Here is a 72,089-nt window from a genome sequence, read left to right as displayed (position 1 = left end):
TTCACTCTCCTCTTTCACCCTCAAGAGACTATTTAATTCCTTTTCACTTCCCACCATAGGGTGGTGTCAGCTGCATATCTGAGGTTATTGATATATACAGAAAATACACAGTGGAATACTATACAACCATAAAAATGAATGCAATTTTGTCATTTGCAGCAGCATGAATGGACTTGGAGGGCATTATGCTAATTGAAATAAGTCAAGTAGAGAAAAATATATACTGTATAACATCACTTATATGTGGAATCTAAAATAAAAAAAAAATCCAGTGACTATAACAGAAAAGAAGCAGAGTCACATATAAAAAACAAACAAGTGGTTTCCAGTGGAGAAAAGGAAGTGCGGATGGGTAATATAAGGTAAGGGCCTGAAGGTAACAGCTATTGGGCATAAAATAAACTGCAAGGATATATTATAAAACAGAAGGATTATAGCAAATATCTTATAATAACTATAAATGTTATATAATATTTAAAAATTGTGAATCACCCATATTTCAATCTCTAACTTATATAATATTGTGTACCAACTATACTTCAAGAGAAATAACTTTTACATTTGTACACACTAATAGCAAACTATCAGAAAGAGACATTTTTAAAAATCACATTTACAGTTGCATCAAAAATAATAAATTTTTGAACCTATGAAAAAAATTTAACCAAGGAGGTGAAAAATTTGTGTATTGAAAACTTCAAGGTGTTAACAAAGAGGAAGACAAGAATAAGTGGAAACATAGTCACTGATTATGGATTAGGATAATCCATATTGTTAAATTGTCCATTCTACAATATACAAATCCAGTGTAACTCCTATCAAAATTCTAATGGCATTATTCACAAAATATAACAAAAAATCCTAAAGTTTGTGTGAAAAAATAAATGTCCACAAATACCTAAAACAATCATGTGAAAGAGTAGCAAAGCTAGAGGTATCGTACTCTTTGATCTCAGTCTCCATTGCAAAGCTTGAGTAGCTAAAATATTATTATACTGACATAAAAACAAACACCTGGATCAAAGGAACAAAGCACAGAGCCAATAATTAAATCCATGCATAAATGGTCAATTAATTTATGACAAAGGAAACAAGAATAAACAATGGGGAAAGCACAGTCTCCTCAATAAAAGGTATTGTAAAATTGGACAGCCTCATACAAAAGAATGAAAATAGACCATGGTCTTATACCATACACAAAAATTAACTCAAAATGGATTAAAGACATGAACATAAAACCTGAAACTATAAAACCTCTAGAAGAAAACATAGGTGCTAAGGTCCTTGACATAGGTCGTGTTGAATTTTTAAATCTGACACCATAAGCAAAAGCAAAAAATAAAAATAAGCAAGCAGAACTGTATCAGACTAAAAAACTTCTGTGCAGCCAAGGAAACTATCAATAAAATGAAAAGGTACCCTACCGAGATATACAGATCATATATTTAATAAGAGGCTAATATCCAAATATATTTAAAGAATTCATACAATGGCACTCTATTTCACTTTCATCAAGAGGCTCTTTAGTTCTTCTTTGCTTTCTGCCATAAGGGTGGTGTCATCTGCATATATGATATAATTGATATTTCTCCGGGCAATCTTGATTCTAGCTTGTACTTCATCCAGTCCAGCATTTCTCATGATGTAATCTGCATATAAGTTAAATAAGTGGGGTGACAATATACAGCATTGTACTCCTTTACCGATTTGGAACCAGTCTGTTGTTCCATGTCCACTTCTAACTGTTTCTTCTTGACCTGCATACAGGTTTCTCAGGACGCATGTCAGGTGGTATGGTATTCCCATCTCTTTAGGAATTTTCCACAGTTTGTTGTGATCCACACAAAGTCTTTGGCATAGTCAGCAAAACAAGTTGATGCTTTTCTGAAACTCTCTTTCTTTTTCTATAATCCAATGGTTGTTGACAAGTTGATCTCTGGTTCTGCTGCCTTTTTTAAATCCAACTTGAATGTCTGGAAGTTCACAGTTCACGTATTGCTGAAGCCTGGCTTGTAGAATTTTGAGTATCACTTTGTTAACATGTGAGATGAGTGCAGTTGTGCCACAGTTTGTGCATTCTTTGGCACTGCCTTTCTTTGGGGTTGGAATGAAAGCTGACATTTTCCAGTCCTGTGGCCACTGCTGAGTTTTCCAAATGCACTGGCATATACAGTACAGCACTTTCACAGCATTAACTTTTAAGATTTGAAATAACTCAACTGGAATTCCATCACTTCCACTAGCTTTGTTCATAGTGATGCTTCCTAAGGCCCACTTGACTTCACATTTCAGGATGTCTGACTCTAGGTGAGTGATCACACCGTTGTGATTATCTGGGTCATGAAGATCTTTTTGTATAGTTCTTCTGTGTATTCTTACCACTTCTTCTTAGTATCCTCTGCTTCTGTTAGGTCCATACCATTTCTGACCTTTATTGTGCCCATCTTTTCATGAAATATTCCCTTGGTATCTCTAATTTTATTGAAGAGATCTCTAGTCTTTCCCATTCTATTGTTTTCCTCTGTATCTTTGCACTGATCACTGAGGAATGCTTTCTTATCTCTTCTTGCTATTCTTTGGAACTCTGCATTCAAATGGGTCTATCTTTCCTTTTCTCCTTTGGTTTTTGCTGCTCTTACTCCTTTTAGAAGAGCTATGGTCAAAAAGACAAAAATAATAAGTATTTGTAAGAATGTGAAGAAAAGGAAACCCTTGTGCTCTATTGTTGGGAAAGTAATCTAGTGTAACCAGTTTGGTAAAGTATGAAATGTTCCTCAGAATATTATAAAATATAACTATCATATGATCCATAAGTTTCACTTCTAGGTAGGTATCCATAGGAAATAAAAATAGGATGTCAAAAATAAATCTGTGTCTATTGACGGATGAATGGATACAGAAACTGTCTCACACACACACACACACAGAGTGGGATATTTTTCAGCCATAAAAAGAATAAAATCTTGCCATTTGTGGCATCATGGACAGATCTCAGGGGGATTATGCTAACTGAAATAGGTCAGACAGAGTAAGACAAATGTAATATAATATCACTTATATGTGAAATACAAAAACAAACAAAATTCAAAATAAGTTCATAAATACAGAGAATAGATTGGTGGCTGACAGAAGCAGAGGGTGGGAGAAATGGGCATACTATTTTATTTTATTTTTTTAGTTTAAAGACAGTTAATAATGATAAAAGGTGGTAGTTATTTAGACACTTTGGATAATACTGATTTTGCTAAAAATATTGAATTGCTTTAGGAAGCCAAGACCATGATAGGACTGTAGATTTATTATTGATATAAAATAATTCTCTTCTGTGGAGAAGGCAATGGCACCCCACTCCAGTACTCTTGCCTGGAAAATCCCATGGATGGAGGAGCCTGGTAGGCTGCAGTCCATGGGGTCGCTAAGAGTCAGACACGACTGAGCGACTTCACTTTCACTTTTCACTTTCATGCATTGGAGAAGGAAATGGCAACCCACTCCAGTGTTCTTGCCTGGAGAATCCCGGGGATGGGGGAGCCTGGTGGGCTGCCGTCTATGGGGTCACATAGAGTCCGACATGACTGAAGCAACTTAGCATTAGCAATTCTCTTATGATTGTGGAATAAATTAATATTACATTTCCAATTATAAATTGCCTTTGAAATTACATTTTTTAAACCTGAAGTTGTGAAGATTTTCTAAATCTGAATATTTGAAGAATCTTCTAAATCTCTTACATAAGTAGAAACCCCCTAATGAACAAAAATCCCCACTGATAAAACTGATTGAAACTAGTTAAGAATATCCAGATAGGCCGGTTGACCCAGCACATAAGCAGACCTTGTCCATTAGTGACTGCATAAGTGGTATTCAACTGAGGAATTTAATTACCAGAGATGTCCAATCTTGGAAACTCAAAACAAACATATCTAGATGGATTAAATCTATTATTTCCCCTTGAGTCTCTCAGGCTTTCTGTTGTATCACAGAAGATTAAATTGCTAAAAATGATTAATTGTTATAAAAATGGTGCTGTTTTACTTCTTTCTAATTTTCTTGTCATAGAAGCATACATGGATTTTTTCTTGTATAAAAATTTTATAGATTATGAGTAACTTCTGTCATGATTTTAGAAGTGTAGACACCCATTGTCATTTCTAATGATGATGTCAGACTGGAGACAGAAATAAAAATGAGTCTTACACATTCCTCAATATGATGTTTAGTGCAATAGCAAAAATAAACACTGGATCATAACAGTTAAATTGGTACTATCCTCCTCAAAGGGACAAAATCCCATAGCAGATATAAAGAGAAATTTAGTCTTAAGAGAGTTGAGACATAAACTGCACATATCTGATTATATTATTTGGAAGCATTTAATAATATTACATTTAGGAAAATTATATTGATGGACACATTGATGCCATCTTCATTTCTCTAATTTAGATATTTTAAAATATATGATATGTGTGGGTATATAAACGTAGGATTTTTTAATCCACAGAATTTTTTGAAACTATTCATTAGCTTTTTCTATGCATCTTAACTAATTAATTAGCCAGAATCTGAGGAATTGTAACTTTTTATTTTAACACTAAACAAGTAATCTTGAAATAGAAGAAACTACATGAGTTTCATTATTTTAATACTACTTTTTCCAATCCATGTTTTACCAAAATAGTTATTATTTAGAACTTATCAATTTTCCATCTGTTGCCAGGTAAATTTAATGATATGACACACACATACATATATATTAAATAATTATAAACATATTTATCTTTAATACTATTTTCCAAATTATTTGTTATATAATCTTAAAGATGTATATAGTTCAGTGAAGGTAAAATATGCAAGATTATAGAAATTTTAGTGTTTTTTCAGATAACCAAGTTTGAATTATATACTTATGTTTCAACTTATTTCTAACTTCATTAGGAAATTTTTTAACTTATCTATTTTCTTAGTGTTTTTCACGTTATTTCATCTTTGTGACTTTTCATTATTTTTCTTCTTTCATAGTTGAAGTTTTTGGTAAACAGCTTTCATTTATTGAGTAGGTGTTTTCTTGACTTGTTATATGCTAAATATATTTCAGACTTAGCTGTCTTTATTATATACCAAATTAAAAAAAATTCTCTGACTTTCACAATATGACATGTATTAGTTCTCTGTCCAAATCCTAAATATTAGTAGGCATTTTAACTTCAAACCATCTAAAAATTATCTTATATTCTGGTTATGAAGGCAACATCAACAGTACTTTTGATAGTAAAGATTAGTAAAGATTTTAAAACACAGATTAGTAAAGATTTTTAGTTTGGATGTGGAGGATTTTTCTCCAGTACCAGAAAGTATTTAAAAGGCAGATCAATGTAAAGACAAAAACAAGGAAGCTCTCAAATACACTGGAAATTTTAACAGGAGTAAAAGAAATGACAGCACTCTAATGACAGAAAACAAAGAGGAACGAAAGAGCCTCTTGATGAGGATGAAAGAGGAAAGTGAAAAAGCTGGCTTAAAGCATATCATTCAGAAAACTAAGATCATGGCATCTGGTCCCATCACGTCGTGGCAAATAGATGGAAAAAAGTGGAAATTGTGACATATTTTAATTTCTTGGGCTCCAAAATCGCTGTGGATTTTGACAGCAGCCACAAAATTAAAAAAAGCTTTCTCCCTTGAAGAAAAGCTATGACAAACCTAGACAACATATTAAAAAGCAGAGATATCATTTTGCCAACAATGGTCTGTATAGTCAAGCTATGGTTTTTCCAGTAGTCATGAACGGATGCAACAGTTCGACCATAAAGAAGGCTGAGCATAGAAGAACTGATGCTTTCAAATTGTGAAGTAGGAGAAAGATCTTGAGATTCCCTTGGATTGCAAGGAGATCAAACCAGGAAATCCTGAAGGAAATCAACCCTGAATATTCATTGGACTATTGGGGCTTCCCTGATAGCTCAGTTGGTAAAGAATCTGCCTGCAATGCAGGAGACATGGGTTCTATCCCTGGGTTTGGAAGATCCCCTGGAGAAGGGAAAGGCTACCCACTCCAGTATTCTGGCCTGGAGAATCCCATGGACTGTATAGTTCATGGGATCGCAAAGAGTTGGACACGACTGAACAAGTTTCACATTCATTGGAAGGACTGATGCTGAAGCTAAAGCTCCAATACTTTGGCCACCTGATGTAAAGAGCTGACTCATTGGAAACGACTCTGATGCTGGGAAAGATTGAAGAAAGGGGGAGAAGGGGGCAACAGAGGAAGAAATATTGGATGGCAACACTGGCTCCGTGGACATGAATTTGAGCAAACTCTGGGAGACAGTTGCTGCTCCTGCTAAGTTGCTTCCATCGTGTCCGACTCTGTGCGACCCCTGAGACGGCAGCCCACCAGGCTCCCCTGTCCCTGGGATTCTCAAGGCAAGAACACTGGAGTGGGTTGCCATTTCCTTCTCCAATGCATAAGAGTGAAAAGTGAAAGTGAAGTCGCTCAGTCATGTCCAACTCTCAGCAACCCTATGGACTGTAGCCCACCAGGCTCCTCCATCCATGGGATTTTCCAGGCAAGAGTACTGGACAGTTAAAAATAGGGAAATCTGGCATGCTGCAGCCCATAGGGTTGGAAAGAGTTAGATATGACTTAGCAATTGAATAGCAACAATAACTATAGAAACAAATATTTAATTTAGTTTATCCAATTATTTTAGCTGTACTTATTAGAGATTAATTTTAACAGGATTTTTAAGATTATTATTACTTTCAAAACAGCTGACTCTTCTTGTTTGATATAGGTTTAATAACAGATATGCAACATAACCTTATTTCAGTCACTTGAATAGTAGAACAAATCAGAGAAAATTCTGAAGTGCTTATTCTTACTCATCATGATGAGCTGGGTATTTTTAACGACTGTATAACATCTTCTGTAATCAAGTTCAGTTTGGGAATTTGTTCTTTTCATTCCTTTAGGCTTCATTTTATGCTCTGTTCAGCTCATATTTTATGGCAAAACCAATACAATATTGTAAAGTAAAAAATAATAATAATAATAAATTAAATAAAACTTCCACATCTTAGAAGCACTATTTTTACATGTGTCTAAAATGACCCTAGTTGTAAATATATTAAAAAAAACACTTCTATAAGTAAATAAATGACAAGATTTTTTAACATCTTCAATAACACATCCAGTTCACAGAAGAGAGTTCAAACATGCCACCAAATAAAGGAAAAAATTAGTGTTATATATATAATATTTTACAAAGACAATAAAGAGTTTGTGTTTTTAATGAGACTAAAGGGCCCTTCAAGAGTTAGGTTCCAGTGATGTTTCTTTGTGGAGTTACCATTAACATTTTGTTCAGGATGACAAACTCAGATAGCATAGAGACATAATTTTGCTGACAAAAGTCCATATAGTCAAAGCTGTGTTTTTTCCAGTAGTCATATATAGATATGGGAGTTGGACCATAAAGAACACTGGAGAATTAATGCCTTTTACATATAAATATCTTGAGAGTCCCTTGAACAGCAAGAACATCAACCCAGTCAATCCTAACAGAATCAACCCTGAAAACTTATTCGAAGGACTGATGATGAAGCTGAAGCTCTATTACTTTGGCCACTTGATGTGAAGTGCCAACTCATTGGAAATTACCCTGATGCTGGGAAAGACTGAAGGCAAAAGGAGAAGGGGACAGCAGAGGATGAGATGGTTGGAATGGACATGAGTTTGGGCAAACTCTGAGAGATAGTGGAGGATAGAAGAGCCTGATGTGTGCAGTCCATGGTATTGCAAAGAGTTGCATATGACTGACTTAGCAACTGAACAACAGCTCTGTATGGGAAGATGTTCAACAGATCCTGTTTCAGAAAATGAATGTCAGTAGCTGGGTTGTGACTCTTGATTGGAAAACACTTGAGGTAGAGGAACCCACGTATCTTCTTCTTCCCAGAAGTACAAAGATGAATTATTCTCCCAATCTCCCTCATTTCACTCATTTCCTCCTAATGAAGAAGTGCTTTAAGAATGAATTGATTGTATGTTACTCAGTGTCTTCTGATTTCTTTCTTTTGGAGTATCTCATCCTCACTGTGCCAACTGCTCCACTCCGCTCAGGACTAATACTATAGAGGTAGGCTCAGGGCCAGCAAAAGCTCTAAAGTTGTCTAGATCCATCCGGGACAGAGAATAAGGTTAATTCTGGGGACAAATGCCAGGGACTTTGGGCACGGAATTGTATTTTATTTATCTCACTGGTTGCTATTCCTCATTTGGTATCAAGTTTGGGAGGACTTGATCTCAAATATCAGCTAGGCTAAGAACAAGCCTATCAGGGATCCTGCTCTCTTGGAACACCTGGTGCTCATTCCCTAGGAGAGTATGAGCTTATACCACCTCTCTAGCTGTACTTCAGGCAGATGGGTTAGTTACTAACCTGATCCCAGAACCCACAGATTTCATGGTTATTCCCAATCTCTTGTTTGGCTCTTAAATTCCTAAATGTATTTATTGTTTCTTAATTTCAGAGGACTGAAAATGTGAATTATGTGCAAATGAATTATTTTCTGGTAACAGTTAATTCATACTTATGTGAAATGGACAGAGGTAACCTAGATAGCATATTGAAAAGCAGAGACCTTTGCCAACAAAGGTCCGTCTAGTCAAGGCTATGGTTTTTCCAGTGGTCATGTATGGATGTGAGAGTTGGACTGTGAAGAAAGCTGAGCACTGAAGAATTGATGCTTTTGAACTGTGGTGTTGGAGTAGACTCTTGAGAGTCCCTTGGACTGCAAGGAGATCCAACCAGTCCATTCTGAAGGAGATCAGCCCTGGGATTTCTTTGGAAGGAATGATGCTAAAGCTGAAATGCCAGTACTTTGGCCACCTCATGCTAAGAGTTGACTCATTGGAAAAGACTGTGATGCTGGGAGGGATTGGGGGCAAGAGGAGAAGGGGACAGCAGAGGATGTGATGGCTGGATGGCATCACTGAGTTGATGGATGTAAGTTTGAGTGAACTCCGGGAGTTGGTGATGGACAGGCAGGCCTGGTGTGCTGTGATTCATGGGGTCACAAAGAGTCGGACACAACTGAGCGACTGAACCGAACTGAACTGAAACTATATAATAAATAATTTTAATAACATATCTGAGGACAATGTAAAGTTTATAAGAAATCAGCAACAACTTTCAAGTTGCCTGTGCTTTACTCTAATTATAGTATAATTTTTACTTTCCTCTCAGGTTCCTTACATTTATTTATACACAGTTCTCACAATTTGATCATCTGGCATTATGCTCTTTGTTCAAGCTTTTATCATATCCATTGTGAGCAATGTGAATTTAAACTCTCCCTTCTTCATTCTACCATGTGTATTCTTGAAATTCTACCTTGAAAGTATTATTGTCTAAAATATAAAGCTAATAATGTCACTCCTTATTTAGAAAATGTTCACAGCTTCTCATCAACTAAAGTAGAATTAAACTTCTTTAGTTTCTTTATGACTTTAATCCATTATCTTCTGTGTGACTTCTATCTTCCATTATCCTTTTTCTATCTAACAACTTCCATTTTTAGTTCTGGAAATTCCAAACTTATGTAGTCATGGAATTCCTCAAAAATACTCTGTGTCAGTCACAGAAAATAGGTGTTGACACAAATAGAAATGTTACTGTTATCTGTGAAGAGGATTATTGTTAGCAACACCATTTTATACATACAGTGATTTAACTATGACCATGCCTAAGACCTATAATTGGACAGTATTGATTTCAATTCTTGTGTGGTATTTTAGGAATGGCTTAGAAATACATACTATAAACAATGCAAAGTAATACTTGAGATTCTGCAAAGATGTATGTGAAGTGCTTTCTAGTCCTATGTATGTATTTACAAGCACTGGCATAGTCAGTCTTCTGTTTCAGAAGGATAGATCTGCTAGTAATATGGAGAATGGACATCTGAAACACAAGGCTGAACAGCTGGAGACTCATCACTCTTATTGAATATAACCAGCGTTTTGTGGATTTGTATGAGAATAAATGTTGAGCCAAGCTTTGAAGTCCTGTTTATGGATTGAAAAACTTTGAAATATATGTGGTATTTTCATCTCTTCGTTGGTTGATGCTTTCAGAAAGGAAGAACTATAAGTGGTGTATTAGATGATATCATAAATAATATTGGATTTTATGAATTTTGCTGTCAAAAAATGAACTCCTAAGAGAATATGGATTGTGTAGTGAGATTAGAAACATATATTTGAAGAGAAAAGTGAGATATACCAAGATCAAGAAAACTTTACCAGATACTATAGATGCATGACATAAAAGAAGTACAAGAGTTTTTAGTAGTGAAAAACAAAGGAAGGCCAGAAATATTAATTGTGAGTTAAAAAGAGAATTGCAAATTTTAAAATGAGATGAGAATTTTAGAGGTGTCATCAAGATATAGGGTAATGGTGTTTGTGACTAGGAAACAGAAATGAAGGACATCTTGTTCAAAGAAACAAATCTATTTTAAGTCACATGGTTGACTATGATGTGTTTAATATGGATGCACTGTGGAGAGCATGTGGGATTAGTATAAAGTTAAGATTTAGCAAAACTATTTTGAGAGAGTACTACAGCACATGTTCTGAGATAATATTCCACATATGATTTCAGTGGACATTATAGAAAAATACAGTGAGAGAAGCCAAGAGAACACCTTTAAGTTTGAAAGGAAATGTGAAAACCATAAGACCCTAAGTGGGAAAACATAAGGAGATACAACTGGTAGTTGTATTTGATTTGTGGTTCAAATAGTGATTTGATTAACTTGATATTGATATTTTGCCAGAATCCAAGATTAAACATTGACTCTGTTCTATTGATAGTATACATGATGAGTTAATCATATCCTGCTTTTGGAATTCTCTAAAATGCAGTTATATTGATAAGAAATACATTATGATTCAGTTCAGTTCAGTTCAGTCTCTCAGTCATGTCGAACTCTTTGCGACCCCGTGAATCACATCACGCCAGGCCTCCCTGTCCATCTCCAACTCCCGGAGTTCACTCAGACTCACGTCCATCGAGTCAGTGATACCATCCAGCCATCTCATCCTCTGTCGTCCCCTTCTCCTCCTGCCCCCAATCCCTCCCAGCATCAGAGTCTTTCCAATGAGTCAACTCTTCACATGATCTGGCCAAAGTACTGGCGTTTCAGCTTTAGCATCATTCCTTCCAAAGAAATCCCAGGGCTGATCTCCTTCAGAATGGACTGGTTGGATCTCCTTGCAGTCCAAGGGACTCTCAAGAGTCTTCTCCAACATCACAGTTCAAAAGCATCAATTCTTCGGCACTCAGCTTTCTTCACAGTCCAACTCTCATATCCATACATGACTGCTGAAAAAACCATAGCCTTGACTAGATGGACCTTTGTTGACAAAGTCACGTCTCTGCTTTTCAATATGCTACCGAGGTTCCTCATAACTTTCCTTCCAAGGAGTAAGCATCTTTTAATTTCATGGCTGCAGTCACCATCTGCAGTGATTTTGGAGCCCAAAAAAATAAAGTCTGACACTGATTCCACTGTTTCCCATCTATTTCCCATGAAGTGATGGGACCAGATGCCATGATCTTCATTTTCTGAATGTTGAGCTTTAAGCCAACTTTTTCACTCTCCTCTCTCACTTTCATCAAGAGGCTTTTTAGTTCCTTTTCACTTTCTGCAATAAGGGTGGTGTCATCTGCATATCTGAGGTTATTGATATTTCTCCTGGAAATCTTGATTCCAGCTCATGCTTCTTCCAGCCCAGCGTTTCTTATGATGTACTCTGCATATAAGTTAAATAAGCAGGGTGACAATATACAGCCTTCAGGGACTCCTTTTCCTATTTGGAACCAGTCTGTTGTTCCATGTCCAGTTCTAACTGTTGCTTCCTGACCTGCATACAAATTTCTCAAGAGGCAGGTCAGGTGGTCTGGTATTCCCATCTCTTTCAGAATTTTCCACAGTTTATTGTGATCCACACAGTCAAAGGCTTTGGCATAGTCAATAAAGCAGAAATAGATGTTTTTCTGGAACTCTGTTTTTTCGATGATCCAGCGGATGTTGGCAATTTGGTCTCTGGTTCCTCTGCCTTTTCTAAAACCAGCTTGAACAACTGGAAGTTCATGGTTCACATATTGCTGAAGTCTCCCAAATAGTTTTTACTTTTGTACTATAGTTTGCAAAGTGGTGAGTAAAAATAAGATGTTATGCAAATATGTGGACATAAGGAAAATAATTCCATTGGCTTAATGAAAGAAAACAAACAAAAAAGGTTATGTACAAATAGTTTGAGATTTATAAAAAATAAAATATACTCCTGGGACTACTTAAAAATATAAATGATAGATAGAATATAACTTGGAAGTCTTTCTATATCTCTATTTATCAGACTACATAAAGAAATGTCTTGATTTGTTTATGAATTTTTTTAAAGTATTCTGTAGGATTATTCATTGTATACATATGTGCTAAACAGGAAACTTTGAGTATTTCCTTTCTTATTAGAAAAGTCACATGTTGTCAATTTTTATGTACTCTCTGTCTCTTTCTTTAGGATATAATTCAAGTCATTTATCATAAGCAGTCTTTCTCAAAACTTATGAATATAAGCCCTGGTATGTGACTAATTTGAAAACTATCCAAAGTTTTATTTTTTTCTCCTGATATTTTTAGATGAAATCTAATAAAGACTTAAATTAAAAAAAAAATCTAAAAGAAAACAGAAAAGAAAATTTAATAACATTAACTATGTAGACTCAAGAAGATTGAAAAACTCATAGACAGCAGAAAATTAAAATTAAATCAAAGGGAAATGACAAGAAATATAAATGTCACAGAATCTCAAATTACAAGTCAATTGTGGGAAATATAAGAAAAATAAGATAAAGACATTAGAAAAAAGCTTTACAAACACATAAAAAGCAAATGTGTAGTTTGAAAAAATGAAAAACAAATGCATATAAAAAAAGGAAAGAGCATAAAGCATAACATTTGATAATACCTTTTGAATATATATAGAAATACAACTCAACTTTCCCTTTATTTCCCTGAAATCCTATTAGTTTTGCTCCTACTGGAAGAAACCATTGCCATCAATAGAGTTAGCTTTTTAATGTATGTTTGATATATTTCATTTCATATAGGATATATATGTAAAATTTACACATTATCAGTGTTTTAAAATTTACATAGATGATAACAAATTGTTCTTTAATGTCCATTTCTTCCTCAACACTGACCTTTTAAAATGTATTTTCTTTGATAAAAATATTATCTATCTAAATATAGCATAATCATTTTTAACTGTCATATAATAAATATTCTGCATATCAGCATACATTGTTAGTTTTATATTCTAAGATTGTTTCTGACATTAACACACATGTACATGTTTCCTGTGTGCATATGGAAATGTCTAATTAGAAGTAGAACTGCCGAGTAAGCATATTTTAAATGCTTACTAAATTTGGCAGGAGTGTTTTCCAAATTTTTTTTTTTTCCAAATTTCTACTAGTACTTGACCCACTCCAGTATTCCTTCCTGGAGAATCCCAGGGACAGAGGAGACTGGTGGGCTGCCATCTATGGGGTCATACAGAGTCAGACACGACTGAAGCGACTTAGCAGCAGCAGCAGCAACTAGTACTTGAAATGTATGCAAAGTTCAGTTTCCTTCAATCTTTATAGAGAATACCAGTGAGAAATTTTATATTCGCCTCTTTTGTTGGATGTGCATTAACAACTTTAATTGGCATGTCTTTTATTACTAGTCAAGTCAAACATATTTTCATATATCCATTGGCTTCGAATAGATCCTCTTCAATGAAATATGTGCTTGCTCTTTACTCTTGATTTCTAGAAGCTATTTATATATTCTAGTGCTTACCATTTTCTTTGTTTTATCATTACAAATATCTTCTAGTTTATTGTTTGCTTCTTAATAATGTTTATGCAGTTTTGAAAACTTTTTGGTCTTAAATATGTCTGGCTTGAGTTCTTTCACTCAAAACATTCAGATTTTAAATTCTTGCCCTAGAAATCCTGTAGATTTATGGCTTTAGTCTCAATTTATTGTGTTGGGTTTGAATTTCAAATTGGCCCACTTAGGCATTTCCTCTGCTTTTAAATGTTACTATATTGATTTTTAAATATTCTAAATATACTATATCATTTTACATATTGAGGTGTACTTTTACTATAATATTTTGTGTTTGCCTGTAACAAAACTCTGATGAGGACATGACTGAAGTTTTGATGTAATAAAATCATTCATTCAAAATATTAAATGTATATTCCATTTTCTGAGAGATACATATTAATTTATTTCTGGATGGACTAGTTCCTCCATTTTTTTTTCAGGAAAAAAAATATATTCCAAATTTTGTTCTCAAGAAATCCTGAATACAGTGAAGTACTTCAATTCCTAAATTATATGAAAATGACCATATTTGCCCATTGTATTTATCAAAGTTCTGCAAAGAAGCACACCACAGACATACACATGCAGGCACATACACACACATACACTGAATTGATCCCTCAGTATTCTCAGAGAATCAGTTCTAGGACGTACCCAATGATACCAAAACCCTGGGATGCTCAAGTTTCATAGTCAGCTCTTCAATATATGCTGTTTGCAAGCTGGAGCCCCCGGAAAACTGATGGTATAATTCCAATCTAAGTCCAAAGGCCTGAGAACAAAGAGAACATACAATGTGAGGGCAGGAGACGGAGAAGGCAATGGCACCCCACTCTAGTACTCTTGCCTGGAAAATCCCATGGATGGAGGAGCCTGGTGGGCTTCAGTCCATGGAGTTGTGAAGAGTCGGACACGACTGAGCGAGTGACTTCACTTTCACTTTTCACTTTCATGCAATGGAGAAGGAAATGACAACCCACTCCAGTGTTCTTGCCTGGAGAATCCCAGGGACAGGGGAGCCTGGTGGGCTGCCGTCTCAGGGGTCGCACAGAGTCGGACACGACTGAAGTGACTTAGCAGCAGTAGCAGCAAGGGCAGGAGAAGACTAGCCTTCCAGCTCAAGCAGGAAGGCCAGAAACAGAAGGGAAGAATTCCTCCTAACTTCACTTCTTTGTTCTGTTTAGGCCTTTAACAAGTTAGATGCTGCCCACCACATTGATAAAAAGCAATCTATTTTATTGAGTCCAGGATTCAAATGCTACTCTTATCTGAAGACAACTTCACACCCTCATACCCAGAAATAATGTTTGATCTATGTATCACTTAGCCCAGTCAAGTTGACACATGAAATTAACCATAATGTTTACATAAAAGAAAAAAAGATAAAAGTCAGTGTCCTAATTTCATATGATTCAACCTAGTAAATGTGATGCTTCAGATTATGTAGTTAAGCATCCTATTTAGGAAATAAACTACACTACTATTTTGATTTAGAAAGTGCCTAGACTAAGATATATTTATTTTTATTTTTTCTACCATCATAGTATCTGAGAATGCATGTATGTGAATGTATGGATTTTGTGCATTTGGATAAAAAAAAATTGGTAATAGTTGGTAAAGAAAACTGAGCTAAAAACAGGAATGATATGAAAACTTAATCTTTATTTTGTTGCTTACTAGAGGAAAGCTGATAACATAGCAAATATGGTGTTGTTTGAAGTAGATTGATTCCAAATTCCAGGAACATGTTATTTTATTTTTAAATAGTGAGCCATATGTCAGGCTCATTGGAGGCAAAATACGTTATTGGAGATAGGGAAAGGAATTCTCTACTGAAGGAAATAAATTCATTGTATCATTCATTCTGAAAGAGTTTAAATGTTGGGCGAGAAATACGATAGTGCTTAGAAGATGAAATGTATATGAGGAGCCATTCAATCTTGGAAATTTTTAATGGTGTAGATGAGTCAGAACCGACCTAAAGAAGTTATTCTTGTGGTCTTAGCTATCACCAAACTTTCACTAAAAAATGTCATTATTACTTATATTTGGTCTTAGCTTACTGTATGAAGCTAACTAAATTATGAAGAGGCTCGTCCATATTTTACAGTAGCACACATAAAATAAATTTATAATGTCTTGGGAATTAGAAGGATAGCTATTTCTAGTGACTAATCAAATGGACCAAATTAATTTGATTAAAATGATAAGTTTTGAAACAAATGTGACAAAATGTTAATGTTTGCTAATTCAGAGTGGTAGTTAAAAGGGTATTTGTTGTATTATTCTTTTTATTGCTTATATGTATGAAACATTTCTTTACTAAAAAGAAGCGTAAGGTTTTTTACAGTACCTATCACTTTGTACTAAAATTATTATATTAACATTGCTGCATGTCTATGACTTCCAGCATGTAGCAAAGATCATGACTTATTCATCTTTGTATTCACAACATCTTTAATAAAATATGAAATCATAAATAATGACTGCATAAATAAGTAAATGATCAAGTTAATGAACAAGATAAATAAAGAGCAGAATGTGTGTGGTACATTTGTTGAACTATGAGTACGTACATTCAAACAAGTGAAGTGCTTGGGTAAAGGTATATGAAAAATATAAATCAGTAGTGTGTGTGTGCTCAGTCACTCAGTCATGTCTTTGCAGCCTCATGGACTGTACCTTGCCAGGTTCCTCTGTCTATGAAATTTTCCAGGCAAGAATACTGGATTGGTTTGCCATTTCCTACTCCAATATATCAGTAGAAAGAAGTCTAAATAATGATTGTCCTGACTGAGACATGTAAACTTCATCATGAGAATATAGCTATGAATGCCAGATTTTTTTTTAGATCTGAGATATAGGTGAATTGTGTGTAAAATAGCGACATATATGTGGCAGTGATGTTTAAGGTGAAGATGAATATTGTAGATGAAAGAACATTTTCTTTCCAAGGGATGCAATGAAAAAATAAATAAATAAAGGAAGAAACAAGATATGGACAGTTCAAAGTCCAGATAATTATATGCTGTACTGTCTTTAGTTGCCCAGTCCTGTCTGACTCTTTGCAACCCCAGGGACTGTAGCCCACCAGGCTCCTCTGCCCATGGGGATTCTCCAGAAAAGAATACTAGGGTGGGTTTTCATGCCCTCCTCCAGGGGATCTTCCCAATCCAGGAATCAAACCCAGGTCTCCTGCATTTCAGGCAGATTCTTTACTGTCTGAGTCACCAGGGAAGCCCAAGAATACTAGAGTGAGTAGCCTATCACTTCTCCAGAGGATCTTCCCGACCTGGGAATTGTACTGGGGTTTCCCACACTGCAGGTGGATTCTTTACCAGCTAAGCTACCAGGAAAGCCCATATAATTATATAGGTAGGAAGAAATGAAAGAAATATATATATATATACTTTACAATTACTAACACAAAATGGCACCGCAAAGTTAATACTATAATTACCTTTATTTTAAAGAGAAAGAAACTGAAGCTCAGAGAATTTAAGTAATTTACTCAGGATTTGTACCCAGGCCTACAGTCCTGGTGTCAATTTCTTCAGGGATTGAATAGTAAATTAGTTAGTGTTAGTGTTAGTTGCTCAGTGGTGTCTGACTCTTTGCGACCCCATGGGCTGCAGCCCACCAGGCTTCTCTGTCCATGAGATTTTCCAGGCAAGGATATTGGAGTGGGTTGTAGTTTTCTTCTCCAGGGGATCTTCCCAACCCAGGAGTCGAACCCAGGTCTCCTGCACTGCAGGCAGATCCTTTACCAACTGAGCTACAAGGGAAGCCCGAATAGTAAATTATATTTGCTTAAAGAGAAAATTAGTAAAGTAGAAGATTGCCTTATTGAAAATCACTAGATTGCTACACAAACAATGAGTTAGAAAATATCAAATAAAACTTAAAGAAGAGAGGGTATATCCATAAGCGTCAACATGTGACTAAAAGAGATTAAAAGCTCACTGAAGAAATAAGATGATAGAGGGATATTATTTGAAGAAATAATGATTGGTTTCCTAGAGCTAGAAAAAGACATAAATCACAGATTAAAAGTCTCAATAAATGGCAAATAAGATTGAAATAAAATTTTTAAAAAATCTCTACACCTAAATGTATCATAGTGTTTTAGAAAAAGAACAGTGTGGAGATTCCTTAAAAAAACTGGAAATAGAACTGCCATATGACCCAGCAATCCCACTGCTGGGCATACACACCAAGGAAACCAGAATTGAGACACGTGTACCCAAATGTTCATTGCAGCACTGTTTATAATAGGCAGGACATGGAAGCAACCTACATGTCCATCAGCAGATGAATGGATAAGAAAACTGTGGTACATATACACAATGGAATATTACTCAGCCATTAAAAAGAGTTCATTTAATTCAGTTCTAATGAGGTGGATGAAACTGGAGCCTATTATACAGAGTGAAGTAAGTCAGAAAGAAAAACACCTACTGGTGTTTTTCAGTATACTAGCAATGGCATCCCACTCCAGTACTCTTGCCTGGAAAATCCCATGGGTGGAGGAGCCTGATAGGCTGCAGTCCATGGGGTCGCAAAGAGTCGGACACGACTGAGCAACTTCACTTTCACTTTTCACTTTCATGCATTGGAGAAGGAAATGGCAACCGACTCCAGTATTCTTGCCTGGAGAATCCCAGGGACGGGGGATCCTGGTGGGCTGCACTCTCTGGGGTCACAGAGAGTCGGACACGACTGAAGCAACTTAGCAGCAGCAGCAGCAACACGTATATATGGAATTTAGAAAGATGGTAATGACAACCCTGTATGCGAGATAGCAAAAGAGACACAGATGTATAGAACAGCCTTTTGGACTCTGTGGGAGAGGGAGAGGGCAGATGATTTGGGAGAATGGCATTAAAAGATGTACAATATCATATAAGAAATGAATCACCAGTCCAGGTTCAATGCAGGATACAGGAAGCTTGGGGCTGGTGCACTGGGATGACCCAGAAGGATGGTATGGGGAGGAAGGTGGGAGGGGGTTTCAGGATGGGGAACATGGGTACACCCGTGGGGGATGCATGTTTATGTATGGCAAAAACAGTACAATATTGTAAAGTTAAAAAAAAAATTTTTTAATAAAAAAAAAAAGAAAATCATGAGTAAAACAAAACAATCTAAAAGAAAAAAAAATTAATTGAAGGAATGTGGTAGCTGCTGTTATTCCATGTGCATCATATCTTCAACATCTCCTGACTGTTGAGCTTTTTTATGTTTCATATATGTGTGTGTGTGTGGTTCTATCCCTGGGTGGGGAAGATCCCCTGGAGTAGGAAATGGCAACCCACCCCAGTATCCTTGCCTGGGGAAATCCCATGGGTAAAGGAGCTTTGTGGGCTACAGTCCATGGTGTTGCCAAGAGTGGGACATGACTGAGCATGCACACACTCACACCACACTCCTTATGTCTTAGAGTAGAAAGTCTCTGTTGGAAGGAATTGAGCCTGCTGGCCTTAGGCAAGGCAGGTGGGTGTATACACTGGCCTTCCTCTGTAAAGGTGAGAACAGAAAAAGAATACCTATGGCCAGAATAATTGTAGTTAAGGTAGTGTATGAGTTTTACTCATTTTCATTTATTCAGTCACTTTTTTAAAAGTTACCATTGAAGCATCATGATATAATTGACATTGTCATTACAATGAAAGCATTGGTTGCTCAGTTGTGTCAAACTCTTTGTGACCCCATGCACTGTAGCCCACCAGGCTCCTATATCATAATTACTAGAAAAAAAGATGCCCAAGAGATATCCACTGCCACTTAAGAAAATTAAGTTTAATAGGAACAATGACGTGTAAAGAAGTAATTTTAAGACATTCCCCAATAAATATTAATCCCTGTCACAAAAGTTGAGACATGGAGCCTGATTTCTATTTAGAGCCGTAGCAATCCCTGCTGGCAGTGTACAATCTGAGTCTGGACACATTGTGGAGCTGGATAACTCAGAAGCCTGTCCAAGGGTAAAACAGGACTAAGAAAAAACTCTGTCTATGAGACTGTGTAAAGAGGGAAAATCCAAATATAGGAAAGTAAATTGGCATTTGGAGATATTCGAAGATAGAATTTAAAACACAGTCTAGAAAGAATAGCCTGAATAGATCTCCTGAATCTAAAAGCCTATTTGTTTGTTTGTTTTATTTTGGTTCGGTTTGATAGGGGTTCTTTGTGTGAAACTCTGAAATGATTTTTTTTAAATGTTTGTTAAATAATCATTGAAAATATGAGGACAATAGAGGACAAGATGTTTGGATAGCATCACTGACTCAATGGACATGAGTTTGAGCAAGCTCCGGGAGATGGTGAAGGGCAGGGAAACCTGGAGTGCTGTAGTCCATGCAGTCGCAAAGAGTCAGACACAACTGGATGACTGGACAACCACCAATGTTCCATGGTCACCTCAAAGCCAAAATTTGCTATTTATTTCTCCCAGACCACTTATTTTCCCATAGGCTGTCAGCTTTATTAATATTTTTCACTGCCACAAACATGCTGCACTAACATGCCTCCAAGTCTAGCATGTCCAATCTTCTATCTTTGTCTTACTGGTAAATTCAAAACGGTTCATATGCCACTTCCTCTTTGATTTTCTTTGGGATGGACTGGTTGGATCTCCTTGCAGTCCAATGGACTCTCAAGAGTTTTCTCCAACACCCCAGTTCAAAAGCATCAATTCTTCAGCGCTCAGCCTTCTTTACAGCCCAACTCTCACATCCGTACATGACTATTGGAAAATCCATATCTTTGATGAGATGGACCTTTGTTGGCAAAGTAATGTCTCTGTTTTTTAATATGCCATCTATGTTTGTTATAGCTTTTCTTCCAAGGAGCAAGTGTCTTTTAATTTCATGGCTGCAGTCACCATCTGCAGTGATTTTGGAGCCCAAGGAAATAAAGTCTGTCTTTGTTTCCATTTTTTTTTTTTCCCCATTTATTTGCTATGAATTGATGGGACTGGATGTCATGACCTTCATTTTTTGAATATTGAGTTTTCAGCCAGTTTTTTCACTCTCCTCTTTTACCTTCATCAAGAGGCTCTTTAGTTCCTCTTTGCTTTCTGCCATAAGGGTGGTGTCATCTGCATATCTGAGCTTACTGATATTTTTCCCAGTAATCTTGATTCCAGGGCTTCCCACATGGCTCAGAATTATTCTTCCCAGGTAAAGAATCTGCCTGCAGGGTGGAAGACCTGGGTTTGATCCCTGGGTTGGGAAGATCCTCTGGAGAAAGTACTGGCAAACCACTCTAGTACTCTTGCCTGGAAAATCCCCGTGGACAGAGGAGCCTGGTGGGCTACAGTCCACGAGGTTGTAAAGAGTCAGACACGTTTGAGCAACTAGGACACAATCTTGATTCCAGCTTGTGCTTCATCCAGCCTGGCACAGATGGAACATTTAGGGGAGATATAATTCATGGACGCTTGAAATGTAAGTTTGAAACTCAGGAAGCAGACTTTTACCATTGGGAATGCATTAGTGTGTAAGGAGATCACATGTTAATTAAGTTCACTCAGGGGAAATATATATATATACATATATATATGTGTGTGTGTGTGTGTAAGTATATATATATATATATACATATATATACATATATATATATATGTATGTGTATGTGTGTATACACACACATATACACACATGTGTGTTTGCTCAGTCTCTCAGTCATGTCTGACTCTTTGTGACTCTTAGACTGTAGCCTGCCATACTCCTCTGTCCATGGGATTTCCTAGGCAAGAATACTAGAGTGCGTTGCCATTTCCTACTCTAGGGGATCTTTCTGACCCAGGGATCAATCTAGCATCTCTGTGGCTCCTCTATTTGCAGGTGGGTTTTTTTACCACTGAGCCACCTGGACACCTGGAAAGCTCCATATATGTTTGTGTGTGTGTATATATACACATATATGTATATATACATATATATATATATATATATATATATATATCAGAAAAAGAGAGAAAATAGTATACTGTACCAATTAAGCACTAAATACATGTCAAAGATATCTCATAGCAATATTATCATAAAGTATTAATGTAATAATATAATACATGAGGAAACTGAGGATCAAAGAAGGTATGCTTTTCCTAAGATCATGTATACTGTTTGAAAAATGAGACTGAAATCAACACTTGATGGCTTGAACACTATTTAGTTCAGTTCAGTCCCTCAGTTGTGTCCCACTCTTTGTGACCCCATGAATCGCAGCACGCCAGGCCTCCCTGTCCATCTCCAACTCCCGGAGTTCACTCAGACTCATGTTCATTGAGTCAGTGATGCCATCCAGCCATCTCATCCTCTGTCGTCCCCTTCTCCTCTTTCCCCCAATCCCTCCCAGCATCAGAGTCTTTTCCAATGAGTCAACTCTTCGCATGAGGTGGCCAAAGTACTGCAGTTTCAGCTTTAGCATCATTCCTTCCAAAGAAATCCCAGGGCTGATCTCCTTCAGAATGGACTGGTTGGATCTCCTTGCAGTCCAAGGGACTCTCAAGAGTCTTCTCCAACACCACAGTTCAAAAGCATCAATTCTTTGGTGCTCAGCCTTCTTCACAGTCCAACTCTCACATCCATACATGACCACAGGAAAAACCATAGCCTTGACTAGACGGACCTTTGTTGGCAAAGTAATGTCTCTGCTTTTCAAATGCTATCTAGGTTGGACATAACTTTCCTTCCAAGGAGTAAGCATCTTTTAATTTCATGGCTGCAGTCACCATCTGCAGTGATCTTGGAGCCCAAAAAAATAAAGTCTGACACTGTTTCCACTGTTTCCCCATCTATTTCCCGTGAAGTGATGGGACCGGAATGTTGAGCTTTAAGCCAACTTTTTCACTCTCCACTTTCACTTTCATCAAGAGGCTTTTCAGTTCCTCTTCACTTTCTGCCATAAGGATGGTGTCATCTGCATATCTGAGGTTATTGATATTTCTCCTGGAAATCTTGATTCCAGCTTGTGTTTCTTCCAGTCCAGCATTTCTCATGATGTACTCTGCATAGAAGTTAAATAAACAGGGTGACAATATACAGCCTTGACATACTCCTTTCCCTATATGGAACCAGTCTGTTGTTCCATGTCCAGTTCTAACTGTTGCTTCCTGACCTGCATACAGATTTCTCAAGAGGCAGGTCAGGTGGTCTGATATTCCCATCTCTTTCAGAATTTCCCACAGTTTATTGTGGTCCACACAGTCAAAGGCTTTGGCATAGTCAATAAAGCAGAAATAGATGTTTTTCTGGAATTCTCTTGCTTTTTCCATGATCCAGCAGATGTTGGCAATTTGATCTCTGGTTCCTCTGCCTTTTCTAAAACCAGTTTGAACATCAGGAAGTTCACGATTCACATATTGCTGAAGCCTGGCTTGGAGAATTTTGAGCATTACTTTACTAGCTACTCATCTCCAATTACACAATGATAATTATAGGACTTTTGGAACACAAAATAGGAAAGTAAAGGTAAAGGAAGAGAAGCCTAAGAAACATTTAGAGGTGTTTCTTTACATCCTCATTAGCACAATAATACTCCAATTCCCCTTTTCACTTTTTTGTTATCCTCATTCTACCAAAACTAGCTTAGATATCATCATTATCCACCATTTCAATAATCTTCTTCCAAATACCCTTAAATCTCTAATTTTTTCATTTTTTTTTACAACCTGTTAAAACTGCCACCTTGCATGAATGTACTTATCCTTCTTCAATATAACTGTGCCAAACATGAAATTTTAAAATCTCAGTAAAAAGTCATGCCCAGCATTGTCAACTCAACACACACTGCTGAACAATCCTACTTGTTTTCTTCAGTCACATTTTTCACCTTTGTTTCTGGTTAAATATATCAAATCTTGCCAAATTTATGATTACCATTTGTATACACACACACACACTTACTTTTAGAAGGCAGTCTTTTCTACTACTTCAAGGAAAACAGAAACCATCAGAGGTGTCTTCCCCCATGTCACACTACCATGTATATAAGGATATAAGGATGCTTGACCATCACCTCCTTTATATGATTTTCAGAAATTGTATCTTCCTCTAGGCCCACTCTTTACATTTTCAGAATATTGGGAAAGAGAAGTCAAAATCAAGATAGAAGTTTGTTAAATAAAATATGTTCTCTCCTTCTTCCTTTGAAAATACAACTTTATGTTTACAACCAGAAAATAAAATTTTAATTTAGATTTCTTGCACTCCTCACAATCCCATCTAGGAAGTTGGCAGCAAAGACAGTTTTCCTAACACATTCACTGCTCTTAAAGCTGGCCCACTTACTTTCTCTCTCACTCCCTTCTCATTACTAAATTTCTCAATTTCTTATTTGAATATCATATATGTGGAAAAACATCTTCACAGCTAAGATTTTTTTATATCCACACAAGGACTTACCCCTTGGCTGTACCTTGTGTTTCAGGCTGTACATGCTAGGGCACACTGGCAGTGCTGCTTCTTATAGGGAAGGAGGATGTGAAGATGAGACCCAAGCAGCCTTGAATGTAGATTTTCATCCATGTTTGTAGATTATTGCAGTATCTTGGTTGTTATAAGAGCTGGACTTGTGTTCCAGATGGATAGGTCCCCTTGGTTCCAGGACTCCTCATTCTGCACTCTCAAGCATGGTCAAAAGAGGGCCATAGAGAGGCTTTCTAAACACAAGGTCCAAAAATGTGGATGGGGAGTCGTATCCTTGGATTCAATTAAGATTACCAGAAAAATGCAGCATGTCTATACAAATTTGAATTTCAGGTAATGACAAAATTTTAGTAAAAAAATGTGATACCAATATTATATTAGATGTACTTATAGTAAAAATGTTAATTGCTTATCTGAAGTTCAATTTAATTGGAAATGGTATATTTTTATCTGCCAAATTTGGAAATCCTCTTCTAAGGGCCAAAATATATTCATCCATCTAATGCTCATATTTCCTCTTGGGCTGTCTATTATAGTCTATATTGTCTCCTAGGAAACCTTACTTTATTAATTATTGTTCTCTCTCCTTTATCTTTACCCTTCTAGTCTACGAAAGCTTTTTTATTATTTAAGTTTCCTATAATTTTAAAATTTAAAATTTCTATTATTTAAAAATTTTTGTATACATCTGTGTGTCTTTTGATGTTCGATGCATGATACTGGATGCTTGGGGCTGGTGCACTGAGACAACCCAGAGGGATGGTACGGGGAGGGAGGAGAGAGGGAGGTTCAGGATGGGGAACACATGTATACCTGTGGCGGATTCATGTTGATGTATGGCAAAACCAATACAATATTGTAAAGTAATTAACCTCCAATTAAAATAAATAAATTTATTTAAAAAACAAAACAAAAAAAAAGTTTTGTAAAACACAATTTTAAAGTTTCCAAATTCCACTGTCTTTTAAATATTATCATTTTAACTCATTTTTTCCATTACTGCCAAATTTTCAAGAGGTATTTATGCTACTTACATTGTTCCCACCAACTCATTCCCTTCTGTTACCATCTTTTATCATTCCACAGCATTTTCTGTGTTTTGTTGATGCCTTACCCCAGTGGATGTATTTCAACCTTCTGATTTCTCAGTTCACCACATCTTTCCTCTTTAATTACATTTTCTTTGGTTTCTCAGGTATTCTTACTTTACTAATCTTTGCTCAGTCTTTATCAACTCATCATTATTTATCTGTATTTAAATAGTTGAGTTCTTGAAGATGTCTTAAATTTCTTATCTTACCACTCTTCAGCTTTTCTAGAAAAAAAAGTTTGTATATATAATGATTTCCAAAAGAATATATCCAACCCAAATTTTCTTTTAAGCTTGAGACAAATTTATTATATTATTTTCTTGACATCTGTGTTGGTTGGATCAAAAACAACTATTTTAAAACATCAGAACTCCAGTCTCCCAGCCCTGATCTTTTATTCATTTTTTGATCTTTCAGAAAATTGAATAAACCACCCCACTAATATACTCATAACAAAAGTGGCAATCTCTGATACCTAGTAGAGAGTTGGTTAGTGGCTTATAATTGAGTGTTTATCAGTAACAAATATCCTCAAGACTACCATAATTATTAAGGAAAATTTAAGAGAATTTTGTTGAGATCTAAAGTGTTAATATGGTTCTGAAATATTTCACAGGAGATAAAACCTATAAATCACAAGCTACCAGGAGTCAAGATTCATGTATTTTCTTCGTATTTATCATTCCACATAATCCATTTTTGGTGGGTGGGGCACATAGTAAAAAATGCTGCTTAGCATTATATGGCCTTCATGTTCATTTGCTTAACAGGGTCTGAATCCAGTCACTATGTGGTCTTTTTGTAGAAAAGAGAACCTCAGTAGTCTGACTTGGGACAGGTAAATACTTACATCAGCAATAGCCAGAAGGTGGTATCAAGGTTTCCTTGAGAAGAGTTTTTAGAGCAAACTGAAAAGGATATAACCATGCTCTCTATGAGGGAGATATAGGAGTAGGAAGGAAATAAGTAAAGGAAATGATTACTGTCTTTCATAGAATAGGTGGAAACATATTTTAAGTACTGTGGTTTGGATTTCTTATCAGAACCTAAGTATACATCAGAAGAAAAGCCACTGACACTATTCCTCAGTGAATATATTTTAGAAGATTTCTACCACGTATAATCTACAATGAATCTTACTGTAGAGAAAAAGATTAGAAGATAGTTGTGTAAAACTTTCTTTTTATTTTCAATCTATGATTCAACTATCTGCTAATGGACCTTCATGGAGAATGATTAGTAAACATGATGAGTGCCTGATGTAATACAGAATGTATCATATTTGAGAATGGCCAAATTATGCTACATATTTCTATAAAGTGTTAGTTTAAACAGACTAATTTAATTTTTGAATCTTTAGTTACACTTTAGATGTACTGACTTCAGAAGTACAAACTGTGGAGATTATACCTATTATAAAATTGTTCCAAAATTAATACAATTATAAACTTGAACAATGTGGTTATATAATTTACATTATTTTGTATTTCTAAAGAATATTTCTAGCAGAGCAGCTCACAATCAAAAAACCTGTTAGCACCATTATTAGAGTCTTGGTTTTAGTTCTGTTTTGCTCTTTCACTATGTTATATTCAAGGGGAAAAAATCATTGTTTGTGAAATAATTAATTTTCCCTATAAAGCAGTTCATAGCACAAACTAAAATTCCCTAATAATATACTGCTGCTGCTGCTTCTAAGTCACTTCAGTCGTGTCTGACTCTGTGTGACCCCATAGACGGCAGCCCACCAGGCTCCCCCATCCCTGGGATTCTCCAGGCAAGAACACTGGAGTGGGTTGCCATTTCCTTCTCCAATGCGTGAAAGTGAAGATTGAAAGTGAAGTCGCTCAGTCGTGTCTGACTCTTAGCGACCCCATGGACTGCAGCCTACCAGACTCCTCTGCCCATGAGATTTGGTAAAATGATATGCATGTGTATTATTTATGTGAATTATATGTGTGCCTCTGCATGTGTGTGTCTGTGTGTTCATTTTGGACCAAACAGTGTCTAAGGAATTAATCAGCTATGGTGTTCTCTCTTTTATCTATAAACAATGCATGGTTTGCACATAAATGACCCAAATGATTCTTATTTATAAAGCCAGAATACTTATATTTCAGAAAGGTAATCAATATAATAAATGTTTACTATGAAAAATCAGTAGTTCATCACTTTGAATGATATCATTTTGCATCTTTTTCCACGTGCTTTAAATAGTTATAATATACAAATTCTGAGGGCTTTCCTAATAGCTCAGTTGGTAAAGAATCCACCTGCAATGCAGGAGACCCTGGTACGATTCCTGGGTCAGGAAGATCCACTGGAGAAGGGCTAGTCTACCCACTCCTGTATTATTGGGCTTCCCTGTTGGCTCAATTGGTAAAGAATCTGTGTGCAATGCAAAAGACCTTGGTTAGATACCTGGGCTGGGAAGATCCCTTGAAGGGAAAGGCTACCCACTCCAGTATTCTGGCCTGGGGAATTCCATGGACTGATAGTCCATGGGGTTGCAAAGAATAGGACATGAATGAGTGACTCACTTTCACAAATTCTGAGTGTAAAATATTACACTTAAACTGAATAATACTTGAATATATGTTTTACTTTATTATATAAAAGAGAAATCTGGGAAATGACCAGGTAGAAGCTACTGATTGAAAACAGTGTATGGAAATTAAAAACAGACTTACAAATTGAAATGAGAAGTTGTTCTCTTTAATAGTTATTACAATAAATAATAATTACAACCATAATGAAGATAATTATACCTCATTTTATAGAGCATTAGTATGTATCTTATATATATATATATATTAATTCATTTAACCTCTGAAACTATCCTGTCACCTTCATTTTATAGAAACAGAAACTGAGAAGCAAAAGCATTTAGTAATGTGTCAAAGAAAATAATTGGGAAAACCAAGATTCTAATCTCAGCGATCTATATTCAATTTTTAAAATATTTTTAGAAAAAACAGAAAAAATGTTTTACACACTTAAGTTGGTGAATATGAGCTCTTTTATTTATCAGTTTATCTCCAAGCATCACTGACAACTCATTATATTGTCACTCCTTTGAAACAGAGAGTGAATCAGAAATATCAGTGAATATACCCCATGATTCTAAACCCCATGCACACAATCACTGAGTTTGTAAATCCTATGATTTGCATCCCTTCATTTTGTAAGATCTTGAATGTCTAGTCATCCGTTATTGCTCTCCTGCTGTTGTCCAGGATCCGACACTGCTGCTCTTGCTCTATTACATTTGCATTATCTGTATGTGTTCTTATAACTGCTAATTGTATTGTAGAAGTTCTCAGAATCCTTCTCATTCTTCTCACCCTCCGTTCCACAGTAGTTACTTCTGTGTTGATAAGAGAAGCATCTCTATCCAGAAACGATATTCAACTCATGTGCCTCTTCTCAAAACATTATCACTTCATTAGCTTTCAATCAATCTTGTAAAATTTTATTGTTCTTTATGCCACAATATTTTATAAAATTATAAAAATTCTTTTCATATATTTTGGCAACATTTGCCTGAAACTACAAGTGTTATATAGAAAAACACTCTGCACATTAAAATTAACCAGTTTTCAAGGTTTTTTGGCCTTCTGAATCTTGCAGTGGCCATCCATAATACTTTCTGAAAGATCTGTGCCTACCTCTATCCTTTGCTATTTTGGAGTTTTAACTCTTAGATCTCCTCAGTATTGCAGACTTCATTTCTAATTCTTTCTAAAACCAGTGTGTTCTTTTGTAAATCACATGGAAGAAGAAATAAATGGATTTCTATTGAGTTATTTATTTATTTATTAAAGTCACTCAGTCATGTCCAACTTTTTGCAACACCATGCCATGGAATTTCACAGGCCAGAATACTGAAGTGGATAGCCATTCCCTTCTCCAGGGATATTCCCAACCCAGGATTGAACCCAGGTTTTCCACATTGCAGCCAGATTCCTTACCAACTGAGCCAAAAAGAAAGCCCCAAAATACTGGAGTAGGTGGCCTATCGCTTCTCCAGTGGATCTTCCCAAACCAGGAATCAAACAGGCATCTACTGAGCTCTTAGAACTTGCTAAATTTTGTGTGCTTATTATTAAGTCTCCATTACAGATGACCATTATATATACTACTGTGGGCAAAAATCCCTTAGAAGAAATGGAGTAGCCATCATAGTCAACAAAAAGAGTCTGAAATGAAGTACTTGGATGCAATCTCAAAAATGACAGAATGATCTGTGTTCGTTTCCAAGGCAAACCATTCAAAATCAGAGTAATGCAAATCTACGCCCTGACCAGTAATGCTGAAGAAGCTGAAGTTGAGGGGCTCTATGAAGACCTACAAGACCTTCTAGACCTAACACCCAAAAAAGATGTCCTTTTCATTATTGGAATGCAAAAGTAGGAAGTCAAGAAACACCTGGAGTAACAGGCAAATTTGGCCTTGGAGTACAGAATGAAGCAAGACAAAGGCTAATAGAATTTTGCCAATAAAACACACTGGTCACAGTAAACACCCTCTTCCAACAATGCAAGAGAAGATGGTCAACACTGAAATCAGATTGATTATATTCTTTGCAGCTAAAGATGGAGAAGATCTACAGAGTCAGCAAAAACAAGACCATGAGCTGACTGTGGCTCAGATCATGAACTCCTTAGTGCCAAATTCAGATTTAAATTGAATAAAGTAGGGAAAACCACTAGAAAATTCAGGTATGACCTAAACCAAATGCCTTAGGTTATACACTGGAAGTGAAAAATAGATTTAAGGGACTAGATCTCATAGACAGAGTGCTTGATGAATTATGGACAGAGGTTCATGACGTTGTACAGAAGACAGGGATCAAGATCATCCCCAAGAAAAAGAAATACAAAAAAGCAAAATGACTGTCTGAGGAGGTCTTACAAATAGCTGTGAAAAGAAGAGAAGCCAAAAGCAAAGGAAAAAAGAAAAAATATACCCACTTGAATGCAGAGTTCCAAAGAATAGCAAGGAGAGATAAGAAAGCCTTCCTCAGTGATTAATGCAAAGATATAGAGGAAAACAATAGAAGGGGAAAGACTAGATATCTCTTCAAGAAAATTAGAGATACCAAGGGAACATTTCATGCAAACATGGGCTCAATAAAGGACAGAAATGGTATGGACCTAAAGAAGCAAAAGGCATTAAGAAGAGGTGGCAAGAATACACAGAAGAACTGTACAAGAAAGATCTTCATGACTCAGAATCACTATGGTATGATCACTCACCTAGAGCCAGACATCCTGGAATGTGAAGTCAAATGGGCCTCAGGAAGCATCACTATGAACAAAGCTAGTGGAGGTGATGGAATTCCAGTTGAGATATTTCAAATCCTAAGAGATGATTCTGTAAAAGTGCTGAACTCAAATTTGAGTTTTCCAAACTCAAATTTGGAAAACTCAGCAGTGGCCACAGGACTGGAAAAGGTCAGTTTCATTCCAATCCCTAAGAAAGGCAATGCCAAGGAATGCTCAAACTACCACACAATTGCACTCATCTCACACACTAGTAAAGTAATGCTCAAAATTCAGCAATATGTGAACCATGAACTTCCAGATGTTCAAGCTGATTTTAGAAACTGCAAAGGAACCAGAGATCAAATAGCCAACATCTGCTGGATCATCAAAAAAGCAAGAGAGTTCCAGAAAAACATCTATTTCTTCTTTATTGACTATGCTAAAGCCTTTGGCTGTGTGGTTCACAATAAACTGTGGAAAATTCTTCAAAAGTTGGGAATACCAGACCTCCTGACCTACTTCTTGAGAAATCTGTATGCAGGTCAGGAAGCAACAGTTAGAACTGGACATGGAACAAATTAGACTGGTTCCAAATAGGAAAACGAAAAGTAGTACTTCAGGGCTGTATATTGTCACTCTGCTTATTTAACTTATATACAGAGAACATCATGAGAAACGCTGGGCTGGGTGAAGCACAAGCTGAAATCAAGATTGCTGGGAGAAATATCAATAACCTCATACATGCAGATGACACCACCCTTATGGCAGAAAATGAAGAAGAACTAAAGAGCCTCTTGATGAAAAAAGTGAAAGAGGAGAGTGAAAAAGTTGGCTTAAAGCTCAACATTCAGAAAACAAAGGTCATGGCATCTGGCCCCATCATTTCATGACAAATAGATGGGGAAACAGTGGAATCAGTGTCAGATTTTATTTTGGGGGGCTCCAAAATCACTGCAGATGGTGACTGAAGCCATGAAATAAAAAGACCCTTACTCCTTGGGTGGAACCTTATGACCAAACTAGACAGTATCTAAAAAGAAAAGACATTACTTTGCCAACACAGTTCCGTCTAGTCAAGACTGGTTTTTCCAGTAGTCATGTATGGATGTGAGATTTGGACTATAAAGAGAGTTGAGCTCCAAAGAATTGAAGCTTTTGAACTGTGGTCTTGGAGAAGACTCTTGAAAATCCCTTGGACTTCAAGCAGATCCAACCAATACATCCTAAAGGTGATCAGTCCTTAATGTTAGTTGGAAGGACTGATGTTGAAGCTGAAACTCCAATACTTTGGCCACCTGATGCGAAGAGCTGACTCATTGGAAAGACTGATGCTGGGAAAGATTGAAGGCAGGAGGAGAAGGGGAAGACAGAGGATGAGATGATTGGATGGCATCACCAACTCAATGGACATGAGTTTGGGTAAGCTCTGGGTGTTGATGATGGACAAGGAGGCCTGGCATGCTGTAATCCATGGGGTCGCAAAGAGTCAAACGTGACAGAGACTGAACTGAACTGTTAATTCCCTGGTCCTTTATACATCTATGTATCATTTCATTCTCACAATAATACTGCAAGAAAAGTATTATCACACCAGTTTACAGTTTAGAAAATTAAATAGCAAGCTTATTGTTAACTGCACCTAGGTAGGAGACAAACCATTTTTGCTTGACTCCATAGAATCCATCCATCTTTTGTTTTCTACTCACTATAAGCATATAGAGACATGCACACTTACACAGAGTTGTAGTTTTAATTCCATGCAAAAAATTCCCCGTAGAAATGACAAGGGCAGTATATTCAGGCTCAGGTGTTAGCTTTCCACAGTTCAGTAGCAAATGGGAACATATTCCAGAAGCTCACCAAAAGAATAATTTGACTTCGTCTTCCTGATCTGTGCTAAAAGTGAACTCCAAATTCAGTTCTTGCATGAATAAAAAGAAAAACCTCAAGGCATAATCATTTGTGAAGCAATCATTATATCAAGTGATATGAATGCTTTCCTGGTATGGATAGCATGGCCATAATTCAAAATATGAGACCAAAGAGGTGAAAACTCTCCAAGAAATACACTTCTCCCTCCTGTAAACACTTTATTTTTTATTGAATAACTTGTATAGTGTTCTCATGGAAAATAATTTCAAAACTTTTATTATTGATTACTAAATAAGTTGTTCCTTAGAGAATTACCTTAAAAACTTAGCTGGTATGTTAAATTTCAACTTACAATGTGAGTAAAATTTTAAAAGTGAAGAATTTTTTATCCTTAAACATTAGGGCCATCAGGATTTTCAAAATGCAAACTTTCTTTTAGGTATAAAAAATTATGCAGAAAACTACAGTTGCTGCTAAATAGCCAACACATAAAATGCAAACTGTTGACACAAGATGGTAAACTATCTTTTTGTTGTTTTTATTAAAAAGCAACATGATATTTATAATATAAATGTAAGTATGCTGAGACTGTAGTAATGCTTTCCAAAGAGAAGAATGTTATTGCAGCTGGATTAAATCTTAGTTGGACTGAAACAAATCATTTTTTCTTGCCTCTGATACAAGTTGGTGTGCCAATTTTATTAACAGATCTGTGATTTCATAGTATTTCATTTGAATGAAGTGATCTGAAATCACTAGATCTTAATATACAAAGACAAATAGGATTTTATGGAACTACTTTATTAAGGAGGCTTCTTTGTTTTTGTTTCAAAAGAAAGCCTATAAATAACATAAACTCAAAAGAAAGCCTGTGAATAATATGAGGCTTATATAATTTGAAAATGTTATAATTATGCTGCTATTTATATTTAAATTTATACTTTTATTTATATTTTATGTTATAGTACTTCTAATGAGAATTAGCCTTTTTCCCTTGGAAAAAAATTATAGATTGTGAAATGAATATATACATGGAGGAAATTGGACATACATATGCCATTTACATTCTCTATAATAATAGTTATGGTTCCTAAGGAGGAAATATCATACGTACTTAGATGAAATACTTTAAAACTCTTAGTTGGGAAAATTTCAAATTCAAATACTATATAAATTAGCTAAAACAATGCTATGACAATTAGATTTCAAAATACTGACATACAATTGTTATTTTTTCTATAAGAACAAAGAAATAATTACTGCTAAATTTTAGTCACCCTCTTATAATAAAAATAGTTAAAAGTAGCCTCATGAGTATTTTACATGTATTCATGCATTTCCTATTATCAACTCTGGATTCACAATTTACTCCAATTCAAAATCTATGACAGTATTAGAGAAAAAAGTAAGTTTGCATTTTCAATGGTGGAATAAAATGAGATTTCTTCCTCTGCAATTGTAGTTTTCACAGTTTAACAAAAGACACAGTGCCCTTTTTGAATATAATTTGAATTGTAGAATGTTAATTTGTAAGACTTAAGAGACATAAGAAATGAGGGTTTGATCCCTGGGTTGGAAAGACCCACTGGAGGAGGAAACGGCAACCCACTCTAGTGTTCTTGCCTGGAAAGTCCCATTGACAGAAGTGCCTGGTGGAATAAAATCCATAGTCGCAGAGTTAGACTTGAGTGAGTAACTTAGCACATTCAGTATATAAGAAGAAACAAAAGTTATGTCCTGCTTGATTCCTCCTTTGCACATCCTTATTTCTGAGAAACCTGAGGTTCTACAAAGCAATTTGAAAACCACTGTTCCAAAAAGTGTTTTTTCTTTTTTTGCTTTTTGTAGTAAAAATTAATTGAGTTATTTTCTACTTATTCTGCAAATTAAAATGCTTTAAAAAAAAGGGGGGGTGTTGTCATACTTAATTAGGGGAGATTTATCTTTGGTTTTTCTAAAAGCATTATGCCATTTTCTAAAATATTTCTATCTTGCTCATATCTGTCTTCCTTTGATATTTTTTTCTCTTTTCTTTTCAAAAACTTATAAAAATAAATTTAAAAGAAATACCTTTGTATCATGACATTTGTCTTTAGTGATACTTTAAGGCAGCTTTTATTTTTTTTATATATATTTGAATCATGTTACTCATGGGAAACTGAGAGATTCTAACATGAGATTGCTTTGACCAATCTTTCCTATCTCTATTGATGGCAATTGTATCCTTCCGTTATTCAGGTAGAAAACGGGGTGTAATTCTTAACCACTCTCTTTCTCTCTCAATCCTCTTATCTATTGCATAAGGAAGTTACTTTATCTGTGATAAATAAAATATCAACCATTTCTAATCATCTATGTCAGTACATCCTTTTACTAACCTACTATCATCTCTAGTATCAGTTGTTAAATTTCTTCTCTATGGTCTATTATCAAAAAACAATCATCGTCAAAATTTATGACTGCTCATTGATCTATAATGGTTTCCCATCTTCCTTAGAATAAAAGATAAAGTCCTTATGATGCCCGTTTTAATCAAGGTTCTCTGTAGAAACAGAACCAATAGACTCTCTCTCTCTCTCTCTCTCTCTCTCTCTGTATATATCCAGTTTACATCTATCAGATCAGATCAGATTAGTCGCTCAGTCATGTCCAACTCTTTGCAACCCCATGAACTGCAGCACGCCAGGCCTCCCTGTCCATCACCAACTCCCGGAGTTCACTCAGACTCATGTCCATCGAGTCAGTGATGCCATCCAGCCATCTCATCCTCTGTCGTCCCCTTCTCCTCCTGCCCCCAATCCCTCCCACCATCAGAGTCTTTTCCAATGAGTCAACTCTTTGCATGAGGTGGCCAAAGTACTGGCATTTCAGCTTCTGCATCATTCCTTCCAAAGAAATCCCAGGGCTGACTTCCTTCAGAATGGACTGGTGGGATCTCCTTGCAGTCCAAGGGACTCCCAAGAGTCTTCTCCAACATCACAGTTCAAAAGCATCAATTCTTTGGCGCTCAGCCTTCTTCACAGTCCAACTCTCACATCCATACATGACCACAGGAAAAACCATAGCCTTGACTAGACGAACCTTTGTTGGCAAAGTAATGTCTCTGCTTTTGAATATGCTATCTATGTTGGTCATAACTTTCCTTCCAAGGAGTAAGCGTCTTTTAATTTCATGGCTGCAATCACCATCTGCAGTGATTTTGGAGCCCAGAAAAATTAAGTCTGACACTGTTTCCCCATCTATTTCCCATGAAGTGATGGGACCGGATGCCATGATCTCCGTTTTCTGAATGTTGAGCTTTAAGCCAACTTTTTCACTCTCCACTTTCACTTTCATCAAGAGGCTTTTCAGTTCCTCTTCACTTTCTGCCATAAGGGTGGTGTCATCTGCATCTCTGAGGTTGTTGATATTTCTCCCAGCAATCTTGATTCCAACCTGTGTTTCTTCCAGTCCAGCATTTCTCATGATGTACTCTGCATATAAGTTAAATAAACAGGGTGACAATATACAGCCTTGATGAACTCCTTTGCCTATTTGGAACCAGTCTGTTGTTCCATGTCCAGTTCTAACTGTTGCTTCCTGACCTGCATTTCATGCAAAGATGAGCTCGATAAAGGACAGAAATGGTATGGACCTAACAGAAGCAGAAGATATTAAGAAGAGGTGGCAAGAATACACAGAAGAACTGTACAAAAAAGATCTTCACAACCCAGATAATCACGATGGTGTGATCACTGACCTAGAGCCAGACATCCTGGAATGTGAAGTCAAGTGGGCCTTAGAAAGCATCACTATGAACAAAGCTAGTGGAGGTGATGGAATTCCAGTTGAGCTCTTTCAAATCCTGAAAGATGATGCTGTGAAAGTGCTGCACTCAATATGCCAGCAAATTTGGAAAACTCAGCAGTGGCCACAGGACTGGAAAAGGTCAGTTTTCATTCCAATCCAAAAGAAAGGCAATGCCAAAGAATGCTCAAACTACCACACAATTGCACTCATCTCACACGCTAGTAAAGTAATGCTCAAAATTCTCCAAGCCAGGCTTCAGCAATATGTGAACCATGAACTTCCTGATGTTCAAGCTGGTTTCAGAAAAGGCAGAGGAACCAGAGATCAAATTGCCAACATCCGCTGGATCATGGAAAAAGCAAGAGAGTTCCAGAAAAATATCTATTTCTGCTTTATTGACTATGCCAAAACCTTTGACTGTGTGGATCACAATAAATTGTGGAAAATTCTGAAAGAGATGGGAATACCAGAACACCTGATCTGCCTCTTGAGAAATTTGTTTACATCTATAGCTTAATGAATTAGCCCTTGTGATTATGGAGTCTAGGAAGTTCCATAATCTGCCATCTGAAACTCAAGACCCAAGAAAGATAGTGGTACAGTTCTAGTCCACATTTGAAGGCATGAGAACCAGTCAGTTCAGTCGCTCAGTTGTGCCTGAAAACCAGAGAGTCAATGATATAATCAGAAAACGGATGTCCTCACTCAAAAAATCAGAGAGAATGTGTTATTCCTTCTTGTGCCTTTTTGTCTATTCAGACTATCAAAAGATTATATGGTGCCCATCCATACTGGGGAAGGCAATCTGCTTTATTCACTTTACTGATACAAATGCAAATCTCATCTGGAAATATCTTCACAGACATACTCAGAAATAATGTGAACCAGATATCTGAGCAAAACATGACCTAGTCAACCTGATGCATAAAATTAATCATTACAATGCCTTTAACAAAGCCTTTGACTGTGTGGATCACAATAAACTGTGGAAAATTCTGAAAGAGATGGGAATACCAGACCACCTAACCTGCCTCTTGAGAAACCTGAATGCAGGTCAGCAAGCAACAGTTAGAACTGGACATGGAACAGCAGACTGGTTCCAAATAGGAAAAGGAGTGCATCAAGGCTGTATATTGTCACCCTGATTACTTATATGCAGAGTACATCATGAGAAACACTGGGCTGGAGGAAGCACAAGCTGGAATCAAGATTTCTTGGAGAAATATCAATAACCTCATATATGTGGATGACACCACCCTTATGGCAAAAGTGAAGAAGAACTAAAGAGCCTCTTGATGAAAGTGAATGGGGAGAGTGAAGAAGTTGGCTTAAAGCTCAACATTCAGAAAACTAAGATCATGGCATCCAGTCCCATCACTTCATGGCAAATAGATGGGGAAACAGTGGAAAAGGTGTCTGACATTATTTTTGGGGGCTCCAAAATCACTGCAGATGGTGATTGTAGCCATGAAAGTAAAAGACGCTTACTCCTTGGAAGGAAAGTTATGACCAACTTAGACAGTATATTAAAAAGCTGAGATATTACTTTGTCAACAAATGTCTGTCTAGTCAAGGCTATGGTTTTTCTGGTAGTCATGTATGGATGTGAGAGTTGGATTATAAAAAAAGCTGAGCGCCAAAGAATTGATGCTTTTGAACTGTGGTGTTGGAGAAGACTCTTGAGAGTCCCTTGGACTACAAGAAGATCCAACCAGTCCATCCTAAAGGAGATCAGTCCTGAATATTCATTCGAAGGACTGATGTTGAAGCTGAAACTTCAATACTTTGGCCATCTGATGCGAAGAACTAACACATTTGAAAAGACCCTGATACTAGGAAAGATTGAGGACAGGAAGAGAAGGGGATGACAGAAGATGAGATGGTTGGATGGCAACACCAATTCAATGGACATGGGTTTGGGTAGACTCCAGAAGTTGGTGATGGATAGGGAGGCCTGGTGTGCTGTGGTTCATAGGGTCACTGAGTCAGACAGACTGAACAACTCAACTGAACTGACAATGCCTTAGCAGGTTCTTATGAGTAGGCTGCCATTACCTGAACATCTCATCTCTTGATATCTGCTCCTTCCGGTCTGTTTGTTATTCCTTAAACACAGAAGACATGCTCTGACTTTAGAATTTTATAATGGCTCTTTTCTTTTATAGGACATTTCTGTCTCAGGTATTTGAATTGTTAATTCCTTTGCCTGTATCAAGTCTGCTCAAAGCTAAATTACTACTAAGACTGCTTTGACCACACAGTTTAAAATTACAACTTTCTCCTCTACCTTGGACCACCTTGTACTCCCAGTTTCCCTTCTCTATTTTGTTGTTGTTGTTGTTATCATAACTTGGATCAACAGCTAACACACACTATGATTTCCTTATTTTGTACCTAGTTTATGTCTTCTTTCACTAAGAAATATAATTAAAGGAGAAGAATATGTATCTATTTGCTGATGGTTCTAAGAACAACAACAACAACAAAACCCAGAACAATTGGAACATTGTAAGTTTTTAAATAAATGTGAAGTGAAGCGAAAATTGCTCATTCCTGTCCAACTCTTTGCAGCCCCATGGACTATGAAGGAAGGAAGATGAAGTCTCTCAGTCATGTCCGACTCTATTGTGACCCCATGGACTGTAGCCTATCAGGCTCCTCAGTCTATGGAATTTTCCAGGCAAAAGTACTGGAGTGGATTGCCATTTCCTTCTCCAGGGGATCTTCCCAACCCAGGGATTGAACCCAGATCTCCCACACTACAGGCAAACGCTTTACCATCTGAGCTACCAGGGAAGCCCCATGGACTATACACCACCCTAAACCCTAACCCTAACCCTAACCCTAATTCTCCAAGCCAGAATACTGGAGTGGGTAACATTTCCCTTCTCCAGGGGATCTTCCCAAACCAGGGATCAAACCCAGGTCTCCTGCATTGCAAACAGATTCTTTACCAGCTGAACCACCCGGGAAGCCCTTTTAATTAATAGTTATTGACAATAAATAGAAATGACCTTTCTATTTGAAGGTAGAAAGATTCACTCTCAATTATTCCTGGAAACATCTTCCATGTCTTTCTACATTTTGATCAATCATGTTTTAACCAAGGGCAATGTAATATACTACAGCAGTTAATTGTTAATTACTGCTATAGACTATCATTTACTTCAGCATTATAAAAAGGCTGAGAACATGGCCCAGTGGACTTTTGCATCCTATAACAATTTCTTCTGGACAATGGAATCTACACATGATCTACTGCTGGCTGAGTAATATATGGTTAAGCAGTGGGAATAATGAGCAAAGTATAAAGAGTGATTTTTTTCCCCATTATGTAGCAAAAGCTCTTTTAGTAACCTTAAACCTGTTTAAGGAATGTTTAAGTTAACCTCACTTAACCTTTGGTAAGCCTTTACTAAAGGTTTTAGTTTACCTTTAGTACCCTAAATAACCTTAGATTGTTATTTAGTGAAAATATTAATCTTTTTTTAAAAAAATTGAATAGGTTTAATATCCTAATGTGAATATCAACTCTGAATTGTGAGTTGAACTCATTCTAGCAATCCCCTAGTATTATGACTGCTATTCAAATAACAGTGTTTTCCAGTGACTTTTATACCATTCAATCTTTATTGTTCATATAATTTCTAAAGTTAGTTATAGGTATTACTGAGCTAATTGCATAGTGATAAAATCATGTAAGAAAAATTAAATGATCTATCTGAGGACAAATGCTATGCTTCAAAAATAAGATAAAATAATTAAGATAAAATCAGGAATAAGATAAAATATATTTTTTAATGTTTACATCTATGTGACTGTAAGTTCTTCTCTTTCTCTCAAAAATTAATATTGTATATATCTTTTATCTTTCCTGGTGTCTCAGAAGTTAAAGTGTCTGCCTCCAATGCAGGAGACCTGGGTTCGATCCCTGGGTCGGGAGATCCCCTGGAGAAGGAAATGGCAACCCACTCCAGTATTCTTGCCTGGAGAATCCCACGGACTGAGAAGCCTGGTAGGCTACAGTCCACGGGGTCGCCATTAGAATATTTACACTGCTATTTTTTCTTTTTAAAAATACTTTAACATATATATAGTAAACTGAAGTTAAAAAAATGAGAAAAAATAAGAACTTGAAAGATGAGAAGTAGGTTTTGTTTTTTAAGTGTTTTGGCATTTTTCACATGGCAACATTATTGCCCAACTGTGAGGTTGTTTGTCATCACGCTTGAAAAGGTTACTGCATGACCACTCAAATGAAGTGTGAAGCACTTAAACCTCTGCTTGCATTTAGAACTAGAAAGCTGTTCATTATTATCATATTTCATATTCTCCCTCTCCACTTGGCTTCAAACACAATAATCTTGATGGATCCAACATCAATTGTATTCTATGAATATTTCTGGAAAGCAAATGTAGCAATATCTGGCAATTGCTGCTTAAGGGTGACTTCAGTTCATATGTCTTCCTAATACTTTTTCTTATTTTGTGACATAGATATTATATTTATACCAGATTTCAATGTAAAACATTGCTGTAAGGGTACTGAATGCAAAATCTCAACATAGCCGTCTCATTTTGAGTTTTGCTGTGCAATGTGTGAGGCAACTCATGAATCATAGTTTCCTATTTCTTGTTAGCTACAGGAATCACTCAATATAAGGGCCTGCAGATGCTGATATTTGCTTTACACACCAGTATGATTGTTTTGTTTCATTTTCCTTCAGATTTTGATTGACTGTAAATATTTCTGATTCATCACCCTCATACAAAAGCCCACCATTATTTTTAGTTAATTTAACTGTGTCAGTCTTTGACAGCAGCCCTCTTTCAGTGCTATTCATAATCCTCAGCCGCTCACTGCATGCTTCTCTTTTTACCTGGTATTTGGGATGGTCTGAAGCCATATTTAATTGATATTTATCTTGCTATCATGTGTTTTGGTAATAGTCTCAAAGTTTCCTATCACATAAGAATATACATTTTTCAAAAATAGTTGCCAATATTTTTAATTATCAATACTGAAACTCTTTATTGGAACTCTTAAAATTATTAAATAATAATTAAGAAAGCTTTACTATCTTCATTATTTTTACATAAATAAATTTCCTCTGACAACATATACAAAATTAATGACCAAAAGGATAACCCTATAATTAACCGTAATTCTAAGCCTAATCTTAATCCTTATATTTCAATGACAGTTAAGTGTGAAATACATTGTTATCTTAACTGTTGGGAAACTTATCCTTTTTTAAATCAAATATTTAAATATGATGTTTTCTTCAATTTCAGCAATTCAGTCCCTAAATTATTAAGAATGTAAGAATTCTAATGTTGAAAGAGGGTTTCTAAAGATATTACTATAGAAATCATTAATTTAGGGGGAGACATCAGCGTTTCAGTGTTAAAAGATTTTTTCAGCATCATAAATCTACTTAAGGGCCTGGGATGGAATATGAAATGCTTCATCAAGATTTAATTTCTGTGTGTTTATTAAATCATTACCTTCAGTTCAGTTCAGTTCAGTCGCTCAGTCGTGTCTGACCCTTTGCGACCCCATGAATTGCAGCACGCCAGGCCTCCCTGTCTATCACAAACTCCCGGAGTTCACTGAGACTCACATCCATCGAGTCAGTGATGCCATCCAGCCATCTCATACTCTGTCGTCCCCTTCTCCTCCTGCCCCCAATCCCTCCCAGCATCAGAGTCTTTTCCAATGAGTCAACTCTTCGCATGAGGTGGCCAAAGTACTGGCATCGGACCTTGCTTCTATCACCAGACACATCCACAGCCGGATATTGTTTTTGCTTTGGCTCCATCCCTTCATTCTTTCTGGAGTTATTTCTCCACTGATCTCCAGTAGCATACTGGGCACCTACTGACTCCCCTAAAATATTTCAAAATACTGTGTCTTGTTATTAAAATCAACATCAATGTCATGATGTTGATTTATTTATTCTCTTTTAAGAAAATCTTATTATAGTATAAAATATTTTCAATAATGTGTGTGATTCTTAAATAAAGAGTCTAGTGTTTTTTCATAAACTAGACAAATAGATTAAACAACAAAACAACAATCTAACCAGTATCTCAGAAGTCCCCTCATGCTTCCTCCAGTCACAATCCTTTCTTAATACCCTCACCAAGAGAAATGCTCACCCCGACTTTTAACATTATTAATTAGTTTTTCCTGTTCTTACACTTCACATAAATAAAATCATGTGGTTGTGTACTTCTTTATGTTGGCCCCTTTCTGTTTGCAAGTTCTATTCATATGTTCTAATTGCTATATAGTAGTTCATTATATAAATATGTCAAAATTCCCTTGGTCATTCTGTTTGTTAGGTTCATTCAGATAAATTATATTTTGGAGATACTACAAATAGTACTAAAATAAACAATTTGTGCAGGATTATATATATAGATATATAGATGTCGATAAATAGATAGGCATTTCTGTTGAGTATCTTTATGTACTGAATTATTTACCCTCTTCTTCAAAATACATGTGTTGAAGTCATCCTAACTTCTAGTACCTCAGAATGTAGCTATTTAGAGATAGGGTCTTTAGAGAGGTGATTAGTTTAGAATCAGGTTTTATGGGTGAGTCCAAATCATATATAACTGGTGTCTTCATAAGAAGAGGTAGTTTGGACACAGACATAGGCAGAAAGAAAGCAAAGTAAAGACATGGAGAAGATTACCATCTCAAAGCCAGGCTTGGAATCCCAGACAGATTCTTCCTAATGGATCTCAGAAGAAAGCAGGTCTACCAAAATGTCAATCTTGAACTTCTAGCCTCTAGACAGAAGAGAAAAAAATTAAAAAATAAAATAAATAAATCTTTTGTCATTTAAGCCCAGACTGTGATACTTTGTCCAGGGAGCTCTAAAAAAGGAATTGCTCAGCAAAGTGTGTGTATATGTTCAACTTTAGTACCAAGATTTTCTAAAGTACAGATTTATACTTCTAGCCATGTATAGGCATTCCAGATACCCCACAAAGTTCTCTAACACCTTGTATGTTCTTTCATTAGTCTTTTCTGGTTGATATGAAGTGGTACCTCATGATCTGGTTTTGCATTCCCATGATTACTAATGTTGAGCACACTGTCACATGTTTATCAGCCATTGTGATGTTGTCTTTGATAGGAAACTTCTCTCCATCACTGTGTACATATCTACATGCCTTACATTTAAGAATTGACTCTAGCTTCTTTGCATGTTTGAGCTGTAATATTTTTCTATCCCTCCTGTTGTTGCCTGTACAGCTTATTCTTTGTTAAAATCTCCCATGTGGGAAAATCAAGAAAGTCCTATTAATAATTTTTTGGTTGTTTTATCTTTAACATCATCTTCACTGTTATATTTTCTCCTTAAACCATGGAGTTATTATTCATACTTTTTGTATTTTTTACTGGTTCTAAGAGATTCCCAGGAGGTGCTCTGGTAAAGAATCTGCCTGCCAATGCAGGAGATGCGGTTTGGATCGCTGGGTCAGAAAGATTCCCTAGAGTAGGAAATGGCAACTTGAGGATTCTTGCCTGAAAAATTCTGTGGACAAAGGAGCTTGGCAGACTACAGTCCATGGGGTCCCAAAGAGTTGGACATGAGTGACTGCAAGGAAAGAAAAACCTCACAGAATCAGACTTCCATTCTTTATCCTGTGTGTCTGCATGCTCAGTCATTGCATTAAGCCATTCATAATTCCTTGCATAAAATGTGTTTCTCTCTAGTGTAGCAGTCACTCAGCCTTTCCTTGAATGATGGTTGCTGATCTTCACTTTGAAGTTACAGAAGATTTGCAGAATATTTTTAAAATCCTGCTGTAATAGACTTTTTATGAATCTAATAATTATTATGACTTGCAAAAACAAAATAGATTTAAGATTAGAAATGGCTGTGGAGTGAAACAAATGTTTTTATTCAAGAGCTATTGATTTAAATCTTTGAAAATAAGCAAATAATCATTTGAAGTTTGATATGAATATAATGAGTTAAAGTGAAAAACCAAAGATTTATCACTCATCAACTATTCAGTAATTTATAATTACTAATAGTTCTAATTTACTGAGGCAATTCTTTTTTTCATGGCATGGCAAATATTTAAGAAGGGCAATCTTGCTCTTAAGGGTATTCATTCAAAATTAGACAACGCATTCTAGACATGAAAGAGGTGGATAAAGCAAGAGAGGTCTGATTTCAAAGTAGTACATATATTTTAAAAATTTTATTTATGTATTCACAACATATAATTTATCATTATTACCTAAGTATTCAAAAATATGCCAGATGATATCAAGGCACTGCTTGTCTTTTCTGAACACTGAAATTCATCCTAAGAAACTATCTAAATAGTTTATAAAATTTTGCTTCCTTTTTTACATTCTGTTGTTTCCTCTAAGGAGTATTTTGTTTAGCTTTATGATATGAACTTGCTGGCTTTTATAAAATACCTAGACTATTTTTTTAACATTATTCTAACTCAGAAATGATTAGAAAGCCAGGGAATATGTATACTTCTTTTTATTGCTATTTCAAAAACAGAAACTTAAATTTGCTTATGGATGCTTTAACACAAACAAATAACATTCCATTTATTAATATATGTAGCTTCAACTTTATTGCCATCCTGACATGTCCTTTTAATTATTTCATTGTGTTGGTGACCATGAAACAAAGTAATTGTGATGAGCAAATTTAATGAAAATAAAAAGTATATAATACAATTTTCAAATGTCCTCTGAATATTTCTATCAATATCTAATAATTTATTTACATGTACAGGAAAAGGAGTTTTATCTGAGACCCATTCAACCAAACAATCTACCCCCTAATTCCTAACTCTTTCTAATGAGTGAGGAAAACTTATTGTCCAAATCCAGGATGCTGGATAGAAATGGTAAGCAGTTTGCACAGTGGTAAAGAATCCACCCGCCTATGCAGGAAACTCCAGAGAAGCAGGTTAGGTTCCTGAGTCGCTAAGATCCCCTGGAGGTAGGCATGGCAACCCACTCCAGTACCCTTGTCGGGAAAATCCCATGGACAGAAGATGACGGGCCTCCGTCCCTGGTCTCACAAAGAGTTGGACATGGCTGAGCAACTGAGCACACACATGTAGCACAAGGAGTCAAAATGGTATATGGTGGTTTCTTATGCTTCATCCTTCTCTGCTAAAACAGCATGTTCAGTTCAGTTTAGTAGCTCAACCATGTCTGACTCTTTGCAACACCATGGACTGCAGCACTCCAGCCCTCCTTGTCCATCACCAACTCCCAGAGTTTACTCAAACTCATGTCCATTGAATCAGTGATGCCATCTAACCATCTCATCCTCTGTCATCCCCTTCACCTCCCACCTTCAATGGTTCTCATCATCAGGGTCTTTTCAAATGAGTCAGCTCTTAGCATCAGGTGGCCAAAGTATTAGAGTTTCAGCTTCAACATTAGCCTTTCCAGTGAACATTCAGGACTGATTTCCTTTAGGATTGACTGGTTTGACCTCCTAGGCGTCCAAGGGACTCTCAAGAGTCTTCTCCAATACCACAGGTCAAAAACATCAATTCTTCGGTGCTCAATTCTTTCTTTCTAGTCCAACTCTGATGGATGTACATAACTAAAACCATAGTTTGACTAGACGGACTTTTGTTGTCAAAATAATGTCTCTGCTTTTTAATACGCTGTCTAGGTTGGTCATAGCTTTTCTTCCAAGGAGCTAGCGTCTTTCAGTATTGACCATCAAGTTATGTCCGTGTGTAGAGTCTTCTCTTGTGTTGTTGGAAGAGGTCATTTGCAGGTATTACAGCAGGTAACTTGTAATATAGCGTTCTGTAAAGTCCCAATCAGAACATTTGAAGTAAATTGATTTCTTTTGCAATTAAACATAATTCTGTGAGGTTAGCTCTTGTTTTTCTATCAAACTTTTAATAGGAATTGGTTATTATCCATGAAATACTAAGTAACCAAGATCATTTATTTGCTTTATGTTAACTAATCTTTTATAACCTACAAAGTCATATATTTCTGTGAAAATAGCATTTCCCAGTTTCAGAGAGGAAGTGGTATGTTTTATATCAGACTTAAGTAATTATGAAAACTCCAGTAAATTGCATGAGAAAGTTTCTCACATTTCCACAGTAACTATTTTTATCTCATTGCCATTCCTCCCTCAAGTGATTCTTATATCTTTATAAGATTTTGCTATGATGAGTTAGCAAAGGGGGAAAAAAAAACCTGATAGATTTGTGTCCTATTGCTTAGTGGTGTAAAACAACACATTTATTATCTTACAATTCTAGAGAGCAAAGCTTCTAAATGCCTTTCCTTGAGCTAGAAATCAAGGTGTCATCATTGAATGCATCAAGGCTTCATTCTTTCTGGAGGATCTAGGCAAAAATATGTTTCTTTAACTTTTTCAGGTGCTTGAGATCTCCTGCATTCTTTGGTTTATGGTCCCTTGCTCCATCTTCAAAGCCATAAGGAATCTCTTTCTGACTCCAGGCCTCTTGTCTCACTCTTTCTCTTAAAAGGACCCTTGTGTTTACATTAAACCTACCTGAACAAACCAAGATACTCTCCTTACCTCAAGGTCATGATTAGCAAACATAATTCTACCTATGCTTTAATTCTCTCTTGTCATGTAACATAACAGAGTCTAAGAATCTAGATATTAGCATATGGACATATTTAACCATACTAAATTACTGAGTATTTGAGCTGTTTGTTTTTATCTAGTAAAAATAGTACTGCAAGTGAACATGTGTATGTGCAATTTTTTTTTTCATTCTGTTTATTAGGTTAGATTTGTAGTGATGGAAATACTAGTTCAAATAACTTAATATTTTAAAATATTATTATGTTTTAATAATAATATTTTAGTTATAATTTTTTAGAATATTTAGAAACTATAAAAGGAACACCAAGAAAATAAAAATTATCTAGTCTAGTAAATTATGTCAAGTTGAATATATCGGGTCTGTTAAAACACAGAAAAGGCAACAGGATCTCAGGCCCATCCCAATCTTCTGGTGCCAGTAAGAAGATTGCCTCTTGATGAAAGTGAAAGAGGAGAGTGAAAAAATTGGCTTAAAGCTTAACATTCAGAAAACTAAGATCATGGCATCTGGTTCCCTTAAGATCATGGCATCTGATTCCATCACTTCATGGAAAATAGATGGGGAAACAGTGGAACCAGTGACAGACTTTATTTCATATGTATCTCATCAGTCCATGGTCAGTATCCTGTATTTTTCACATCATGAGACCCCTTTGTGCTCACCATAGGGAGTGACTGGTCTCATGGCTGCTAGATTGTAGGTATTCTTCTCCTTCCTGAGTGCCCTTAGGAAATACTGGCTCATATTGAAGGGCTTCAATTGCTGATGACTTGACATGCTTGTTTACTGACATAGGAGGAAATATTTCATTTCTCAGGCTAATAATTTTGGTATGATGATAAATGTGAAAATTAGAGAATTGTTAACAAATTCTTGGAAGAGATATGTGAATGAATCTTGAGAAAATAACATTTATAAGGAATCTAGGGAAATGGTTCTGATGAACCTATTTGTAGGGCAAGAATAAAGATACAGGCATAGAAAATGGACTTGTGGACACAGTGGGGGAAGGAAATCAGATCAGATCAGTTGCTCAGTCGTGTACGACTCTTTGCGACCCCATGAATCGCAGCACACCAGGCCTGCCTGTCCATCACCAACTTCTGGAGTTCACTGAGACTCACGTCCATCTAGTCAGTGATGCCATCCAGCCATCTCATCCTCTGTCGTCCCCTTCTCCTTCTGCCCCCAATCCCTCCCAGCATCAGAGTCTTTTCCAATGAGTCAACTCTTCGCATGAGGTGGCCAAAGTACTGGCGTTTCAGCCTTAGCATCATTCCTTCCAAAGAAATCCCAGGGCTGATCTCCTTCAGAATGGACTGGTTGGATCTCCTTGCAGTCCAAGGGACTCTCAAGAGTCTTCTCCAACACCACAGTTCAAAAGCATCAATTCTTCGGCACTCAGCCTTCTTCACAGTCCAACTCTCACATCCATACATGACCACAGGAAAAACCATAGCCTTGACTAGACGAACCTTTATTGGCAGAGTAATGTCTCTGCTTTTGAATATGCTATCTAGGTTGGTCATAACTTTCCTTCCAAGGAGTAAGCGTCTTTTAATTTCATGGCTGCAGTCACCATCTGTAGTGTTTTTGGAGCCCAGAAAAATAAAGTCTGACATGTGGGACAAATTGAGAGAGTAGCATTGAATTATATACATTACCATGTGTAAAATAGATAGCTTGTGGAAAGTTGCTGTATAACACAGGGAGCTCAGCCTGGTGATCTGTGATGACCTAGAGGAGTGAGATGGGGAGGGTGAAAGTGCGGCTCAAGGCGGGTGGGTATATATGTATATTTAAAGCTGATTCACATTGTTGCTTGGCAGAAACATAACATTGGAAAGCAACTATCTGCTAATCAAAAAAAAATTAAGATGATAGTGAGAATGCTTATGACTGAAGCAAATTTATAAATTATTATATTTTATGCAGAAGATGCCATCATTAATTACATAGTCAAGCAACCATATTTTTTTGAGACATGTCAGTACTTTCTCAATGAGTTCATCTATAAACTGGTCATGGTGGCAGAATTGGAGCTTACTTATGAGCTTAACAACATAGACTATATCCTACCCAGTCTGATTGGTATAGGGCATAACTAAATACACAATCTATATACACTGGAGATTAATATTGAACCCTGAAATAACTCTATCCTACAGTGAGGCACCTAGTCTGGTAACATATATCTGGTCGATCTATTGGATCCTTTAAAACATTGAATCTCAGGCCCATCCTGACCTAATGATCCAGCATCTTCATTCTAATAAACTCCCTATTTCATAAGTACCTTCACTTGGAGAATCAGTGATCCAGGGGAAGAGTAATTTTTACTTCTAAGAAAATACTTATGAGGAAAAAAAAAATTAGAATTATGTAGAAGCTCTAAGGCCCCAATCTGAGGGATTTATATGATGATGATATGATAAAGATGACAATGACAATGATGATAATAATGATGATAGTAATAATTAGATGTTTTCAAAATTTATTGCAAATGCAAATCATCTGTGGAGTTTTTAGACTTCAGAAGGCAGGGAAAGGAACTGAAGTGAAGCTGGTGTCTTACTGAATGTATGTTCACTCAATATAATTCTCTTTATTTCTTTTATCAATGTAATTTAGACTTATGGGCCTTGCACATGTTTTGTAAGTATATAAGTGTTTCTTTTCTTTGGAACACTTATAAACAACATTCGTTTTTCACTTCAGTTTCTGCATGTTCACTATTAGCATGTTGTTTCTTCGTCACTAAGATGTGTCTGACTCTTTATGACCCTATGGACTGTAGCCTGCCAGACTCCTCTGTCCATGGGGTTTCCTAAGCAAGAATACTGGAGTGGGTTGCCATTTCCTTTTCCAGGGGATCTTCTTGACCTAGGGATTGAATCCAATTTTCTTCATTGGGAGGCGGGTTCTTTACCACTGAGCCACCAGAGAAGACCTAATTATCAATGTATAAAAATGTTGATTTTGCCGTGTTCCTTTTATAATCTGCAATTTAGCTGAACTCACTCGTTGCTTCTAGGAAATTTTAAAAAATCTTTAGTTAAATTTTCTATGTAGACAATCATATCATTTGCAAATAGAGAGGTTTTTTTTTTTTTTTTCCATTTCCTGTCAATATGGGTAAATAATACTTATTTAACCTTATTTCTGTGGCTAGAATCTCCAGTATTATGTGAAAAAATATTGATGAGTGCAGATATCTATGTCTTGTTCTCAATCTTGAGGGTATCATTCATTCATTCGCCATAAAGAATATCAGCTGTCAGTTTCCTATAGCTGTTCTTTACTAAGTTGAGGAAGTTTCCTTCAATTCCTATTTTTTGAATATTTTTATCATGAATATGTGTTGGATTTTGTCAAATGTTCTTTCACAGTGTGTCAATTGATTTGATTGATGATATAGTGGATTACATTGATTTGTTTTCAATTGTTGATCCAGCCTGATAAACCTATAATAAATTCTACTTTGTCATGTTTTATAATTATTTTTGTATATTTTGGATTTGGTTTGCTCATAAATTTTTGAGGATTATTGTATCAAAGTTCATGAAAGATATTTGTCTAACATATTTTCCTCTCTTTTTCTATTTTATTTCTTTTTTTATTGTCTTTTTCTGGTTTTATGTCAGAGAAATACTTGTATCACAAAATTACTTGGAAAGAGTTTTTCATCTTTCATGTTCTGGATGAGTTTGTGTAAAAATGCATGTAAATCCTTTTGCATTTCAGGTTGGAAAGTTTCTTTTGACCAGTCTTCAAGCTCATTAATTATTTCTTTGACCTTTATAGGTTTGCTGAACAAAGGCAGTCTCCATTGATATGACAATATTTTTTATTTCCAGCATTTTCTTTTCACATTTAATTAGAGTGTCAATTTCTCTGCTTACATTTTTCATTCATTCATATCCACTATCTACTTTTTCCATTAGAGCTCTTTAACACATTTTTCTTGATTATTCTAAGTTTTGTATTTGCTAATTCCAAAATTCATGTCATTACCTGAGTCTGGCTCTGATGATTATGTTGTCTCTTCAGACTATATTTTTGTTGCCTTTTGGCATGGCTTTTTTGTTGTTAAATGTTGTATGTGTTACATCAGGAAATAGCTACTGAAGTAAATAGGATTTTAATGCAAGGATTCATTTTAATATGGCTAGGCATTGGTCTGTGTTTAGTGTTATCTATAGACATGAGTTTGAGTAAACCCCAGAAGTTAGTGATGGACGGGGAGGCCTGGCGTGCTGCAGTCCATGGGGTGGCAAAGAGTCAAACATGACTGAGTGACTGAACTGAACTGATAGCTTTAGGTGCCTATAGTGTCCTAATTCTTGTCTCCCTTCTTGACTTTGGGCTTCCCTGAGAACTATTCCTTAAAGACAGTCTATGTCTTGAAACTATTATAAAGTGAGACTCTTGTTGGTGTGGAATAAGTTGTAAGTGAGGAGGAGTGTTTTATAATCCTCCAATTAAAATCTCCATTTCTTAGTGGGCCTTTGACCCTCACAATTGTTTCTCAAGAGCTGTGGCTGTTTTCCTCCAGTCTCTTACTGTCTTGCCTTGCCTGGTGGCTGCATTTTCCTGCTGCATTTTTCCCCCCTTATGTGATATGCAAAGGTTAGAAGGTTCGGGTGGCTTGGTGGTAAAGAATTTGCATGCCACTCCATGAGACTCAAGAGATGCAGGTTCAATCCTGGGTTGAGAAGATCCCCTGAAGAAGGGAATGGCAACCCACTCCAGTATTGTTGCCTGAACAATCTCATGGACAGACGAGCCTGGCAAGCTACAGTCCATGGGGTCACTAAGAGTTGGACACAACTTAAAGACTGAGAACACGCAGAATAAGGATCTGGCATAGCCTTCATCCCTGGAGAGTATGCCTTTGTTATGGAGCATGCTGTAGGCATGTTTCACATCATTACTGTTCCCTTCCCCTGCCAGAGACAAGAAGGAATACTTATTAGATCTTCTCTGTGAAATTTTGGTGGAATTCTAGAAGGAAAGCTCACAGAAGTGTAGGGGCCCTGCTCAGACTGCAGCTCTCAGAAATTTCTTACTCTGTGACCAGTTTACACTCAGTCTCTGGCAGATCATCAAAACTAGCATTTTAGTCTTCTACGGTTTATGTCACCAGAAGTTTCCATTCCAATAGATATATCCTGGTTGTGTCTCTTTGGATGTGCCTGTCTCTCTAGATTTCTAGTCAGCATTTTTCTTTAAAATCTCTAAAACATCCAAGAGTGGTGACTTCCAAGCACTCTTCAGGCTGAAGTCAAAACCGGAAATCTTTATTTCGTTTTTTCTTTAAAATTTAAGTATAAAGAGATTAGTAATAATAATAATAATTTATTTTTAAAAGTTTTATATAATTATCTTTGAATAGATGTAGAATGCATTGTTTCATGAAAATGAAAATCTTGATAAACATGTTCTAGGAAACACAACATGAATAAATAATCCTGAGATTTCCAAATAATTCACTCAGTTGCAAAGAACTATTCCAAGTTGTTTTGGGAACTTTCTTAAAACTAAGTAGCTATAAAATCCATGCAACCTACCTCACTGTTTAACCAAATAGTGTAAAATGCTATCTGCTTCATGTGTGTACTAAGTTATAACATCCTTGAAGGTGATATCTGCAAATACATTTTGTATATCCTTTAGAACACCCAAAATACTACTGAACACATCATATGTTTCATAAAATGCTTTGAAAATAGTTTAGGGGATGATAAACACAAGTATGCTTTTGTTGAGTTTTGGGGAAGGCAATTTTACCCTCTCTATGTTGCCTTTTAACACAGTTTAAATATGTAGTTGATTCTAATGCAATTATTTGGAAGCTGTTCATTAAAACATCACACAGTTTTAGCTATAACTGAGTGTCAAAGGGGTAATAAATTCATTTCTTTATAACAGTATGCTTGTTATATATTGACATCATTAGTCATGATTCAATATTGATTTGTTGTATGTTTTCTGTGTAGGAAAGAGTTGATCATTAACTTCACTTGATAACAAATATCTTTGAAAGTAATAATTTTATATGCTGAATTAATGATTGGAATTTATTTGTAGTTGTATGAAGATCTAATTGGTTTATACAACACAAGGCTATAGAATAGAAACATGGAAAATTCTGCTGCCTCGTTAAGTATAATAAAAGACAGTATCTATTATCAGGTACTTAAGATACTTTCAGCTTTGTTAGTTTCTCTTTTGAAAGGTAAATAGTACATTTAATTTTTTCTTCAAAAAAAAGAAGAAATTATTTATTCTCATTACTAGAAATAATTAATTAATTATGAATTTTTAAAATTGTTCTTTGAGCTTGGAAAGTAAAAGTATTATCAGTTGTACATTACAGTATATACAGGTATGTGTCCATGCAAATGGACATTTTCATAAATGAATTGTAATAACATGATACTTAATTTCATTAATGTAACAGTTTTTAAAGAAATGAAGAAAGAGCTAAAAAGACCATCTGCTAGTTCAACAAAGATTTGTTGAGCATTTGTTATGTACAAGAAAATAGATTAGATGCTATGGAAATTTATAGTAATAAACCAGTCATGGAAAGGAAAATACTCTTGACTACCTACCTAATAAAATAGAAAGTATCCTGTCAAGTATTTTACATAAATGTTTTGTTTTCTGTTTTAGTTTACATGTAAACAAAATGGTCCAAGTAAACACTCATACTTGTTACTTGATAAATATCTGTGACTAAATGATTTTTTTTCTAATTTTAAATTTTATTTATTTATTTTATTTATGGCTGCACTGGGTCATCATTGCTGTGTGAGGGTTTTCTCTAGTTGCAGTTAGCAAGGGTACTCTTCGTTGTGGTGTGCGGACTTCTCATTTCAGGGCTTCTCTCTTCGCAAGGTGCAGGCTCTAGAGGTCAGGCTCAGTTGCAGCTCATGGGCTTAGTTTCTCCACTCCACGTGGAATCTTTCCTGACCAGGGACTGAACCAGCATCACCTGTGTTGGCAGGTGGATTCTTAACCACTGTATCACCAGGGAAGTCCCAACTAAGTGGATTTTAAGGGAGAAAACACTTTTATCAAATACTGGCAGCAGAGTTCTAGCTCTACCTACAGGAGAGAAAGTTTGTTTCCAGAAGAGGCAAGGATTCTAGGAACATGTAACAGGGGATTTGTCACTTTAAACAAACTCTAAGTGACAAGTAGGATTTGCACACCTTGATGTAGAGAAAGCCATTCCAGTAATGAGTATATGAGTGATTACTTCATGATGATTAGATTTACCTGAAAGGTAAGGTCCTTGGAATATTGAGTAGTATTGATGAAGAGTAGATTTTTGTCAGGATATTGAAACACTTGATTTAGCCTTAGAATTTCTATTCTAGGTTTAGGACAATGAAACCCCTTCAGATTTTGAACTAAGATGAGCAATGAACACAAATATATTTTTCAGGATATTGAATAGAGCAGTATGTAAGAAATGAACTAAGTCAGGAAGTGACTGAAACTGATGGGATGAGTTGAAAAGCTATTAAAATATCTCAGGTAATAGGTAATAATGGCCTGAACTCTGATAGCAGTAGAGGAAAGGAGAGGTAGGCCAAGGTAAGATAAATTATCCAACAATATATCTCATATTCCAGTCCCATTACTGTCTACCTGCTAAAATGCATGCTGACTTTTTCACACGTCCTCATGCGAAGGCAAATTTGAAGTTAATAACACCCTAACTTTCCATCACTGTTCATTCTTTCATTTTATTATGTGGAAATTATATTGTATTTCTCCATTTTCCTACATGTTAGCAGTTGTAAAACATAAATTGAATAAGAACATTTTACAGAAACCTAAGTATATGCAACAAGCCAAATAGCACAGTTTACAATGATAATGATAAAATGTAGTCTAATTTTTAATCTCCTAATATTGTGGATAGAGGAGACTATGAATTTGTTCTAAATGTTCACAGAATACTTGTAATTTCTAAAATTCACTTTGCATTATATATTTAATGAGATTTATGTTCTATGTGCTCAGTTCAGTTCAGTTCTGTTACTCAGTCGTGTCCGACTAGTAGAGACCCCGTGAATCGCAGCATGCCGGGCTTCCCTGTCCATCACCAACTCCTGGAGTTCACTCAGATTCACGTCCATCAAGTCAGTGATGCCACCCAGCCATCTCATTCTCTGTTGTCCCCTTCTCTTCCTGCCCCCAATCCCTCCCAGCATCAGAGTCTTTTCCAATGAGTCAACTCTTCGCATGAGGTGGCCAAAGTACTGGAGTTTCAGCTTTAGCACCATTCTTTCCAAAGAAATCCCAGGGCTGATCTCCTTCAGAATGGACTGGTTGGATCTCCTTGCAGTCCAAGGGACTCTCAAGAGTCTTCTACAACACCACAGTTCAAAAGCATCAATTCTTTGGCTCTCAGCCTTCTTCACAGTCCAACTCTCAGTCATGTCCAACTCTTTGTGGCCCATGGACGGTAGTCTGGCAGGCACCTTTGTCCCTGGAATTTCCCATGCAGGAATACTGGAGTGGATTGCCATTCCATACTCCAGGGAATCTTCCCAACACACATGCAAGAGATTCTACCCACATTTCTTGCATCTCTTACATCTCCTGAATTGGCAGGCAGATTCTTTACCACTAGCACCACCTAGGAAGCCCAATGAGATTTGTCAGTATTGATTGCTTTTTTATTTCCTAGTGTTCTTATTGAAAATATCTATGATTAGCTTCATTTAATTTCCTTGAAAAATAATACCTTGACTCATGCATGCTAAGGGTTTATCATGAACATATAGCACAGACAAATAAAGCAAATGTCAAACTCAAATTGGCAAATAGGTAGAGCTCATTACCCAGATGTGCTCTGGCAACAAACTGTGAAAATTCTTATAAAGATGGGAATACCAGACTACGTTACTTTTTTTCCTGAGAAATGTCTATGTGGGTCAATGAGAAGTAGTTACAATCTCATATGGAACAACTGACTAGTTTCAAATTGGGAAAGGAATATAACAAGGCTGTATATTGTCACCTTGCTTATTTAACTTATATGTAGAATGTCAGGCTGGATGAATCACAAGTGGGAATCAGGATTGCCAGAAGAAATATCAACAATCTCAAATGAGCAGATGATACCACTCTAATGCCAGAAAGTGAAGAATAACTAAAGAGTCTCTTGATGAGAGTGAAAGAGGAGGGTGAAAAAGCTAGCTTAAACCTCAACATTCAAAAGACTAAGATCATGGCATCTGGTCCCATCACTTCATGGCAAATAGAAGGGGAAAAAGTGGAAACAGTGACAGATTTTATTTTCCTGGGCTCCAGAATCACTGTGGATGATGACTGCAGCCATGAAATTGAAAGATGCTTGCTCCATGGAAGAAAAGCTATGGCAAACCTAGACGTGTGTCAAAAAGCAAAGACATCTCTTTGCTGACAAAAGTCCATATAGTCAGAGCTACGGTTTTTCCAGTGGTCATGTACAGACATGAAAGTTACACAATAAAGAAGCTTAGTGCCAGAGAATTAATGCTTTTGAACTGTGGTGCTGGAGAAGACTCTTGAGAGTCCCTTGGACAGCAAGGAGATTAAACCAGTCAATCCTAAAGGAAATCAACTCTGAATATTCATTGGAAAGACTGATGCTGAAGCTGAAACTCCAATAGTTTGGCCTCCTGATGTGAAGAGGCAGCTCATTGGAAAATATCCTGATGCTGGCAAAGATTGGAAGCACAAGGATAAGAGGGCAGTGGAAGATGAGATATTTAGATAGCATCCTGGACTAAATGGACATTTGATCAAACTCTGGGAGATAATGAAGGACAGGGAAGCCTGGTGTGCAGCAGTCCATGGGGGTCGCAAAGTGTAGGACAGGACCTGACTGATCAACAACAACGACAAATACCCAGATACAAGAGGAATATCATCAAAGTGCACTGCTTATTAAAAATTGTCATGAGAAGATATATTGAGTCTATCTTGATTAATGCCGATGATATATTTGTCCCATCACAGTTTCTGAATTCTTTAATATTTTCAATACAGGCTTTGAAGGTGGCAAAAATGAAAAACAAAACAAAACAGAAGTAACTTGAAAATTGATCTCTCTATGAATATTTTTTAAGTGATTCAGTAACACTTGCCAGTCCAGGTTCGACGCACGATACTGGATGCTTGGGGCTAGAGCACTGGGACGACCCAGAGGGATGGTATGGGGAGGGAGGAGGGAGGAGGGTTCAGGATGGGGAACACGTGTATACCTGTGGTGGATTCATTTTGATATTTGGCAAAACTAATACAATTATGTAAAGTTTAAAAATAAAATAAAATTAAAAAAAAAAAGAAATATACTAATTTGTGGATACCAAGCCTTTTCAAAGTGGCTCATCTACCCTCATTTAACTTTTTTATCCTATACCTTAACTTTTGGCAATAGGTGTAGTGGAGAGTTATTGAAAAGGGAAAGATGGAACATAAAGTTTAAAATGTTTTGCATTTCCTGTTTCTAATTGTTTTAAAATATTTCACAACATTTTTTAGAAATATCTCATCTCAAGAGGGGGCTGAAATGGTTCAGGTGCATTCAGGGATAAAACAGTATAATTTTTTTAAAAAATCAGTATATCCTGAATTTTTGACCATTGGGATAATACTCAATTGAATAATTCCATGAGCAAGAACTGAATTGGGAAGCTTCTGACTCTTTAATTTCTTTATTTTACAGCTATATTTTGCAGCTTCTCATTATGTTTACTTAGCCAAAAAAGGCAGTATGTGTGTGTGTGTGTGTGTGTGTGTGTGTGTATACATATATATATATATATATATATATATATATATATATAAATAAAGATACTCTGTGCAAAAATGTTATTGACGATATCTCTGCCTCAGCCTAAATTGACTCTGAGCATCTTAATAACTATGACAATAAGTTTATGTTGTCATAACTTAAAGTAATAAGCTACTTTAAGTATTGCAAAGTAAAGCATAATGTAGAAATATATAAATCTTTGGTGAATTATATTTTTTTCAAATGTAAAGAAGCTGTGTGAAACATATGTCCTGTTAAAGCAAAATTTAAAATATCATGTCTAAATTTTACATTAAATATTCAGTGAAACCATCAACCCAAAGAAGGCAGGATTTTTGGAGTATTTATTTGCCTCTATATGACTGAAATTTTTAGAAAGCTTATAATGACTATACTTACTGTATTTCCTAGAATATGTTTACCAAGCTTTTTGTTAATTTATTTGAACAGAAATCTCTACTTTATATCTATCCAATGATAATCCAAAGAAACTTTACATTTAATTATTTTAATTCTACTTCCATTTTTTTCTAACCAATTAAGCCTAAAAATTAACTCATGAAGTCCTTTTAACTTTATTTGTAGGTGGAGGTAATAAAGTCAAATGACTACAAAAAGCAGCTGACAAATAAAATGAAGGATGTACCTGGGATTGTAGAGAAATTAGAGCATAGACACAAGAAGGATAAGTCCCAAATTCATATCTAATTAATTCTTGCTATTTAATATAATTCAGCACTAGTGTTACCAGATACACCATTTTTTTCCAGAATCCAGAAATCCAATCTTTAAAAGTGAAATCTCAAGATTGTATTTTATTTATTTATTTATTTTTAGTCCAAACAAACCTGTTGGGTCAATTTTGTTTTCTCTTGGACAGGCATCTAATCCCCTAGAATATGCAGTGAGTTACTAAAATTGCTGGGTATAAAATTCATGATTAATTAAGTAATGAAGGCTATTGGATATCCAAAACGACAGATACTCCTATTAAAGTGTGGTACAAGGTCAATTAATTCTTACTAGGAAGCCTCTTTACTGAGATTATTAAAGTATTAAATTAGATTTTTTTTTTCTTATCTGAAGGATATTAAAGAACTTGGACTTAAAAAGAAATAAAGCAGAGGAAGAAGGTTGTAAGCATAGGGCAGAGCTGTAAAGATTCAGTCCTGCTGTGGTGGTAATGATGATGTGAGACCTTAGGTGGTTGTGAGAAGGAGAGAGGGGGCAAGATTTTGACAGGTGGGGAATGACTGCTGGTGCTTTTATTTTGCTTTACTTTTCCTCGTTTCAGTTTCACAACTATCCATCAGCTAAACATTATATAATCATCATGTATCTGACTAAATGTTAAGGACTAAAACTATCAATATATAAGTGAACTAGCAAGGATATATGCTACTGGAGATATCTAATATGCTACTGGAGATCAGTGGAGAAATAACTCCAGAAAGAAAGAAGGGATGGAGCCAAAGCAAAAACAATACCCAGCTGTGGATGTGACTGGTGATAGAAGCAAGGGCCGATGCTGTAAAGAGCAATATTGCATAGAAACCTGGAATGTCAGGTCCATGAATCAAGGCAAATTGGAAGTGGTCAAACAAGAAATGGCAAGAGTGAATGTCGACATTCTAGGAATCAGTGAACTAAAATGGACTGGAATGGGTGAATTTAACTCAGATGACCATTATATCTACTACTGTGGGCAGGATTCCCTCAGAAGAAATGGAGTAGCCATCATGGTCAACAAAAGAGTCCGAAATGCAGTACTTGGATGCAGTCTCAAAAACAACAGAATGATCTCTCTTCGTTTCCAAGGCAAACCATTCAATATCACAGTAATCGAAGTCTATGCCCCAACCAGTAATGCTGAAGTAGCTGAAGTTGAACGGTTCTATGAAGACTTACAAGATCTTTTAGAATTAACACCTAAAAAAGATGTCCTTTTCATTATAGGGGACTGGAATGCAAAAGTAGGAAGTCAAGAAACACCTGGAGTAACAGGCAAATTTGGCCTTGGAATATGGAATGAAGCATGGCAAAGTCTAATAGAGTTTTGCCAAGAAAATGCACTGATCATAACAAACACCCTCTTCCAACAACACAAGAGAAGACTCTACACATGGACATCACCAGATGGTCAACACCGAAATCAGATTGATTATATTCTTTGCAGCCAAAGATGGAGAAGCTCTATACAGTCAACAAAAACAAGACCAGGAGCTGACTGTGGCTCAGATCATGAACTCCTTATTGCCAAATTCAGACTTAAATTGAAGAAATTAGGGAAAACCACTAGACCATATAGGTATGACCTAAATCAAATCCCTTATGATTATACAGTGGAAGTGAGAAATAGATTTAAGGGCCTAGATCTGATAGAGTGCCTGATGAACTATGGAATGAGGTTCGTGACATTGTACAAGAGACAGGGATCAAGACCATCCCCATGGAAAAGAAATGCAAAAAAGCAAAATGGCTGTCTGGGGAGGCCTTACAAATAGCTGTGAAAATAAGAGAAGTGAAAAGCAAAGGATAAAAGGAAAGATATAAGCATCTGAATTCAGAGTTCCAAAGAATAGCAAGAAGAAATAGGAAAGCCTTCTTCAGTGATCAATGCAAAGAAATAGACGAAAAAAACAGAATGGGAAAGACTAGATATCTCTTCAAGAAAATTAGAGATACCAAGGGAACATTTCATGCAAAGATGAGCTCGATAAAGGACAGAAATGATATGGACCTAACGGAAGCAGAAGATATTAAGAAGAGGTGGCAAGAATACACAGAAGAACTGTACAAAAAAGATGCTCATGACCCAGATAATCACGATGGTGTGATCACTCACCTAGAGCCAGACATCCTGGAATGTGAAATCAAGTGGGCCTTAGAAAGCATCACTATGAACAAAGCTAGTGGAGGTGATGAAATTCCAATTGAGCTCTTTCAAATCCTGAAAGATGATGCTGTGAAAGTGCTGCACTCAATATGCCAGCAAATTTGGAAAACTCAGCAGTGGCCACAGGACTGGAAAAGGTCAGTTTTCATTCCAGTCCCTAAGAAAGGCAATGCCAAAGAATGCTCAAACTACCACACAATTGCACTCATCTCACATGCTAGTAAAGTAATGCTCAAAATTCTCCAAGCCAGGCTTCAGCAATATGTGAATCGTGAACTTCCTGATGTTCAAGTTGGTTTTAGAAAAGGCAGAGGAACCAGAGATCAAATTGCCAACCTCCACTGGATCATGGAAAAAGCAAGAGAATCCCAGAAAAACATATATTTTTGTTTTATTGACTATGCCAAAGCCTTTGACTGTGTGGATCACAATAAACTGTGGAAAATTCTTCAAGAGATGGGAATACCAGACCACTTGATCTGCCTTTTGAGAAATCTATATGCAGGTCAGGAAGCAACAGTTAGAACTGGACATGGAACAACAGACTGGTTCCAAAGTGGAAAAGGAGTAGGTCACAGCTGTATATTGTGACCCTGCTTATTTAACTTATATGCGGACTACATCATGAGAAACGCTGGACTGGAAGAAACACAATCTGGAATCAAGAGTGCCAGGAGAAATATCAATAACCTCAGATACGCAGATGACACCACCCTTATGGCAGAAAGTGAAGAGGAACTAAAAGGCCTCTTGATGAAAGTGAAAGTGGAGAGTGAAAAAGTTGGCTTAAAGCTCAACATTCAGAAAACGAAGATCATGGCATCTGGTCCCATCACTTCATGGGAAATAGATGGGGAAACAGTGGAAACAGTGTCAGACTTTATTTTTGAGGGCTCCAAAATCACTGCAGATGGTGATTGCAGCCATGAAATTAAAAGACGCTTACTCCTTGGAAGGAAAGTTATGACCAACCTAGATAGCATATTCAAAAGCAGACATTACTTTGCCAACAAAGGTCCATCTAGTCAAGGCTATGGTTTTTCCAGTGGTCACGTATGGATGTGAGAGTTGGACTGTGAAGAAGGCTGAGCACTGAGGAATTGATGCTTTTGAAGTGTGGTGTTGGAGAAGACTCTTGAGAGTCCCTTGAACTGCAAGGAGATCCAACCAGTCCATTCTGAAGGAGATCAGCCCTGGGATTTCTTTGGAAGGAATGATGCTAAAGCTGAAACTCCAGTACTTTGGCCACCTCATGCGAAGAGTTGACTCATTGGAAAAGACTCTGATGGTGGGAGGGACTGGGGGCAGGAGGAGAAGGGGACGACAAAGGATGAGATGGCTAGATGGCATCACTGAGTCAATGGACGTGAGTCTGGGTGAACCCCGGGAGTTGGTGATGGACAGGGAGGCCTGGCGTGCTGTGATTCATGGGGTCGCAAAGAGTCGGACACGACTGAGTGACTGAACTGAATTGAGCAAGGATATAGCTTAGTGTTTTTTAAAGACAGTAGGCACTAAAGAAGTCATGAAAACCATGGGAGGCATTGAGAAAAGAGATCTATTAACTTCTATCACCTTCTCCTACTGTGTCCTGTGGATTATTGTTTGCTATATTTTTCTGGAAATTTGTTGTTACTGTTTTTATGTGTATGTGAAATTTTCTAATTAAAATTAAATAAAGTATAGGCATTTCCACTTGTAATTCTGAATGTAATACTGCTCAAAAACACCCAGCAATCTTTTAAATTTAGTTCAATATCTCAGTATTAGAAGGTTTTTTACAAATTCTGGAAAACTTAATCTTGTTGGTGGGATCATATATGAATCATAAAGCATTTGCTTGGAAGATAATGAGACTTGTTTTCTAAGTTATTTGGAGGGAGAGTAAGATAATTCCCAACCTGATTCTGTTGTGAGTGAGCTCAATCATGTCCAACTCTGTGACCCCATGGACTGTAGCACACCAGGCTCCTCCATGGGATTTTCCAGGCAAGAATACTGGTGTAGGATACCATTTCCTTCTCCAGGGGATCTCCCCAACCCAAGGTTCAAACCCAAGTCTCTTGCATCTCCTGAATTGGCAGGCAGATTCTTTACCACTGAACAACCAGGAAAGCCCTCAGTAGTCCTCATTTTTAAAACATGTTATCAGATTGTTTCTCCTTACTTTCAGTTTTAAGTGCTTGAACAAAATAGTTCACTAACAAAGTATTTGTAGAATATTTGATTTAACTGAGATTCACTTATGTCTCCAGGCAAAAGCTCTTCTAAGAAGGTGGGTAGGCAAATTAGTTCTGTTTGATTCTCTTTTCTAATACCTTATAGACTTTGCCATATTCTATAAGGACCAGCTGCTTCTTCAACATTTCTTTGCTGTTCTGAAATGTTTACTTCCACCAAAAACTTGATGGAGGCTTAGAACTGCTGCACATTACATTATCTTTCTCAAGTCTAAATCCTTACAAGCCCAGGATTGATGTCGAGTTGAAGCCTTCTGCTCTTCTTATGAAATGTGAGTGGTTCAGTATGTTTTTCCAAAACACTCTCTGCCAGTCCTCTTCTCTTTACTGCTCTGCCTCATCGGAAAAATTTTAACACAGTTTAAGTTGCTTTAAATGATCACTCCTAAGGATGCCCAAGAAGAATCTGTGTATCCTCAAGTCTCTCATTTTGGAGGTATACATTGTTCTTTAACTAGGGGAACAAGCATACAAACATACTAAAGAGTATCCCTACAGAAAGTAAGGAGTGTGTTGGCAGTTACAGGCCACTAGGTATCTTGGTTAAATTCTCTAATGAATCTTACTTTTCTTCTCTGTAAAATTAAAACAGTAAAATATGTTGGGGTGTTGAAGTTGATGCCGTTTTAAAATGTGTGGAAATATTTTTATTAAAATACTGTGTCTGTATCATGGAACATTGAAATATTATTGTGACTTTTTATCATCTCATTTACTCTCTGATAATGATGGCTTTGTTATTGAGCAATTGAGGAGCCTTGTTGAATACATATCCCCATTAAAAAAGGCAGTAAGAATTCCAAAAGCAATAGCAATGATACTGGGGTTAAGTGTAATTTGCTTTCCCATCTCACATATTCAGTCCTGTCTTTAGAGGGATGATATGGGGAGGGAGGAGGGAGGAGGGTACAGGATGGGGAACACATGTATACCTGTGGCGGATTCATTTCGATATTTGGCAAAACCAGTACAATATTGTAAAGTTTAAAAATAAAATAAAATTTTAAAAAAAAGGATCTTCTGACATAAGCTAGTTTAGTGTGAAAATTTTGGTAGTTTTTCTTCTTAATTTTGATTCATAGGGATTTGAGAAGTATAATTCCAATGGCATTTGGAGGAAGCCCTATAGACACTGAGTATCATTTAAGATGATAGCATAGCTATTCTGCCTGAATTTTAAAATGTCAACCCACATATATTTCATCAGTATATATTCAGGACCACTTGCTGCCCTTTAAAAAAAATAGACTGGAGCTAGAAATATTGGCAGATCTTGGTATCATATACAACAGCAGAGCACCTCTTATATAATACACATTCACTTGATTGGCTCTTACTCTCTGACGACATTGTGGAGACCTTCAGGCTTTCAGATTTGCTCTACAGAGAAGGCAGTCAGGCCTCCCCCAGCATAAGAACTCTTTGTTTTCTCACTGTACCTTGCTGCTTCTTCAGTTAAGACCGGGAGACCTCATTAGGAGCCATCCTTAAAGCTTCAAAGTACCTGATTCCATTCTTACTCATAACCAACCATTTCTGAATTAATTATTTATATTTTTTCAAAGGGATGTTTTTCCTCAGTGGTTTATACACAGCAGTTCTATCCTGAATAGCATAGCCACGCTCTGCTATAAACACCAACAGAGGAAATGTTAGAAGTATTTAGTTTACTGTGGTATCATATTCAGCTTTGTCAATTCAACATTTTAGAAAGTTGTACAGCTTCAATTTTCAGAGTACAAATAAAATCTTTAAAAAAAAGGAATCACTATATAATATATGTGAATTGTTCTACTGGTTTTTTTTGCTGTTATTTTGTGGGATTTTTGTGAAGTATTCTTCCAGAGTTTAATCTGCACCCAGTCCAGGACTCAATGCTATGGTAGATCTAAGAGAGACAGTAATAAAAAAAAAAAAAAAAAAAAAGAAGAAGAAGAAGAAGAAGAAACAAACACAGAAATAAAAGAAGAAGAAAGAAAGCAAGCAGAGTCTGGCCTAGAAAAAGTTTATCATTTAGTAAAAGAATCCTCAACTTGAGAAAAACCTATCAATGGCTTCTGATTTTTTTTTTCCCCCTGATGTTGGTTTCTTTATTTTCTTCTTGCCTCACTCAAAACTAGACTTTTTGAATTACCATTTTTGAGGGTGGAGTAAAATAAGGAAAGGAACAGAAAGTGGTATTTCAGAAAAAAAGTGTGGCAATAACAGAGATAGGCTAAGTGGAGACAAGTGCTTATTTATAAATGTAATATTTTGTTAATGTATTTTTAAAGTTTGAGATACTGTTATTGTGCAATTATGGTCATTCACTATGTAGGGGGTGTGTGTGTGTGTGCATGTGCATATGTTCATTATATTAACCTTCAATAATAAGAAATATCTTCACAGCACCAAGTAATAGTCTTTGAGTTACTGGTGTTTTCCTTCCCTTGGATGTGTCCAGTCATTCAGGAACAATACAAAATTTTAGCTGCTGGAGTACCCTAGCTATCACTTCTTCAGCAGAGTATCTGCATGCAAAACAAGCTCACTGCTCTCTAATTTTCAGTGACCTCCACCTCCTCCTTTGTCTCTTTATCTGATGTAAGATCTGACTAACAAACTTTATTATTTAGAAAAAGAAGAAGCAATTAACTAAACATATAGACAGTTGTTCAAATGCTATGGAAAAAGATAATCATGATCTTCTCAGGCACTTGAAAGAGTAATTATCAGGATAAGTGCAGCCCTGAGGTGTGGAGGTTTTGCAGAAGCCAGTGTAAATACTCAGGGCCATGGACCAGACAGGAACCAAATCTAAATCCACATCTATTGTAAATATTTTTAGCTAGCCTGCCCCTAATGAGTGTCCTGAATCTCATCTTCAGTGGCCTTGGGCAACTTTTTGTTATTCAATTGGCTGAATGGAATTTAAATAACCCACTAAATAAATAAGGGTTTTTAGTGCTTTGAAAGTCTATAAAAATAAACTAGTCTATTCCCAGCATGAGTCCTAATAATTTTCTTTTCCTGTTTTTGTGATCTTTTGTTTATCAAAATTATCCTTTATTTCTTATAGCCTTTCCTCCATGCCTCAGATGGGTGCAAATCAATCAGTGTATGAATTCAGTGAAAGTGAGTGGGATTTGTATCTATTTTTCTTACTATTATTTCTTCATAATGATTGATTTATTACTTAAATAGGAAAATGGGATTGGAGCACTGATAGCTAGGAGCTAAAGAAAGAGCCAGTAAAGATGATTACAAGATATGGAATTGTCTCCACTGGGTAAAAATTATAAAAGAAACCTAGGTTGGTAAGAACATATGAATGAGACAGTATAGTATGATGGTCTTGGGCTGCCCTGCACAATCCTGAGACCAAAGAAAGAATCCAAAGTCAGTGACAGAAACTTCAATGATTCACAGGACAGGGACTCTTACAAGTCAGAGGCAAGGATCCTGGAGCTACACCCCGTCGTATACTACAGATGGCAGGTAGGACACAGTTGAAATATTTTGTACACATGGGAGGAGGAAGCTGTATGTTACAGAGGGCATAAACTTTCATGCTTTGGAGAAGGAAATGGCAACCCACTTTAGTGTTCTTGCCTGGAGAATCCCAGAGATGGGGAGCCTGGTAGGCTGCCGTCTATGGGGTTGCACAGAGTTGGACACGACTGACGTGACCTAGCAGCAGAAGCAACGTCAGAAGACTCCTTGGTTGCCCAGGGGAACTGTGGGAACAGGTTCCACACAACTCTTTTGGGTTAGCAACTGTTGCAAGGTCTACTGTCTCCTGCAAGGTCTACTGCAAGGTCTATTTTTATTCAGTTGATGACTGAATATACTGGAGCCAATCTGGTCTGAGAGCTAGAACAGTAGCTGGGGATCTGGCCTAACACACAGAAAGTTACTGATTAAACTTTCAGCTTAGAGAGGGGTGTGGGGGGGGTGGGGGGGAGGGCGTGGTGTGGGAGCAATCATTCACTTAAGCCTGATGCAGGGCCTGATCAGGCTCTATGCAAGAGGATGCATAGAGAGTGATAGAACAGCCATCTTATGAGGACTGATAAGGCTTTTACTAGAAGAAAAAGAACAGGTCTGAAGGAAACCTTGAATTCTATTATTTTTTAAATCTAAGAATGAAGTGACCTTAGGCAAAACATTTGACTTAGAGACTTGCTTTCTCTTGGCTGCTAACATGTGCCCAACCAGTCTCAATGGTTTATAATAATCAAATGAGATAATGAGGATTGTGTAGTAATTCCCACTATGCCTACACGTTTACTTGCTATTTGTAAGGTTAGAATTGCTTTGAGAAGGTAAGAATAAGGAATTTTGCAGAGAGAGATATGCCTTTTCTTTTTTTAAGTAATGCAGTTTTCTTCACTTGAATCATGTGGATAAAAGAAGCTCTTACTCTTTTAAATCCAAGAAAAGTACTGTGGTCATTTTTGCCCTAGTTGTTAATTTCTTATGGCTTCAGCCTAAGTAGTTAGTAGAGAAGGAAAATTCTTTAAAACAATAAAATAGAATTGAGAAGATAAGACATGGATATAACAATTTAACAAAATATTTATGAAAGTTTGTTCTTAAAATTTAGTTTGAAAATTCACATGGACTTCTTTCTCCCCCTTCTTCCTAGAATATCCTTTTTTAACATTGTTCATGTGATCTAGTCACTTTTCCACTGTATATGTAGGCCATATTTCAAAACAAGACTGACAGATTTCTGCAGCATGTAGGCAGAGTTTAAAAGTCCATGAATTCTTTTTGGAAGACTCTCCTGTTATCCATTCCTGCCAGGCACTTATGCCCTGTGTAATTCCCATGGAATTACAGTCTTAGCTTGTTATCCTCCCTGTATTTTCAGATATCACTTTTAAGATTCCTCATAATTTAATAAATAATTCTTGGAGATGGACAATTTATTGAGAGAGACCCGATGAATTCCCAAAGGTGAAATCTGAAGCTCAGTTATAGTAGTTTGAAAAATATTTGGGGAGCAGAAATCATCTCATATACAAAATCTCCAAACTATATCACAAATATCCTAAGGCTTCCCTGCACACGCTGACAGCTGGCTTGTAATTCCTTGTTTATAAGAACATGGTATTTTATCAAGGAAATTAATATTCTTGAGATGATTCCTTTATATAACAATAGATATTTATTGTTGACATTCACATAAATTATAAAGAATGCTGGTGCTTAAGAAATATAATTTATTATTTAATGCAAATTTCATTTAATCTCAGACTAATATCACACATCAAAGTTGCATTTCAGTTGAGATTTAATCTTATTATTTATAACACCTCACATTTGTTCTTGCCCAGTTGCTTGCTTTTATAATATGGCTTCTCCCTGCACTAAGCAAATGTGCAATGTACATACAGAAACTAAATATCCTGATTGGATTCATGTAATGATTTTTGTCCCGTAAACTCTCGAGGACATTATCCATATTAAAGATACCCTGACTACCAATATAAACTACTCTCAGTAGAAAGTCAGCTGGCTATTCGCCTTTAAAGTAGGATAGAGCTCTGTCTGTGACCTTAAATTCCCAATTGACAGTATAATTATTTCAATTAATTTCTTCCTCTCCTTCTTATTCTTTTGTGGTAATTGGATACACGAGGTGGTAGAGACTGCTTTATTTACTTGATAGAAGCTGTTTTTCTTTCATGGTTAAATGTGTATTTAAGATGTTCCATCAAATACTACTTCCTCAGGCTTTAATACACATTGCAGTATATATTTGAAAAGTTTATTTAAAACCACATCATGGTTTCTAACTTACCACATGCTTCTGGCTAAAGAAAATCATTGGGTGCTGACTTCTCTTGAAAATTAACACAATTTCTCTTATAATTTCTGACAATTCATGAACTATGTAGAATTTTTTTAATTTTACTTTATTTTTAAACTTTACAATATTGTATTGGTTCTGCCATATATCGAAATGAATCCGCCACAGGCATACACGTGTTCCCCATCCTGAACCCTCCTCCCTCCTCTCTCCCCATACCATCCCTCTGGGTTGTCCCAGTGCACCAGCCCCAAGCATCCAGTATTATGCATCGAACCTGGACAGCTGACTCATTTCATATATGATATTATACATATTTCAATGCCATTCTCCCAAATCATCTCACCCTCTCCCTCTCCCACAGAGTCCAAAGGACTGTTTTATACATCAGTGTCTCTTGCTGTCTCGTATACAGGGACTATGTAGAATTTTTATGTTATCTTTAGAGATGGAAATCTGGTTGGAGGAAGAGGGTGAAATTTTATCTTGAAGTTATGTTTACATGGAAAAACACATTATTTTTACTTAGAACATATATATAGCTCACTTTAAAACTAGCAACATTTTCTAAAGATACTTTTATTATCACTTTTCAAAAGACTACTCATTAAATGCATTATTTCATTAGGGGTAGCTGTAGCAAAAATGATCAGAACTGGGGGAGGAATAACTAGAGTTTTCTCTCAGTCACCCATCCCCAACCACAAACGGATATGATTTCACTGAAATCCAAATTTTATGTATCTAGCTGATAACCTACTATGCCTTAGCAATTAGGAGATTTGACTCAAAAGGTATGTTGAAAAAGATCTCTTATGAGAGGAAAGAAGTTGTTATTTTTTGATAATATATTTGTATATGTATATATAATAGGTTCTTACTTTTCATTTAATAGTTCATTATGTGACACATGGACATGAGACAATTATATTTTTATTTATGTGAACTATTAAGAGTGTTTTTAATTAGCCAACTAATAGCCTGCAGAGATAGTTCACATAATCTGCATACTTAAAATGAACAATTTAAAGGAAAGTCAATAAAGTCAGTTTGGGGATACTTTTAAATAATATATATAACTTAACTAAATAATAATTTAATTTGTAATTAGTATTGATTTTAGAATGATAATACAGGTGATGCTAGACCTTTTCAATAAATTTTGAAAAGTTCTTTTCCATTAAGTTTTTCTTTTCTAGTAAACTAATCCTTTGGAATACAGTTGATTCTAAGTTCCCAAAGTCCATATTTGTGAATTAGCCCATTTGCTAAAATTTACTTATATCCTCAACAACAATACTCTTAAGGTCTTTTGAGGACATGCACATATGTAGAGTGGTAAAAAGTTTGAGTTGCTACACAAGTGTGAATGAGGCAAAGCTCTGCCTTCTTGCATCAGCTCTCATACTATAAGTAGTGTCCTTTCTGAAGTCTGTTTAGTGCTCCATTGTTTTTATTTTTGTGCACTATGTTGGTGATATTTTGCTGTTTACAGTGCCTTGACAAGTGTAGTGCTGAAATGCTATCTAGTTTTCCAAAGCTCAAGAAGACTGTGGCATGTCTTATAAAGTAATTACACAGTAAGATGAGCTTCTCTCAAGCAGGAGCTATAGTACTATCGACTATGATTTTAATGTTCATGGATCAACAGTATATTAAAATAAGTTGTCATTAAACAGAAACACACATGATATAAAGTTTTGTATTGATCATTTGACACTGTGACCCAACAAGGACCTAACTTTCTTTTTCCTAGGGGTAGTGATTCATACAGAGTAGGCAATGGCACCCCACTCCAGTACTCTTGCCTGGAAAATCCCATGGATGGAGGAGCCTGGTAGGCTGCAGTCCATGGGGTCGCGAAGAGTCAGACACGACTGAACGATTTCCTTTTCACTTTTCACTTTCATGCGTTGGAGAAGGATATGGCAACCCCCTCCAGTGTTATTGCCTAGAGAATCACAGGGATGGCGGAGCCTGGCGGGTGCTGTCTATGGGGTCGCACAGAGTCGGACACGACTGAGGCGACTTAGCAGCAGCAGTGATTCATATTCCCTAGTTCAGAATTCCATGCAACTTCATAAATCATAACTATGCAAATAATGAGAATCGACTGTCTATGGCTCACGCTTCTAAGCACCAGTGACTTACATTGGAAGTAGTGCTTTACACAGCTCCCCATACAAGGTCTTTTGTAGAAACATGTTTGGCTTAATCTAACCAAGACATGTAGCTTTACCATTTTTTTCAGGGAAAATAAATAAAAGGAGTTAGTCTATTTTATCTTTCACTTCTCTTCACGTTGATCTTTTGTCTTTAAATGTTTCATCATAGGTCAGACTGTAGCTACAAAGTCAAAGAATGGCCTCAATCCTATAAAAATTAGCTGTAGTTTCACCTGGTAGAATAGCTCTTCTGCTGGATTTGGACCAATCCATCACCTAGGAGAAGGCAATGGCACCCCACTCCAGTCCTCTCGCCTGGAAAATCCCATGGACGGAGGAGCCTGGTAGGCTGCAGCCCATGGGGTCATGAAGAGTTGGACACGACTGAGTGACTTCACTTTCACTTTTCACTTTCATGGATTGGAGAAAGAAATGCAACCCACTCCAGTGTGCTTGCTTGGAGAATCCCAGGGATGGGGGAGCCTGGTGGGCTGCCGTCTGTGGGGTCGCATAGAGTCGGACACGACTGAAGCGACTTAGCAGGCAGGATGAAAAAGGTCCTTGCTTCTGTTTCACTTCATGATATACCTTGAATGTTTTTATCTGCATGGGGATTTTCTTCTTTATTTGAGGAATTTTTTTTTTATCAGATTGTAGTTGTGATGAAATTAAAGAATTTCTCCCCACATGGTCAACGTGAAGATTATGTTTACTATATATTTTTTTTTTTTTCCTTCCTTGCATGGCATTGCCTACAGAAAAATTCTCTCTGTAGCTACCTTTTACCATGGAAAAGGAATGAAAAATCATGCCTCTCACTTAAGACTCAGCAATGTAAAGCTTATGAAATACAAACCTTAGAAACTCTTTATTAGCTTTGCTTTGGTGATGGAAGCCAACCACCATCAGAGAGAAACCTTTTGTTATTGCTACAAATGATTCATAACTTTAGATCTAAAGGCAGATTTGTGTTTGCGGAGCCATATATGCAGTCAGATTTTATGCTTCCTTTATTGGTACCCACAGATTGGTTTTCAATTTACTGCTACCTTTGCTCTCTTGTGTTAGATGTCTGGAGAGAGGAAATAAGGAGCTTGAGTCATGATTTCTTCTCTAAGATTTTGGAAACAGTTTACATATC

Source organism: Bos indicus, chromosome 1 (assembly GCF_029378745.1).
Source record: "Bos indicus isolate NIAB-ARS_2022 breed Sahiwal x Tharparkar chromosome 1, NIAB-ARS_B.indTharparkar_mat_pri_1.0, whole genome shotgun sequence".
Lineage (NCBI taxonomy): Eukaryota > Metazoa > Chordata > Mammalia > Artiodactyla > Bovidae > Bos > Bos indicus.
Note: the sequence above shows the minus strand (reverse complement) of the source record.